This window comes from Pleuronectes platessa, chromosome 22 (genome assembly GCF_947347685.1).
Source record: "Pleuronectes platessa chromosome 22, fPlePla1.1, whole genome shotgun sequence".
NCBI lineage: Eukaryota > Metazoa > Chordata > Actinopteri > Pleuronectiformes > Pleuronectidae > Pleuronectes > Pleuronectes platessa.
In genome coordinates, this window is record NC_070647.1 from 11,033,748 (window position 1) to 11,105,836 (window position 72,089).

At 43.8% G+C, this 72,089-nt stretch overlaps 2 protein-coding genes across 3 annotated transcripts; one reads left to right on the top strand and one right to left on the bottom strand.

Annotated features, from left to right (window-relative positions):
- The first annotated feature begins 2,508 nt into the window (after positions 1-2,508).
- On the top strand, positions 2,509-13,944 carry pphln1 (periphilin 1). Its single transcript, XM_053415427.1, has 4 exons — positions 2,509-3,701; positions 4,460-4,515; positions 8,523-8,663; positions 12,951-13,944. The coding sequence occupies exons 1-4, from the start codon at positions 3,695-3,697 to the stop codon at positions 13,215-13,217; spliced, it is 471 nt and encodes a 156-aa protein (XP_053271402.1). The 5' UTR covers positions 2,509-3,694; the 3' UTR covers positions 13,218-13,944.
- A 241-nt stretch (positions 13,945-14,185) lies between these two features.
- On the bottom strand, positions 14,186-41,451 carry prickle1b (prickle homolog 1b). 2 transcript variants are annotated; one of them, XM_053415423.1, is made up of 9 exons: positions 41,217-41,451; positions 25,836-26,546; positions 21,894-22,094; positions 20,767-20,880; positions 19,647-19,784; positions 17,552-17,755; positions 17,252-17,438; positions 16,172-17,161; positions 14,186-16,077 (listed from the first exon to the last, which is right to left on the bottom strand). In XM_053415423.1, exons 2-9 carry the CDS (start codon positions 25,848-25,850, stop codon positions 15,122-15,124), a joined length of 2,805 nt encoding a protein of 934 aa, XP_053271398.1. In that variant the 5' UTR covers positions 25,851-26,546; positions 41,217-41,451; the 3' UTR covers positions 14,186-15,121. The 2 variants fall into 2 exon arrangements, with proteins under 2 accessions (XP_053271398.1, XP_053271399.1); XM_053415424.1 differs by lacking the exon at positions 25,836-26,546.
- Between the last annotated feature and the right edge of the window lie 30,638 nt (positions 41,452-72,089).

Consider the following 72,089-nt stretch of genomic DNA (forward strand, 5'->3'; position numbering starts at 1 on the left):
TTGGAGAAGAATGGAAGTTTAGTGCATCTCTTTAAGCAAAAATAATGTTGGTTTACACAGGGAAACATCCAAATCATGCACAAGAAATGGCATTTAGATTCACCCTCAGTTTTTATTTTTACATTTTCTCAACTGTGTGTTGCAGGAGGATTTTCCTTACAGAGTACCCAGAGAGGAGCCTCACCCAGCCCGGACTATGGAGTTTGGGTAAACTTCTCCTCTCAGGCTTGCCATAAGTCTTTTGTGTGTCAGTCCTCAGCTTCAGCTCGGGCTAAATTTCATTAGGCCTGTGTTTGCAATATTCCAGTTTTCAAAGGTGTGTTTAATCGGCAGCAATCATTTATCATGGTTGGCTTTGATCCATATTGGCCTGTCACACCTTATTCACATTTCTTCAAGTCTCAAGTCTTGCCTGGCTCCACAGTATTATACAACTGTTAAGATGAGCAATGTTTACTGAGCAGTGTCAGTACTTAAGCTGCAGATCGGATTGCATGAATTCAGACTGGAGATTTAAATTGACAGATTGACTGTCTAACAGTAGATGACCTGGGACTAGCTATAGCTCGCTACAAACAAGTGTGCAGATGCATGGGGGGAAACTGTATTTGTATAATAGAAGATAAGTAGTTTTGTCCTGTGTGTTACTAGGTAGCAGTAGCAGTATTGTTACACAACATACAGCGTGTCGTTGTGTGGAGGCAGGGTTATTTTGAGATGGTGCTTTGTTGTTCTGCAGCTATCCCAGCATGTTTGCAAAAAGCCACACTTAACACAGAGGCAACACTTTACAAAAGAAACTACACCATGTAGAGTTGCCACTTGGCAGACACACAGGGATACAAAGGCTTTCATTCCGAGCAATGATTGCGAGTTGTGAAGGGGCGCTGAGGTCAGTTCCGGCCTGTTGATTGGTGAGGTCGGTCCAAGTAGAGGTCAGAGGTCGGTAGAGAGGTTATGGGGAGTTTGGGAAAGGGTCACAGAGGGAGCACGAAGGGAGCACAAAGCTCTATAGAAGCAGCTTCTCATGCATATTTTGACCCTCTGATTCTTAAACATGAATAACACTAAGAAAAATATCCTCTTTGTTTAAGCAACACTGAACCAGAACTTGTCTGTTCAGCTTAGATCAATGTTTCAAGTCAGGTCAAATCCTGATAGAGAATAGAGACATGATCCAGCTACTGGATGAGTTCCACCTTATATGCAGAAATATATTGTTTGTAAGTCAAAACCATATGTTACTACTTTGGGTTTTGTACTTTTCCAGATTCTTTGAGACATTATTGCATATTGAGGAAGATGCACAAGCTTAAACACTAAACCAAATGATGAATGTTGTACCAGATGTTATTCATGTTTCAGCTTATACAATATTTGTTTGTGTATTTACTTCTGACTGTACTTTGTTTGTTTTTATTGCCGTAGTGCCCGTGCTCCACCTCCTCATAACGTGCGAACCCAGGGAATGTACCCGGCGCCCAGGTCGCTCCCAGAAAGCGGAGAGGACACACTCGTCCAGGCCATCCTCAACCTGGACAGAGGGTAATAATAATGATAATACATTTTATTTATAGGCGGCTTTCACAGCACTCAAGGTCACCTTACATGGCAGAGAAAGAAAAAAAATGTATCAGAAAGATCAATACAATTAACAGTGATTAAAACATTATATAGGTTGGCCAGATGGAAGTCAATCAGACTGAATATGCCAGTTCATAAAGATGGGTTGCGATACCGGATTTGAAGATGGCGAGAGAGTCAATGAGAATATTTTTAGATTTTTGACATTGAGAACCGTTTTACAACTGGTATCATTGGTTAGCATGAGTCCTGTGCAGTAGCATTTAAGCACCACTAGATGGCAGCAGTGTGCCTTGTTTCCACAGAACAATACTAGCTGTAGTGGATACTCGTTCAGAAATGGAAATGTCTTATCAAAAGATTAGGAGATGATTGTTCATTCACTGTGACGCTAAAAGTTTGGAGCCTTAATATCATAATAGGTCACACGTTCCTCTTCTATTCCAGGGAGGACAGAGACCCTTACAGGAGAAAGGCCGCCCCGTTCCCCCCCCCAAGAGAGCGCTCTCCCGTACGCCGTGAGGTGGCACGCTCCCCCCACAGTCGCTCCGGCTCCAGCGTCAGCAGCAGAGGCTACTCACCAGAAAGGGCCAAGAACCTGCCTTTTCCTTCACAGCAAGGCAAGAGTATGTAGTAGTTTCCCCGTCAGCTGACGCAGTGTGGAGCTCTTTCACATCAGGACAACCACCCACAGAAAATTATATTATTCCGTTTTTATTTTCTCTCACCAATTTTTTGGGTTTTACTTACTGTCAATCCACAACTGATAATCTGGCCGGCTGGCTTTGCAGGTGCAGACGGTCCCGATGGTCTCGTGGGTGTCACAGAGCACCTTTGGGGGGCGCTCTTTCCTCAACAGGGCGGAAATGACACTATGGGTCTGTACATGGAGCCATGTGCACATGAGCTTGGACCTGGGTGAAGAATAAGATCATCTGTTGTTCCTCGTATGTCTCTTCGCATCTTTGTCATGTCAGACAAATGTTGGCTTTCTTTTCTCTAAGATGTCTAAATCTTGAGAAAGATGCAGGGATGGAGGAAATCACTCATTTAAGGCCTCTAGATAGTTATGAGCATTGATAAATTCAAGTTCAACCCTAATGAATATAATAGAGCACCTATAATATAACCTAAGGAATCCAATTTAAACAGAAAACCTTTATGACACTGACATTCTTTCACCCAGGTCTGAAGTAAATTGCATCATCTGTTTTGTCTCTTAATTAGAGCGTTGTTGTGATTTTGGTGTAATGAGGTCTTTCATATAAAACCTTTCTACTTCCTGTTTTGGAGTTGCATTAGCACTTCTACACTGATCTGATTCTGATTTGAATTTTCTGGTCTGGAGCAATATTCAAAGATTGAACAGAGGATAGAGTGTACATAAAGATGGCCGACATAACAAAGCAATATCTCCATTGACGTGACCTTGAAACCATCCGCTCCCTCCCCCGATCACCACTGCACACACTGGTTCCAGATTGAGGACAATGCTGACTCTCTGGCTTAAATTCTTTATAATGGGAGGAAGTTGAGATGTGTCGTCCATCTTTATATACAGTCTATGGTCCAGCAACAATCTGACTAGATTGACTGACTAACTCACAATCCTCAAACTAGCATCTTGCTGACAGCACACATGCACGGAAACTACTTTCACTGAAGCTTAACTGAAAGTAATCAGAATCAAGTGGAACAGAAAAGTGCTAAAGTATCTCCTGGTTCGCTGCATGTTCTTTGTAGGATTTGAAGATTCAAACCTTCTGACCTCCCTGTTTATTCAGATCTGCTACCATCTTCATCCGGGCCTTTTCTCCCTTTTCCATATGATCCGTGCTTTTTTACTCACGAAGCTCACTTGACCATGTGACATCATCGTCATGCTAATAAGGCGAAATTTCAAACGGTTGCAAGATGGCAATAAACAATGACTGAAATGACTACAGCCTATTTGAAAGTAGTGCAGAACTGTTTTTAGTGGTGCATCGGAGCAGTTAGCATGCTTGCGTGTTTGCTATAGGAGAAACAATCGTAGATATTATGTTCACAGCCAGTGACCTTATGGTTTGGTCTTCCTACAGGTTATGACGAGACTTATTCTCAGACCAAGATGACTGGTAAGTACAGAAGAGTTGTCATAGAAAGCTTAGAGAAGTTAACTGAGGAAATAGTCGATTTCAGCACGACTCCTTTTTACCGTTCTCTGCAAAGTCTCGGCACCATCGGCCATTTCCCCCCCTCCCAATATTAATTAATGAGTTGACCTGCAGAGGATTTGTTTTCAGTAATAGTCAAAGGTTATAATCGTTAAACTTAACTTATTCCCAGTCTGTGTAACCCGAGTGAAATGGAGGGAGCGTTTCTAATGTGTCCCGCAGTCGTCCTCTCCACTCTGTCTGCCACTTTGTCAGGCCTCATAAAGATGCCACCGGGTCGTGTGGGGATGAAGATGAAGATGGAGAGGGGATAGGATGTCTGATGGATATTCCTGAAGCCGACGTTTCCACTCATGGATGTTTTTATTCTTCTTATTTAAGTGCTTAGAGCTCGTATTTGTTCATAGGAGGTGACTATCAAGATGGCCGGTGAATCCTCTCACTGGTTTGGAGCTCGGAGACAAACGCCATGTTTGTTGTTTGTTCCAGATGTTCTAGCCTCGGTACCTGTCTGGATCCTGAAACTAAACTTCATCACCTGTTCCCTAAAGTCCTCAAACGCACTCTCTTTCTGGACTCACTAATCGTCCACTGTCCTCCATTAAATTCTTGCTGTTTCCTTCCTCTCTAGTATCTTGTTCCTTACTTTACTTTCAGTTTGTCCTGGCTGAAGTTTGACTATGTCCAACTTTCTTGTGGTCTTGTTCTCATTTCTCCAGACAAAATTCCCGGCCTGTCAAGAGAAGGCTCTCCACACAGCGCAACATCGAACAAGGTGAGCGGACGCAGATGACTACTTCTTGCTGTTATACGCTGTTTGCAGGCATGCTGGTAATCAACTGAAATCATCTGGAGGGGCTGCATGTGGGAACACAAATATCCGAGTCAGTTGCTCCTGACATTCTCAAGAGGTTTTCTTGGCAGCACCTGAGTAGAAACTCCGTCCTAATATCCTAATAAGCTAATGTGAGATTGACGCAGGAGAACATGTCGTGGATTTACCTCAAAAGCATGTGATCTCTACAGTGGAATTTACGTCATGTCCTTCCTCCTGCATGCTCCGCAACCCCTCACCTGAACGCGTTGGGTCGTAGAACACCCAACTGTCATTCTTCATATGTGAGATGCAAACTTGAGGTCATGTGTGAAGATACCTTTTGTGTTTTTGCACTTGAATTTGACATTTTTTAGTTCAATAGGACGAACAAGAACACATCATTTTTCATGAATATAAACCGGTTGATCTTAAAACGATAAAAACAGAAATTCAGTTCTAAATGTACGATGCACCTCTCTATTTATAATAATAATATTTTGTATTTATATAGTGCCTTTCAAGAGACCCAAAGTCGCTTATTGTCCACCCTGTCACTGTACAGCAGGATGCACCTGGAACTTCTTAAATTCCGTCCCTTCTAATAAACATCGAGTCCCATTGAAGTGTGTTAATGGGTTTTAAAGTGGCACTCACACAGGGCATGAAAGCCACCAGGCCTGGGCTTTGTTTACCTGTGGTGTAAGCAGACCTCAATCACCAGAACTAATGGGAGTGAGGGGAGCTCGAGTGACGACGAATAAGTAGATCCCCTCGTTTTAAAAAGAAAATACGTTTTACTGTTTTCAGTAAGTCCTGAAGGTGGATACCCCCCGCTGCCTGTTTTGAAAATAATAGCTTGTTTTGCTGATAACTACGCAGGGGAGTGTAAATAGAATCAGATGTGATTAGGCGCGATGTGTCTGGCTGTGGCCACCCAGAAGGGAAGAGGCTAACTCGGTATCCCCACTCGCCACGTTATCACAGCATCTTTGCTTCGAGTCCCTGCGGATCTCATTGGGCCGTTTTTAGACTGTTTTTCCTTTTTCTGCTGAAGAATATGAATGAATATGTTTGTTAGCTGGGACTGTCTGCTGCTTGTCGCAGGTCTTGTGGTTGTGAGGAGCAGATATGCATCGTTGGACTCACAGGAAATGTCTTAATGTATATATCAACAGCCTGTGTCTACACACACAACATATGGTATGGTTGGCAGAGAAAGTAAAGACTTCAGTGTTACCCTTCAAGAAGGTTGTGTAGTTGCAGCATTCAGTTTGTGGGGGTTAACTTTACTGTGCGTTGACAAAATTACGATATATCCACTAAATCTGGTCTTAACTATGTAGATTGATGGACCTCAAGACCATGTTTGCTTGATTTTCAGACACTTGAATTAAGTGCTAAATTGTATGTTTTAAACTGAGCGAACACAAACTCTGACTTTGTGTTTGCTTTCTGCTCTCAAGGACTGAGACATGACCAAGTGTCTGGGAAGTAAGAGCGTTAGTTCCAAATATGATCAGATTCTAGTGGTAGTAACTGCTCTAAGTTTTTAAATCTGTTGAAATTACCTTTGAAACACTTGAAAATATAAATACTAAAGGTTTATTTCCCCAAAGGAAATGTTTTCTGGTCTATGATCAAGAGAATAAACATTTCCTTTCTGGCTGATTATACATTTTTAAACCCATTTTCTTTCCTCCTTTTTTTTTAAACATTACTGCTCTTGTAGCAGCTGCTCTAAATGTCTAAAATGAAAAAGAGAGTCATTGCAGTGGTTAACCACCTAATGACCTCATAATGTGCTTAACTTGTAATATTTTTTACAAGTCACAAAGTCACTTTGATCAAAATGCTTGTTAAACCTTGTCGTTAAATTCTGCTTTAATGCCGAAGGAGCATCATTATTTATCTCATTAGGCATCTTTAGATCTTTTTAAGATCCTTCTGTAGGTCATTTGAATGTTGCCATTATTTCGTCTTAATGGATAAGTTCTTTTAAGGGCACATTGATGATTTTTTTTTAAATTCACAACACAGGAGAACTCCTTTCCTCTTTTTCTAATGTCCTTTTTTTTTAAGGAACCACCCACCGCCACCCCATCAACTGCTGTGATCAAAGTTTTTTACTAAGTGCTCCACCCCTCCACACACATACACACTGCAGCGTCTGCTTCAGTGTTTGATCCAGCCCGGGGTGCATTGTTGTCCTCGGTTCTAGGGGGGCACAAACCCATAACCTTGGCCTAGATGAAAGAGCCTATGCTGTGCCCCCAGTAAGCTCGCACTAATGGCCCCGGCCACTGCCTGCTGCAGGGATTCAACAAACACTCACAGGCTCTCTGGAGCCACCCCAGACAGAAGAGACAAAAAGAGGGGGGCACCAACAGAGCGGCACCAGCTCTGCCTGTGACCCGGGGTGGTCTAATGGGTGTGGAGTTTGTCCGGGCACTGCAAAGGTCACCAGAAGGTTTCATCCCAATACAAAGCTGTAAATTCCGGACAATTAAATCGCGATAACAGGAAAAAGTTTTCTTTCATCCTTTGGAACATCTACCAAATAGCTTGGTTAATAGATGTTGGTGGTTATAATAATCCCCAAACTTGTCCTGTAGCAGTGTTTTTTTACATACACTATGTGCACGACGATGTTCCTAATAATATTTTTTACTTTTGTCTGGAAGGTTTGACTTTTGCCGGAACATGATTGGTAAATCCAGTCTTAGTAAAAAAAAAATATATATATATAGCCATTAAAATAAGGGAGGCAGGGTTTATGACCTTCACTGCTAGCAGCCACCAGGTGGCAGCGAAGGAGACATTTGGCGTCTATTTTGGCAAGCGATCGTGCCGTCTCATCTTTATATACATTCTATATACCCAAGCCAAGCTTTGTGTTGAAACCAAAACATCCCTCCCAGGTTGGGCAGTACCCACTGAGCCACAGTGAAATACGCGGACCGGGTTCTTTTTTCACTGACAAACACAATTTAACATACATGAACACACAGGACTTGGCTTCAGGGGAGGAATCTGAGGGAGGAATAATTGGATGATGCTTTTATGAGCTGTGCCTTTTTATTTTAGACCACACTCGACTTTGTGATGTACCATCTCCTGTAATTTCTTCCCTCTACCATCTTAGACGTATGACGAACCCTGTGGCTTGCTTCCCTTTATGTATGAGTGGACCTTTAGTCATGGCTGGGCAGTTCTGCTCCCCTGCCTTCAATAGTAATAGTATCAGGAAATGAGTAAAGAAAAAAAAATTGAGCAGTGATTCAAGTTGGCCTCGTTTCACCCCCTGTGCTTTTCTTTTGGCTTTCACAGTCGTACTTGTGGGTACTAGAGTTTCCAGTCTTCCCATTAGATGGCCCACCATGGCTTATCTGGCTAGACTTTTGATGCTCTTAAGATATAAGAGTCAGTTACACAGAGAAATAGGCTTGGTGTTGGAGCCAAGCTCTTGTCATAATCCGCTAAGTAATAACAGAGCGTGATATAAAGGGCATGTCATTTGATATAGTGCATATATTTAATCCATTGAAGTCTTTGACCTGTTGTAGATGTGATTCGGCCTTTCCAGCCAGAGCCGCTTCTTCAGGATATCTACGTTTATTTATACTTCGCTTCATCAACCACATTTTTCCTGCGATGTTAGTCAGTATAGTTCAGGTCATTGCATTGTACTGACTATATGCGATGCGCCTATAAGTTGCTGACCTACATTCTATAGCATTTCCCTTTCTCTGCAGTATCTTAAAGATATCACTGTGACATTTCAATCATCTTGGTGTATTGATTTTTGGAACTACTGGAATCAGTCTTCTCTGTATTATGGTTTTATGTGTTATCAAAGCATTTTTTAAGATCCCCCTTCTCTTTTAAAAGGTTTCCCCTTCAAAACATTTTTAGAAGCTTTCGCCACGGAATTGTGGCTCACTCTTTTCTCTCCTTGAACATTTCAGGAGGAGAACCATCCTCTAGAAGCTCCAGAGAAAGAGGACCCCCTGGTAGCTCCCTTGGTGGAGGAGAGCCAAATGTCTGCTGAGAGTTTTCAAGAGCAAAGAGCGCAGGCCATCGCAGTTAAAGCCCAGGAGATAGAGAAGGTACGTTTCCAGCACATAACGTATGAAACGCAAATTAAAATGGCACATTACTTCTAGAAATCTGTGAGTTTTCTGTTATATTACAGCCTCTTAAACATTTCAGCTCCATTTAAAACATTAATTTATTGTCAGAGCTATACAATACAATAATCAATTATTTCTTCAGCAGCTCTTGGAAAATCACTGTTTTTATTATCCTCCCATTACAATTTAGTAATTTGTAAGACTTTTCAATAAATGTCAGCAGTGCATGCATGAGACACGCTCTACCTCCAGTTTATAATCTGATACATATGGTGACCTTGGGTTCTCTGACTCACACATGGGTTATTTTACTGGAAAGGCCGATCTGGAACAGTCACCTATTACAGGAAATTAACTTCTCTGTCCACCAGTCATGGGGGGGGGTTAATGATGATGCTTCTAATGCTCGTCAGAGGCAAAAATCAAAAGAAATCAAATATCTTCTGGTGAAAAAGCGGTGCCATACATGTAGAAGATTTGTCTGTAAAGAGAACCCCCCGCTGTGCTGTGCATGTGTGAAAGGCAAAGTCCAGGTACTTTACAAATACACACACCGACCTGCACACAGTGATCTGGAGAGGACACATATACATGAACACATAAATGAAACCAGGAACACAAGTACAGTCTAGTCCGGTATATAGGTTTGCACGTACACTGAATTGGGGGGGTGAAGCATTTAACAGAGCCAAAACCACCCAAGGCTCCAGGTTAAAGCTCTGCTCAGTTATCTAATGAAGGCAATTCCTGCACCAGTGAGCGCCACCACCGCTTTACTGGGACCATTAAACCTGAGCCAGCTCTGCCCTGGGGCACACACTCTGCTCTCACGTCAAGCTGCACCACAGGGCCCACAGGCTGCTATAACACTGTTGCTGACACTGCAGCCTATGGCCCGTTTTACTGCCTGTCTATTTCTCCACCATCTGTGACTCCTCTCGCTCCTCGTATAAGACGAAACCGTGTAACATTTAAACTGGGTGCATGAGCTTTATTTCACATGCTCAGGTATTAGGAAATGTTTGAATGCTGTCATCACCTCCCACCACCCGCTATAATCTTGAATTCTGGAAAGACCTAAAGTGGTCGGAACAGCATGTTCCATTTTCACAGGGATATGAAGTTTCATGTTTTCATTCCAGGATTTCAGATTCTTAGATGACTATCATTTTCTATGGACTATTCCAGCGTTTTTCCCTCCTCCTCTTTTTCCTCTCCTCGGCTTTTATGAGATTCAGTAAAGCGGCGTTTCCTCAGTTGCGTGTGACTTGGCTGTCCTCACGCTGTCATGACAAGCCTGGATTGCTACCTTACACAAAAACTACAGAATGGATATCCACAAAACTTGATGGAAGGATGGGACATGGGCCAAGAAAGAGCCCATTAAATTATGGCACTGATCCACATTCTTCTTTTTTTATTTTAACATCACAGTTTTCACATTTTCACCAATTTCCCAGGGAATAGCCTGAGCTTTTTGACGGGGGAACAATCTAGCATATTTAGTGAACTGATATGAGTGTGCACAATTTGGTGTGATTGGATTGAATGTAAGTGGAATGTTGTCATGACAATGAGTGAGAACACAACCAGCCCTTGAGAAGAAGTAATCAGATCTACATTTTTTTGCTTATTCTCTCTACAAATCTGCGGGAAAACGTTAGAAAAACATTTTCTCTCTTTAATCAAAACCTGATAAACTTTCCTTCACATCGTGCTTGGTCACCTGCCAAAGTTCCCCCACAAAATAAAACCCTCGATAAATTTACGAGCACTTGTCTGGTGGCTCTAATTAATTCTCCCATCATGCCCCAGAACATGCGGCTAATCACTCTGGACACATATTTTAACACACACTTTCACACGTGCTCTGCCAAATCACCGCAGCGTCTCCCTGGCAGCAGGCGCTCGCGGTTCAGCCACTTTAAAAGTGTCGGCCAGATGTTTGGCTGTGCACCCGATCTGGATCTCGCAATCTCATCCCCACACACGACCACAAACACACTCCTGACCGTTAGCTCTTCCAAAAAGTCTAAGATCCAAAGCTGAAATCACTCCGCAGAAATTCAACCTCTTTCATAGTTAACTTTGGCTGCTGCTGCGACCAACCGGTTATATTGAGTGACAGGGCATGAGAGGCAATAAAGGGTATTCGATTTTACTTCTCGTAACCTCAGTTTTCATAAAGAGGGAGTTTTATTTCATTTGTGAGGAATCCTCATATATTTGGCTGCAACACAAACGAGTCAGACAGTTCCAGCCTCAGTGAGGGTTCATGTGTGAGGATGGTGAATCTGGAATCTATCATTCTTCTCTTTCTCTCAATTCTGAAACCAGGCAGCCTCTCTAGCTCACTCCCATTCTCCCACCTTCAATTAACCCTGTTTATCCACTAGGACATGCACTTTTTTCCGGCTATAGAATAAATTTAGTTTAAAGAACAATACACTTTTAGAAAAGTCTTGAGTGTCCCCACCAAATAAGTCAAGAACCGGTCCCTTCCTTCCCTATTGGTCAACAAGGGAGGGATTTCAGGAAGTGCGTTTGAATACAGGATGTATCATTTCAGCATATTGTTATTGGGAACAGCTTTTCCCAGCATCCATAGAGGTTTCCGTAAGCGTGCTTGATGGATACTTCCTCAGAAGAGCTGAATAGATAGATGTACTGTTGAGTTAGACCACAAGATATTAATTGATTAGAAGGAGAGATTACAGAATAGTCATCGTCAGGAGGAAATTCCTTTTGCACTGAATTCAATAAATTTTCCTATAAGGGACTGAATCCAAGAACGCAAATGTCAGAGTCAGTTGCTCTGGAAATTTTCTGGAACTCCTCCTGCCAACTTCTCATCTCACGTCCGGCCTCCTGCTCCTCTACCAAGTACCCCCCGCTCACCTGAATGTTCCGTACATATTCCTGTTGTCGCGTCTGACCTGGACAGTCTCCATGGAGTTCATGTCTGAAAACAACCTTGGTGTGTCTGTTTAATCCAATTTTGGAAAGCTGCCAACTGTTGTCACTACTACATTAACTCTGTTGGCCACCAGATCTTTATTTGAGATCTCCCCTCAGCTCCGAGCACGCTCTCCAATCTAGGAACATCGTGGGAGTCTATAAATAAGCCAGCGAGTTAGAACGCCCTGCAGCACAGAAGCCACTGTTGGCATCCAGTGAATGGCTGAAACCCTCCCTGGCCTGGCCTAATTTTACACACACAAGCGCACAGGCTCATTCATAAACACACACATCCGTGCACAGCCCCTGTCATTGGAAGTGCCCTTGTGCGTCCGCCTGCGGCTCTGAGACTCGATGTCACAAACTGCAGCGATGGTCAATTCAATCACTTTCACTGGGTCAGAGAAGAGAGGTGATTAAGAGATGGAAGTTTGGACAAAATGAGAAGAGGGAAAAGCACGTGTGTCATGAAATGGTTGAGGGACAGATGGAGATAGAAGGAGGAGTGTCCCTTAGAGAAACAGAGGTATGACTCTGAAGTTAGAAAACCGCATTGTCCAATTAGTTGTCTGATTCTTGTGTCTTGGATTTTGGTAGTTCTTCATTCTTCAAGTCTTTTTTCAAAAAGATTGTTGAGGGTTTTTATTCCTTATAATCCCCCATAAAGTGGTGCTTTGGAATTTCTTTGTTATGACTAACACTTTATTCAGCAAGATTAAGGTGCAGGATTTATTTACATTTCTTGGGTCTGGGATTTATCCACAGAATGTGATACAAAAGTATTACCCTCAGTTGAAATGTCTATTTCATTGTGAGCTCATGTGAAGGAACACATGTTTCAAGTCTGTTTCGGTGTTTGACAAATCGAACCCCTCTGTGAGGAAGCAGCAGGCTCCCTCCATTGTTTTTATGTGATATTTGAGGCTGGGTGTGAAATCCCAGCTCCCTAACAAGACTCCAGCACCTCTTCCTCATTGTCCCTCAAACACCTATTATATGTCTCCGAGCCTCCACTCAAGTGGCTTTTATGGCATCGCGAGCTGCCCTGTCCTATATGAAGGGCCTCATTAAACTTGAGAGGATGGGTGTTTATCGTTTGACGCTACACGATGCGTGTTAACACCGGAGTGACCGGCCCAGGCTCTGGAGGATTTACACCAAGGTGACAGGTAGAACAGGAAGGAAGCAGCTCCTCATCCCCTCATAACCCTCTGCCTGTCGACACTTTGTCGAACTCAAGCTACATGCAAATGGGTGTGTAAATGTGTCTGAGATCAGGTCTTCACACTGTTTGTCCATGTCCAGGTGTACCGGCAGGACTGCGAGACGTTCGGAATCGTCGTGAAGATGCTGGTGGCCAAAGACCCCAACCTGGAGAAGCAGCTGCAGGTTCCCCTCAGGGAGAACCTCGGGGAGATCCGCGAGCGTTGCCTCGAGGACCTCAAACACTTCATCGGCGAGCTGGACGAGGCCGTGCGGCAGCCGGAGCCCTCTGTCTGCGACTCGACCACGCCGTCCACGTCTGGCCATAAACTCTCAAAGACGGCGGTGAATCACAGCTCCTCTTACTGACATGTCGTTAATTGAGACTAAACATAGGAATGACTCTTGGACGCGATGGATGTCTTGACATAAACCATGGATTGTTGGACGGAAGCTACTTGACAGCACGGCAACCTGAAGAACACCTCGGCATGGAGACGATAAAGTGTTGAACCTGGGGGACGATCAGTGTTAGTTGCGAACTGAGCTTTTTTTGTTTTCTACATTCAATTCCTCTGTTGAAAGATGTTGATTATTAAATGTTCTCGAGTTGTTTTTATGTCAAATGTTCAGAAATAAAACATTTTGTCTATTTAAAGGCCACCTCTGTCACATCCCAGTGAAAACGGTTAAAATGATTCTCATTCTTTAACCTTATTTTGTTTTGAGTGATGTTGGCGTGATGTTTCCAAAAGAAAAGCCAGACTAGATTTTGAATTGAATATTTTCAATCACGTGACTTTCTACTATGTGATATTTGACTCGGTGCTGCTACAATTTACAACAAATGTTAAACGTTATTGTATAAATTTCTTACTGTTTGAAAATGCCTGATCAGGTTCATTTCATTGTGTTGTCTCAAATTTTCAAACTTTGTATCCCTCATGAAAAAAAAACTGTACATAGCTTTTGTTATTTTGATTACATGAGACAAGGCTTTGCACAAACGTCTCTGAAGGTTGTAATGAACAGGATTTGAGTTACAATTTGTTTATTGTCACCGATTAAAGGAAATTTCAAATGTTTGAATATTTAAGGCAGCAGTTTACGTTCATTGCAGTTCTCGCTTACAGCAAACATCTGACTGTTAATCAGATGTTTAAATTAACTTAAATTAATGCTTTGAAATATTGAGTATAGAAAAACCTTTTTATCCATGATTTAAAAAATGATCCACCACAGAATCCCATAAGCTATTCCACATTAAAAACATATTTTGCAATAGGGGACAAACAGTATCTGAAATTTGGGAAAGAACGTCAAAACATATATTTGAATCTTTGGAGAAAAAAATATTTATTACAAGCATCTTTACAGCACAAAGCATTCAGGTGGTTATGTCTGAGCGAGGGTAGTGAACACTTGGTCTGAGTATGAAACAATGCGGGTGGAACTGCCATTATCTTTATATTTTATACACCAACAGTGAGCATCTTGGAATATATGTTTTAAAATGGACATCGTTACCGAGTAACATGGCACTTTACTGTGAAGATCACAGCTCTTGATGTGGCACCTTCTTTGTTGTTTCTCCTAAAATATTATCGAGGTCTCTTCGTTTACCATAACAACTGCTATTGTTTTATATATGATTCACTTCAAAAGAAACAATTCTTGAAACACGGATATAAAAATACCAGTATTAAAATATTAACTTAGTATATACATCATCATTTTGTACTATAATGCATTAAATTATTATTTGGTTAGTCTATTTTCTACTTTTATCAACCTCTGTGTACAACAGTGTTGCCATTTTAATGCACACAAAGATATCGCTGCAAAACTTACGTGAACGTTTTAAAACAACTTAATTGCAATCGCTGAAATAAAAGAAATGTCTCCACCCTGCCACAGTTGCTGTAAGTTAAAGAAAGGCTTCCAAATGTCCATGCATCTAATTAGTGCTACAATTTAAATAAGCCCAGTATCGAGGCCAAAATCGCACATACACAACAAAAAAAAAACTAACGCTATGTTGCACATATTTGGTCTTTTATTTGCTCAACAGTTACAATTAAAAATGTCTTCTCTCAGTAGATTTTGACCTAAAGTGATATGTCTCTTGACATGTCCTTATGTCGGCACATATACAGTTTGTGCTCATGTGGTGTTTGAGACGGCCTTTCTAAAACCTTGACCTGTGTAAACCATCAGTGAGTCTGATATTGTTACGTTGTAAAGTGCAGGTCACAATGTGATGAACTGAACTGTTAAGAGATGATGCAATTTTTAGAGCGGTGGCTCTTCCTGCGACCAGTCTGTGAGCCATGAATCTGGGAAGAGAGCGCCGTTACCCTCGTCGGGAAGTCCTCGGCGTAGTAACGCCCAACTGGTCGAGGCTGAGGGATTGGCTGACCCAGGAAAAAGCCCTCCTCCTCGGAGTCTGAAGACGAAGAAGAGCAGGTAGAGCACCAGTCTTCCTCATCTCTGTGGAGACCCATTAAATGTTCAACCCGTGGGTCTCCTTGTGTCGCACCCTGAAGCATAAAGTCAGATCTTGTTTGGGAATAGGCCAGGGGCAGCCTGTGTGAGGGGTGCGGTAAGAGCATAGCACCACATGGGGGGTTTAGCAGACCCTGCTGCTGGGGCTCGTACGGCCTCTGGGCTTTGTCCAAGGGAACCATGTGAAGGGCGTTGTCCGAGCGGGCTTTGCGGCTCCTGTGGTGTCGGCCTGGCCGGTGGTGGTGCTGCTGCCTGGTACGCCCGTGATGGCTTGTAGAGTGGCTTCTCTCTCGGCCCATCTCCTCTGGGCAGTACACCCTCCGCTGTGGCTTCTCACTCATGGGATGCTTTCTAATACTGACATCGAACCCATCGTTATATCCATTGTCCACAGTGTCTTCTGTGAACTTAACCATCTGAGGAGGCCTGGATTGGGACTTGCTTCTCCTCAGTGCTGGGGCGTGGACAAAGGAAGCAGGGAGACCTTCTGAATGTGGGGACAGTGCGTGATGTCCTCCGGGTCCACCCCCCCAGGCCAATGCCACCTCCTCCTTGTCTCCCTTCTCCAGGATAAGGTTCAATGAGTTGTTACTATGGTGATGATGAGATGAGTTAAAGGTTCCCATGTTGCTCATCTTCTCACAGTCATCTGCCATCGAGGGGTCCTGCATGGCAAGGGTGTAGAGTAAAGGTCTCTCCCTGCCATCGGCGTCTACTGATGCACCTTAAAAAAAAAGTGAACAGCACATTTTAAAATCATGTTTTGAATAAAATGAAAGTACAATATGACTGAATCCATCAAACAGTAGCCTCCTTACCAGTGATGTTTGAGAGTGCCAGGGAGTCCATGGAGTCTCCGACCCCCTGCTCAACCTTCCTCAGCTCGTCAGCGATGCACTCGAGGGAGTCATCATACCACTGCCGGGTGTCTGGCCAGCAGGCCTGTCTACCCGGGCCGGATTGGTCCTGATCTAATTCCAACTCTTGGATCTTTCTGGCACTGGCAGGACCCGGATGACTCCCATAGGCAGAGTCTCCCATCCCATCCTGGGACTGGGCCCAGTACATTTCAGGCAGGTGTTTCTTGCTTATCAGCCCAGGACTAAGGCTGTTGGCTCGGGATTGACTGGAAGTCTGGCTCTGGGTGGGACTGGCAGGGGTGGGAGAAGAGGCGGCAACCCCCATCGATGTAGAATCAGGCTTTAGCCAGGGATCAGAGACACTAATGTGCCCAATTCTGTCGCAGCTGGGGGTGGGGGATTTCACGGGTGGCTGCTGAAGTTGGTGTAACATCCCCCGGTCCCCAAACTTAAGCAGCAGTTGAGTCATGTAGTCCTCATGCTGCGCCCATTCCTCTGGGTCCTCCTCCCCACAAGCATCCTGCTCCTCCCGCTCCCTCCAGAACCTCTCCTCGAGGCTGAGATGGGCCAGCTTCCGGCCCATGATATCCACGTCGCCCTCGGCATTTCCGTCACCATCACCATTCACAATCTTATACTCAAACGTGGGGATGGCCGGAGGGGGATTAAACAGCTGCGACTGCCTCCACTGTTCGGCAGGTCTGCTGCTCTTCCCCATGCGGACGCTGCGCCGCGATTCCCGAGAGCGGGCCGACTGGAAGGCAGAATCTGATGAGTCAGAGGCATGAATATCTTCTCCCTGGCTACAGCCCTTTGAGCAATAGATGCGACCTTGCTTTGGAAGGAAGGGACAGCCAAGCAAGGATGTCTTGCACTGTGCGCAACAGAAGCACTGGTCGGTGGCATGCCAATGTACACCTTCGTAGGTCATCTGGGCGTGATCGACACCTAAAGGGGCATTAGATGAAGAGATGAGCATAATAGCAGTAGCAATAGCATTAGCATAGATATTTCTTGACCTTCACAAATATAACTAACCTATGTTTTCACCACAGGCCTCGCAGTACTCTGCATACAGGGACTCGAAGCAGCCACAGCAATAGGGCCGGCCATCTTTCATGATGTAGCGCTGCCCACCGAGCATGATCTCGCACTCAAAGCAGGCAAAGTGCTTCATATGCCAGTGACGGCCCTCCGCTTCAGTGCACTCGTCTGAGAAGATGATCTGAGGGGAAACACACACTCTGCTGTTAGGTATGTTGAGCTCCAAGTCATTGCCACGGTTCACTGTAAAACAGAAAAGGATTTGTGGGCGCTGCTTCAATTATTGCCACTCACCTCGTCACAAGAAGAACATCTTGGTTTGAGAAGCTCAGCGTGGTGTCTTCCACAGAGAGCCTTGCCATTTTGGTAGAAATAGATCAGATCCACCAGCAGCTCTTGACACGTGGCGCAGACAAAGCACGCTGGGTGCCAGCAGGGGCTCGGCCCTGCTCTGGATGCAAAAATGGCCATCTCCCCTCCGTTGATGCCTCCACTGCACTACGATTCCAACACAAACAACAGATGATCCATGAGATTTATGCTTCTGGCATGTTGTTGCACAAGTTACAGTGGCCTAAAATGAACATCGGGGATTCCAGATTGGCAGAGCACGTTCCTCACAGAGTGTATCTCCTTACGTATGTCATTATTTATAAAGCTGGGTTAGGGTTCGGGTTACCTTGAGTGTCACCATAATTTACGCTACCTTGAGACAAATGCACACGGGAGTGACTTTTTAAAATAGAGGCGACACAGTTGATGCCGGTGACTCATGAGGAACGCGACATAAACAAATGAGAGATTATGGCGATAAGTATTCAGAATATATCTGCAGTGGTTCTAAAACAATGAAGGCCAAACAACAGGTGGCCATACAGTAAGCTGCAGAGGAACACGATCCATTCCAAACACATTAGTATCTCCACAGTGATGAAACACAGCAACAGTTCATAACAAAGATACAAAGCCATTTTTACTTTAAGGCAACAAGCATGACTATCTTACAAATGGTCTCCAATCAGGGGCTGTTTCACTCTGGTCTAACAGTCAGTTATTCATTGGGTGTTGCTGAGGAAGTGACATTTGTGGTCACTAAGAATAATCCAAAGCAGAATATGCTGGCCTTGGACTTGAGTCCTAAGATCGTATGACTCCACAGAGACTATCCAAACAAAACGCATCTGAACGTGCAATCATGAGTCTTTATATAACCCTGTGCAGCTATGGGATAGCATGCCCAGCTGTTAAGCATTATTACCAGGATGCACAGAGCGGGGACTTGGACGTGGGGGGTGTTGCATGTCCCGGGGATTTACAGCAGCAGGAAACTGGAGCCTAACAAAGTGGGTGTGAATGTATGTAAATATGTGCGTATGCCCTTGTGTCCGCGATGTATCTTTTAGACGACCTGAGCATGTGCACAATGTTTGCACGAGTGTATGAACATGTTTCTGAGTGTGTGTTTGTGTGTGTGTGTGTTTGTGTGTGTGTGTGTGTGTGGTGTCGCCGTGGCTGAGCCGCTGCTCTTGCTGAATTCCTGACAGAGGATGTGGTTTTCTCATTGGCCGCGGTTGAATTAGCCGGAACCCACATAACACTAATATTTAATTTTGTTGCGTCGAAAGTTTTTCAAACAAAAGAAAGATCAAGGGGAGTTTGAATGGCACTGCATGCTTTGTTTGAAACACCATCACCAAATGAAAGATCGGAAATCTTTTTGAATTTTTTACGATTCTGTGTTTCGTAAACTGCTATGACTTAAAGCAGGATGTCAAAATGGGGGCCAGGTGTACAAAGATGACCAAAATCCCAGAAACAAATAGCATGCATCTCCCAAAAATGTCCCCTGCCCACAGAAACCTCCCAACTCCTTTCCAGCAGCACATACTGGGCTGAGCTGCCTGCAGTCATACCAGCAGATGAGGATTTATCTGCCACATACTGTGACTTGTTTGGAAAAGGCCAGGATTTCAGAACACTACGCAAGAATCACTTATTAACCTGTGCATTTCTTTTTTTTCACCGTCCGTCACGCTGAGCTATTAATTGGCGGCAGGAAATTGGCCGAATTCCTCAAGAGGAACCGGCTTCTCTGCACGGCTTGAGCATGAGCCTCCCCAATTTCCCCCGCTTCCTCTCTCGCCCTAATGAGGACGTTTATGTCCGTGATTAAAACCGTTGCATTAGCCAATCAGGGTTGCGCCTCGGGCTTCCTCGCGTTGGGATTGGGCGGTGTGTGTTAGCTGCTTCGTGATATAAATAACTTCAGAACCACCGGTTGCTTACTTTATGGCTATATGAGAGCTAAATGACGCAAGTGGTGTTCCTGTGTGTGTGTGTGTGTGTCTGTGTGCATGTGCGCTCCCAGGGATCCATGTGTGGGACTTACATGTTCACAGCGGGTGTGTTGCAGAGCTCGGGGCAGGATCTTGGGTGTTCCTCTCCCCAGTGCCTCCCTCTTCCTCTGGGCACTGAACATGTGGAGCTCCCTTTTCTCCTCCTCTGTCAGAGTATGGCAATAACGCACCTGGTCAAAGAAAAGAGTGAGGTCAATTTACAGATAAAAGGTGGACGAGTCAATATGGGCCTTAAAAACATGCAGCCGTTACTGCTGATGGTTGTAGCTTTCATCTTTGTGTATCACGCATGTATGGCTGGAGAAGGGTGTTCATTAGAGCTAATTTCGCTTGAGGCTGCGTCGGAACGGATGGCGCAACCCCTTCATCTGTGTTTGGTGATGATGGCCTCGGATTAAAGAGCAACACTGTCCTCGCAACCAGCTCGGTTGTTCTCTAAACAACAGTAAACGATGACACACACACACACACATTATCCCTGCTAACCACTGTTATGCAAGGAATCCTGCGGCACTGTGTTTCCTCAACCACAAGGCCTGCCGACAAACATCATAAAAACAATGTGTGTGTTTGTGTCTCTGTGTGTCCATTGTGTGTCTTCTGAGACCACCTCCGTCAGACAGAAGCCCCCCCCCCACCGACCCTCTTCTCTGGTGATAACCCCTCCGCCGTATCTCCCAATGTAAACTCTATTAACACAGATGTGAAAGGAGCAGTGCTGGTTTACACACCATAAAGCCATAGTACAGAAGAGGCAGGCATGTGCTTTACTGTCACAGGAGGTTTCTCTTTCAGTTTTTAGTCAAGCAGTTGAGAGAATGCGGCCATTGTTTTAGTTTTACTAGAAAAGGCGGCGGAGATTGTCCAGGCTTTACTCAGCTGCTGGCTTTAGTTTAGTTGGGGCTAATTACCGTTAAAGTAAAATTCTTGCCATTGTGATGCGACGCTGATCCCAGAACTCATTTATTCAATACACTAACAACTTTAAGTATAGTGTGCAATATTTACTATGACTACGGGAACATTTTGGTTTAATACCAGAGACGTTTTGAAAGAAACAAACCCCCTAAGGAATCCTGGTTAAAAAAGTGTTTTCACATCGGGATTTTTTCCCCCGACACCCTGTCACCGCCTCGCCCTCATTATCTCTACCTCATTGTCGTGCGGCGGCAGCTGGTAGAGGAGCTGTCGAATCCTGTGCTTCTCTCCGGGGCTGTTGACGTACGGCACCCTGTCCTCCGGCAGACAGGAAAAATACATTTGGACCTGAGGACGGAAGAAAAGTAGGAATGAACTCCAGCAGACGGTGAAATCAGTAGTTTCCAGAATAATGTGAAATGAATGCTCAAGAGGACGTTTCTCATGCTACAGACGAAGGAAGTATGTTCAGTTAGACCCAAAGATCCCCAAATAGCAAGTATACACAGGGTTTTTAACCAGGAAACACAATGATTTTAGATCATTTCAAAGTTCAATGCTGGAAAAGGTGCATTTCAAAAACCTGTGTCTACGGTAGACTCATTTGACCCCGGAGTGAATGCCGTTGGACCAATTCCCATTACAGACCAAAGCCAGATATTAGTAGGTGTTACTGGTTTTTTTGACAGGTGGAAAAGGGGCTTAAGTGAGACATGTTGTCTGCAACAGTGTTGGTCAGAAAAGCTGGAGGAGGAGAGTCTGTCCTCATGTGACACTGTGGGCCAAACATATCAATCTCCATTCAGTCACAGGCGCCTGAGTGTGAAATCTCTGCACACACAAGAGACAGGCACGAGACTGGAAGTGTCAATATTTGCTGAGGCTGATTCCCCCTGACAGCGGAAACAGAACCTTGGATCAAATTAAACTAGTTGTCATGTGTACCGAATCTTTTAAATGTGGTGAGGGAAAGTATGCAAAACTGTCAGAATTGGAGGAAGCTTTTCCTTTTCATGTTTGAACCGACAACATGTGATGTTCGAGGCCACACAGCCTCATCTAAAGTATGAGTATAACTACCTACATCACATTTAACAAAGTGGCCTGAATTAGACTGCTTGTATTACAGTTTATTGATTATTCTATGTCTGAATGAAGATCAGCTGAACATGTGTATCTTTAAATACATGCAAATGGCTGTAGAAACATCGCCAGCTACACTAAGACTGCTAATAGAATGTCTGCATACTTAATATCCCATGCTAGTGGTATACCGGTGTTTACACTCATTCTTTGAGAGATGAAGGGTATAATTTCTATCTATACAGAAAGGTTTAGGTATAACAAGTCAAGGTGCTTACCTGCTCGGGCCGGAGTCCCGGTGGCACCCACGCATACTCCTCCAGCGCACACCCGGAGTCGTCGTCGGAGGTGGAGCTCCTCTGGAAGCCCACAGATATCTTCCCCATCTTTCCACCAGCACGGGCCTCCATGTCCAGGCCTCGGGGAGGAGGAGGACGCTCCCCTCTCTCACTGCGCTCCAGATTCATCACACTCGAGCGCTGTAAATATAAAAGAAAGGGGATTTAGGAAAGACGGTTACAGAGCCCAACTTCTTCTACTCCTCCTCCTCTGTTTGCCTGATTCATTTTCATAATTGTGCCCAAAGCTCGAGGTTACCTACTTAGGTAACTTGCACTTACTCTAAATTCCTCCTCATTTACTTTAATCCCTGTATTTCTCAACAAGATAATAGTTTTTGTCCCAGCAATGACTTGGAGGTTGAAGGATCATGAAAAAAGGGAAGAAAAGACAAGCTCGTCCCACCTCTCCCGTCCTTTCACAATCCCAGCCTACTGTGTCACATTCAAGAATAACTAATATGATTTTCCATCCCATGTATGGCTCTGTGTTTTACTTTCTTTGTTTATCCATTATCATACTTGATAAAGAGCCCAAAAGCAGTGTTTGTCCATCTTCAAAGGGGATGTCACACAAACTCGGAAGATAGATACTGGAAAACCACACAAGGCTTTTTCCAGCATGATGCACTTAATGCAGGCGACCACCAGACTTGAATGCTCTGATGTTGCATTTAGTGAATGACATAAGACGATGAGGCTTGAGAGGTCTGCATTTCTACAAATGGGTCATATGAAAGAAATCTAGTTTACATCTAAATCTTGGTTTGACTCAACAGAATGCAGGAGAAATATCAGTTGGTCTGATCCACTGAGCTACAAAGCACCGAAGGTTGTGTAACATGGGGGCAACATGCAGTAAGTCAAAATCTACTAAACTGTCTTCATCCACTCAGACCAGAGCCTTCTTTCAGCATTTCAAACTTTTACAAGCTGATAAGAGTTGAACTGTAACATGAACGGGGATTAACTCGTCTCGTTGCGGAGCACCTCTCCCGCCTGCAGCAGTAGCCGTCTTATCTCGGTGGCCATGTCCTTCTGAGCCCCCTTGGCCTGATAACTGCGCTTTCGTCTCAAGGCGTTGAAAAAGCCACTTGTGTTTTGCCTCTGGGTCTTTTGACGTGTAAATTGGCACCAGAATGGAACTTGTTTGGGTGAAAACAGACTGAAACCTCCCACAGGGGTCATTGCAAACCACGTAGGCTTGAAAAGCAGAACTATCAGGGACATTAGGGTCTTTATTACGTCCATTGATTATCATTATATCCTTGACTCGAGAGCAGTCAGTTCAATGTATTTATAACATGTTGCTTGTTCCAGGTGATAATCAGTTACTTGGGGTCTGTGTGAAAATGGCAGAAGTTGGGCTGAAATTTATGCTTGACTTTTTTTTAAATACCAAGTGTTCTCTGAGAAATCGCCTTTTTTCGCTGTGTGTAAAAAAGTGGGGGAAAGAATTCCAGGATCCTCCCACTGATCCGGCACCGCACCACAATTTGATAGGTTCTGTCAAGACCCATAATACATCCTTTGCCTGTAAGAATCCTTTTTTTTTACTGACCCCACCTTCCCTTTAATAATCTTTGAACAGTCATTATCAGATTAAAATAAGCTCTTAATTAAAAACAAAAAGTCCACGGTATGTCTACATCAGTACTTTGACACTTCTGTAAGTCATAAATAGGCGCCGTACTTTACTGTACTTTGTGCTCATCATTCTTTTTCTTTTCTGAAAAACCCGACGATGTATCTGCACCCTGAAGTCTGGGTTTTCTTGCAGGGGAGGGTCAAAGGTCAGCTGCAACTGAAATTGCAACCTAAACGCTGCGGGAGTGAAACCCCATCTTCTCAGAAATGTCAACTCCTGTCTGCACAGCTCGCCCTCCGGGCTTCCGACACCTCACCACACAGTCAAACCGCAGTAACAAGTCAAGGGGAAATATTAGCATTCAGATTAGCATACAGTTGAAAGGAGCCCAGGGCTTCACAACACTGACTTTTTAACAGCATTTCTAATCTGTAAGATTCAAACACCAAAGCTCTTATCATGGGACAAAAGGGTATTTGACTGCTGCTTTGTTCTTCCGTGACTAATCTATCAGGTTTTATGGTGGGACAGATAATGTTATCACTCAGTCTTTTCTCTGCCTACTCTGCTTTATCTCAACGAACCTAGTCGTGACCAGTAAGTGGTGCAATTAATAGATTTCTCTATATTATTGTTTTCTTTTTCTTCGTTCTGTTTATTGGCGGGTGGCTACCAACCTCAAGTTGCATCACCGCCATCTACCGCTGTACTTCTCTTTCCTTTTTCATTACATTAAAATGTTTGTTGAAATTTTTTTGCGGAGCTTGGCATTTAGGAGTAGGCAGCCATTAATGTTTCCTTTGATGTTTTAGCCAACATGGCTGCAGGTTTGGTTTACGGCTAAATTTACGCATGACATATGTTAATGGGAACGTGGGCCTGGTGCCAGGGTTCCAACATGTGACGTCTGAAGCATTGGGCCACACAGCTTCATCAAAAGCATGAATATAATTACCCATACCACCTTTGACAAGATGGCCAGAACCAGACTGGTTGAATTAATGGTGATGATTCCTTGTCCAATTCAACATCTTCGAAACTTTGAATCTGGGTGAGTTATTGAAATAACTCCTTATTTTCCATTACCAATTAATCTGGCAATTATTTACACAAATAATCAACAAATAAGAAATGTCAGAAATGTTCTGAAGACTTGTTTTGACCGGGCAAAGATATCCAGGTTACTTCTGAGCGTGAGAAAATAAAAGCAGCAAATCCTCCCTTTAGAGAAGCTAAAATTACTCCAAACTGTAACTCAGCTAATCGATTAAATGACTAATCGAATCAGTTTGGCGTCGTGCATTTGAGGATTTCTTCCTTCCCTCGCATCTCTGGCCTCTCATCCCACAAGTAATGGGCAAACGGTGACTACAGATTCCTGAGCCAACACACGCAGCAACTCACATTTCACCATGTCACCTCCTGGCAATAACACAAAGGCGTTCTTTGTGGAAAAACAAAAACAAAATGTCCACCCATTCCTGCTCCAGACTTCACACACGACGGGGATGTGACAGGTCGAGGCCGGAGGGGTTAAAAAGAGAAACCTTTTTTCGGGGAAACAGACGTTCAACCGTGTGTGTCCTTTCCTGCTTTACTGACACTTTCTAAGCGGCTCTCCGTCACCGAGGGATTAGTCCAGCACATATTATTTTCAAATGAATACAACCTCAGGCAAACTAAAGGAATACATCCTAATTTGCAGACTGTGCCAAAGTGTATCGTGTTCTCTCTATAGGCATATATTTATTAAAACTGGTGCATTACAGCTTTAGTAACCAGATGTTGACAGATATGGAGATACTAAGAGCTTATTCGAACTAATAATGGTTAAAAAAGTCTATTTTTCTTCAACATCGTGGGATTTACTTTAGAAAACCCTTTAAATTGTGGAGTTCAAAGGCCGAGGTCATTGCTCCTTGACTGCTGGAGTGTTATTTTAAGGCCAAATGGGTGTCAGGGGCTGCACGGGGGGATTTAACACAGCTGGCATGGGACCACCTGCACACACACACACAGTCCCTTCACTGTTGTCCATGCACAAAAACACAAGATGGAAGATATAGACTCATGCATGTTGCACTAATAAAGCAATACACACATACAGGATCAACTCTCAGCCAAGCTCAAGTCTCTTCAGCTCTTTCTCAACTGATTCAACCAAGAAAATCTTCCACATTAATTTCCTGAACAGCTCACACAAGCATTTTCCATAGTCGAGCCACAAACGTGCTTTTCATTCATCAAAAACCTTTCTGAGTTTCAAGAAGTATTCACAACCGTGTCCCTCTTACCTCAAGGAAAAGCATCTCTGGTTCCAACTCTACACAAAGCTCTCATCCACTTCCGAAAAATGTCCTGGTCCCGCAGAGCTTACATGTCTGCAGCATCAAGCTCAGCCTGTCCAAGCTCTACTCAGATCCAGGTCCCGCTCAGTCTGGACGTGTCCCTCACCCCCCTAATGTCTCAGGCTTTCTGAAAGTCAGCTGTGGTGAAGTTGGGGGTGGGTGGTGTCCTCTCTCAACAACTCATTTAGCCGTCCAAAACTTTGAAGGACCAAAGAGCAAGGAGGGAGGGCGGCGAGGTGACGTCTCTATCTGCAGTGTATCTGATCCCTGTGAGTGTGTGGGAGAGTGAGTGGATCAGTGTGTGTGCAGCTCTTCGGGGCAGCCAAGCTGTCGGCCCCTCCCTCATTCCTCCCCCTCCAGAGCAAATCGCCCTGCACTTCAGGCACACACACAAACAGCCTTAACACCCCTCCTCTCTCTATCTCACCCCCCTTCCTCCACCAGAGTGACACCTAGCCCCTCTACCAGCACCACCCTCCGCCCCCAAACTTGGCTGCAGGACCCCTGAAAGCCATATGACATGTCCACCCGTCTCTCAAGCTCTTTTCTCTTTGTTTTTCTTTCGTTACATCTCTCTTTCTTCCTCCGGATTTGTTTTGTACTGCAAGCAAGACCAGTGTTTTTATCACGCCACATTCAATTCACTTTCCTTTCTACCTGCAGCAAAAAAAAAAGAAAAGAAGAGTTGGCATTCCACCTTTTTTTTTAGGCAGCGTTAAAAAGAAAAAGGCAGTTTTATTCTGGTCAGCTCCACTCTGCTCTTTATCTCCCTCCAAGTCAAACTTTCTATTTATGAAACGAGTGACTGCACACGCCAACACATTCTCTCTGTCGTTAAATGGATCCTGGGGTCATCCGGTCTCATGCAGCTCATCTAATTGAGCTGAGGTCGAAATTAATTTGTACTCGGCTGCAAATTAGATCATGTGCCGGATGATGCAAATGTTTTTAGCCCAGCAGCACAATTATCTCAACAACAAAACAGTTTGTGTACAAAATTTGACAAAATGAAAACTAGAGGTCTGTCCATTCTGATATGGACGATATAGCTGCTTTCAAATATGCACTGAAGTGTGTAATTTCCCTGAATCAGAAAATGCAAATGTCCGTAACTTTTCATGCGAGACCTCTGGTAAAGTGCAAAATGTAAAAATAATTCAAGTTCAATTCACTTTAGTAAAGTTAACTTTTTATTCCTTATGTTTTGTGCCTCATTTCCTGTTTTATTTTGAAAACTCATATCTTGTTTCAGGTTTTTTCACTTCCTGGTCGTCCTGATTACCTAAACCTGGTCCATAATGTGTCACACCAGTGTCTTGTTGTCTCTGCTTCTTAATCGGATTGTTACTAGCTTCACGTGGTATACTTTAGGTTTACGGGGCTGCGATGATAGAGAGCTCTTTAAAGTTGAGCTAAGGAATAGCAAGGGGTTGACGATCTTCCACCTGTCATGTGATCCATTGTTAAAACAAAGATTTGTTTTCCGACATATTAAAACTTCAGAAAATGGATCCGCTGCGTTGGAAGCATTTAAATCATTTAAAAAGCAGCTAATGATTTATCTTTGTAAAACTGAACTCCTTGTGTCTCGCTGGGTCTCTTACTGGTTAAATATTTACCATTCTTCTTCCTGAGTCAACCTCATCCATCTCAGGAAATTTCTCACGCAGGAGACACGTTTTCTCACTGATTCCGACATCCAACCCCACACCCCACACCTCACCCCTTCCTATTTTGGGAGATCTGAATGAGCCGAGGGGGGGGGCTGCTGCAGGTCATTGTCATGCGTTTTTGTGAGCACTTCACTTCAGGAAACTCATGACAATGCAGCAAAACTTAAAATTAGAAGTCTTTTTGAGACATATCCCTCATGTAGAAAAATGTTTATCGTTTTGCCGATAAAAAAGCTGCACTAATAAAAACCAGTAGATGGACATGAAAACTACGGATCCACTGGGTATTTCAGAGGAAGTCCGATGTGATTGATTTGGAGAAGTTGTGCATCATCCGTCACTATGAAAGGCTGAAAAGCAGCAGCGGCTTCATTTAAAAGGGTCTAAAATGACAAATGAGTTTGCTCAATTGTCCGGCAGACAAAGACGTCCTCTCCCCTGACAACCCCACAAAGTGACTTGCAGCGAGGGGCAACCGGTCCTGCTTGTCACACGCCAAATTACCTGTTACGAATGAGACACGACTCAGTCCACTAACTACCACGGAGAGGAGGATCGAGATGGAGTGAAAGATTCCCTGTGTGCAGATAGATGAGACAGTCTTATGTGCTCTGCCATCGCGGCCTTCCTTTCCTGGCAAGCCGACGCATATTTGAAATTGAGAGAGACGAGATTGGCAGTCCAGTCGGCGGGTAGACCTTTCAGAAAAGCACTCAAGTTTTCCAGGGATCTTGGCGCCGCTCTGCAAAAGCCACTTTGCGTTTCACCCCTCCGAAAGACGTGCATTGAGTTTCCTGAGATATTTATCTTGATATACATTTCAAAAGCTCTGGAGTTCCTATTTTAGGAGGACGGATTTCAAGCGACAGACAAGAACTTAATTCAAATAACAATGAGCAGGGTGAGGAATGCTCTTGTCTGAATAGGGGACATGTCCGAGGATGAGTGGCTTTACCCCCAGACAATAGGCAGATACCAGCCCTTCAGTCCGGGCCTGGGCCTGTGGCCAAAGACCCGCAGCTCGTTGGAAAACACAAGAGAACGGCTGACCTTGCTGTCTCTTCTGCTTCCTCTCAGAAATAAAAGGGAGAGGGTGCGCACGGAGCAAATTCTTTTGGGGTTTTGTTATTAGGTGTCAGTTAGTATCTATTAAAGCAAAAGAACATAACGATGCCAGCCCTTTCTGCCACAGGAAAAAACGATCATATTGATTTCTGTATGACATCACGCTGTGATGTGATTACCCTGCAGCTTCCTCATTTCACAATAAAAGCATCGGCTTTAATGGATCGTAGTGATAACGTGGCAAAAGCGTGATATATCAGACCCCTGACAAGCTATCAGAGATGTTCTGAATGAACGATATTCTGGTCTCATTCACATGTCTGAGGCTGAAGAGCGAGAACTAACTAATGGCAGGTTTATGCAGTGACCTTTAATCCCCTCGTCCTTACAAATACAAACACATGATGCGCACATAGAACAAATGCACAGTTCCATTAACAGCTAGAAATGCTAGAATTAATCCAGTAAAAGGAAAATAACTGCCCAACAAATATCAGTCTATCCCTAGACTTAGGAAAGTCCAATGTTATTTAGACTGAAACCTTTAGATGACTTTTCTTTCAATGGAGGCAAAAAGCTTTGGGCTAATGTTCAGCCAAGATATAGTACTATACCAAAGACTATATACTGGATAAACACACACAGGCACACACTTGGCACAATTCCTCACTTCTCCTTAGAACAGAACTCAACTGTTATTTTGGCCTTTTCTTCTGAGGAAACCTGCTCTTATCCAGCAGTGACGTGCCTTATTTTAATTTCTTAAAGTCATTCACACCCTGACGAGCGACACTGTTTCATCCCCAGGAGGCAAGAAGGGACTTTAACTGCTCCCTTAGAATGCAAATATCAGGGGGGAGACGTCCTTTTGGTTGATTGAAACAGAAATCAACAAGGACACTGACATGTCCAAACTTGTTGAGGGGGCAGTTTGACGTAAAAAGCCAAACTCAAACAGAAGTAGAAGTAACACTGAGTACAAAACTAATGATATACAATAATGTGGAAATAACTATCCTAACCAACGGGGACAGTATACAGTATGCAAGTTTGTAAGAAGAATCACCAGGTCAACGCTAAGAGCAATGTGTAACTTTTCTAAAAAGCCACTCAAAGGCCACAAATCATACAAATGCGGTTAACAGTGCACACTAAGCTTTCACAGTGTTGGACTTGATTGTACACATGATGGAAGAAATTACATGAAGACTCAACGACACTTAAAGACAGGTGGCTGCATTTGAAAGTCACCAAATTTGACGGATGCATACCCTGACAATTCTGCCACAAAGAAAGTTTCAGGGAACCGGGTCTGACACCGGTTGACAGTGATACTGTAAAAGCAAGACATCTTTCTACTCACTGGATAATCCTAAAAAAAGTTCTGTATCACGGGTAAAACTGTGGAACCGAAGCTGATGAGCTCATAAATCATCCATGGGGAATTTTAAACTCTTAAAGTGAAACCAATGTAGACTTTACAGCAGATATTTTACATTTTTAGTTCTCTGCATGGCCTTTTGTCATAGGAACTGGTTTGTTGTTAGTGTATCTACACCCTCTATGCTAAGCAGTCTTGATAAATACATGTCATGACTTGTTTTAAATCAGCTAAGTTCCACTGACACAGGCCAGACAAACCATGTCAGACACAGTTGCTTAACATAAAGTCCTTAGATCCACGTCTCAATTCACATCCATTATGATTCAGCCCCATTCACTCAGACAGACGCCTCTCAGCAGCTATTCACAGCAGGAAATGGATCTTTAGCCATCGCCAACAAGGCCCACCAGTTCGACTGGCCGCTGCATATCAGATCAGTGGCGGTCCCGTTCTGTGGCCTCACCAGCTCAGTGTTAATATTCCCTGACACTCCCAAGTGGAGTGTGATTTAGGTTTCTGGTCATAAAACCCTCGGCTGAGATTTGTTAACCACCACCGGGTGTTACCTGCACACCTCTGGGACAATAGGACCGCCAATAAAAGCGCTATAAAATTCAGGAAATTGTCAGGTAACTGGGAATTGGAGTTTTAGTAGTGGTTGGCTTGAGAAGCTTCTTGTTCAGAACTCTACTTCCACCATTTTCAAGTAACATAAAGAGTGGGAAGTGAATTTTTAATGACGACTTTTGAGGAGGGCAATCTAGCCGGGCCGTAACTTTGGGCCAGACTTTGGGCCGCCTCTTCACCTAGCGCCGCCAGCAGGTCAAAAGTTAAACATCTCAACATCCGCTAGATAGGGCTGTCGATTTTTCCAAAATAAATCATTTGACAAGACTTGCAATCTGTGTCACGCATTAGGTGAAGGTGACAGTGAGTGCCCTCTGCTGGATCGAGTCACATGGTCTGATGCGCTTTGAGAATGTAGGTTTAACTCAAAAAGGGTTATTACAGTTTTGAATAAATGTTTGAAATTGAATTTTCTTTAAATTATTATTTTCTTTCTTGAGAGAAGTGTACCCCTTGACAAGGTGGGAAAACCCTTAGATATGGGGCTCTTGTTTGTCGTTGGTTTTTGTGCTCGATCAGAAGATCACTAAAGCTACTCATTCTCTTCCAGGTTAATAGCTGCTTCACTGCAGCTACTGTTAAACCTTACATATGTATCTGTCAATCTTAATTTATGCTTTTTTTCCTGACTGTATCCCTGCACATGTCGGTAATTATTCTGACATTCAGGAGGATTTAATGTAAATCCCTTCACCGCTCACAGGCTGATACTGAGTCTGTTGAGGAATTATGCTGTTTTGATGTTGTCAAAAACATCGAAGATCCTTCCCTCCTACTTCCTAGAAGTTAAGTTCCTCATTATTATCGTCATTACTTTTCACGATTTGGCAGAGTCGACCGTGCTTTAACTGCTTACTACATGTCATTACCTGAATCTGACTTCATACACGGCCTCAATGTACCCGTAGGCTACAACGCTTTGCCAAGACAGAGTCTGCTTGCATACAAACTGTTTAATTAAACTATTGAGTGCATACACGGCTTCTCTCAAGCCATGCATGATTATTTTTTTTGTTAGAACATGCACTGCTCCTATGGTGAGATTAATTTATTACCTCCCCCAAGAAGATTTTATATTTTCAATCTTGTCTATTTGAAACAAGGTTATGCAAGAACTACTAAAAATATTTCCTCAGAGCTTGGTGGTGGCAAAATGGGAAATTGGTCAAGAAAGAACCCATTAAATATTAATGCAGCTCTGGACAAAGGGGGAGATCCAGTGAGAGTGTTTTTTCGACCGATTTCCCATTGAATAATTCACAATTCTTGATTTAAAATGCAATTTCATGCTGTTTGGTTGAATTTAACGGGACTGATGGGCCTTGGTTGAATTATTCGCTCGTCTGAGTGCCAATTCTAGTTTTATATATTATTTATACTGTAACAGATGACATGTCAAGTCTCACTCTCTCCCTCAGACCAGACTTTCTCCGGAATGTGGTGTTAATAAACAGCACAACACCTTGTGGGCGGCATCCACTGTGCACACTGTTCTTCCTGCTGTGTTTTAGATTTCTGTCCAGCACATACAGACCATGGATGTGCACATTTAGTCATGATTTTATTTTTAGTCATGCTTTGCCAGGCAACATAGGTGAGCCGCTAGAGTCTTTGCTTCCAATGATGTGAGAACTGGCTTTGTCTCAACAGTGCTTTGGAGCTGCAGGGATTCTCAAACTCTTATCAAGGAACTGGAATATAAGTGAGAAACACTGCTGTAAAACTATAATAGCTATTAGGGAACAATAGGACCCCTTTGTCATTAGTGCGTGTTGGTGTGTGTGTGTGTGTGTGTGTGTTTGTGTGTGAGTGAGAGAGACTGAGAGAGAGAGAGAGAGAAAGTCTTGTGCATCCCATCCAACATTAATTTGATATTGTTAAGTGATGCATTCCTTCTTTAATAAAAGCCAGAGGTCACTGTAACCACCGCTGTGAAAGCTGTGTGTTTCTGTCTCTGTGTGTGTGTGTGTGTGTGTGTGTGTGTGTGTGTGTGTGTGTGTGTGTGTGTGTGTGTGTGTTGTTTGAAGCTTGGTAATAAGAACCCGGCCTGCTGCGATCACCTTGTCTCACAGTGTGTGCTTCAAGATGGTCCTCGACAGAAGAGAAAGAGGCAGATATTAACGAGTGAAACAGGAAAAAATATCAAGAACCAGACCGTCTCGTTCTTGTTGAGGAAAACTTATGCATCACTGCAGTTTCAGCTTCACTTGAATGGTAATATATTCACCAGGGTCACGACTGGGACACTGCTGTGAAGCCAATAAAGTGAAATAGACGAAATTAAAGACGAAAAGTAAAATGCAATAGTTGCTTGTTAATGAAAAAGTAAGTTGTACTTTAATTGTGAGGGCATGCGTGTTCCCAAAAGACAACATAAGAGATGATAAACCAGTTTCTCTTGTTCTTGTTAAAAGGAAATTAAAGGTTGGCACTGAGGCTGCTCCCATTCCAAATAAAGAGGCTTATGATCGATGTGTCAATGTTGCTGGTTTACAGTGTGCCACATATCTCAGGCCAAGAGAAATAATAGGGCTATGCCAGTCTAACTACATTTTAGCATACAAGCAAATTGGAAAAAAAAGCCAAATATGACAACATAATGAGGCAAGATGAGCAGGCAGGTTGCATCACAATATACTTGGGAAATTGTGTGTGTGTGTGTGTGTGCGTGTGTGTGTGTGTGAATCCCCTCATGAATTTTGTATAGGAGATAAATGTAGGCCACGGATTGGGGTTGTGTACACAGAGGCTTAATGACAGGATCCTGGAGGGATGGCACATCAGTCAAGCGGAACTGACAAGACAAGCACACACACACACAAACACACACCTGCTGTGTATTACACAACCAGCACCCTCACTTTCCATCACTTTCCCATAATCTAGCGCTGAAAACACAACACGAGCTGGGAACAGAGCATCGGACCGAGATTGCAGCCTCGAGCTCTTGTCACACTCGGGCTGCGGCTTGGCCTTGATTGGCCGGCAGAGTTCTCAAGGCTGCACAGTGTCATAGGAGGGTGTGTGTGTCTGAGTGTGTCTGTGTGTGAAACCATATATTCTTTAGATCCACATCACATTTCCAAGGCGCTTTTTTTATGTGGTTTGCTTCAAATGGGATACTGAGCCAGCGATTGAGAGAGATTTCGAGGAAAGACAGATAAGAACAGCTGAGTGATATCAGCTGAGCTCAGCACGGCCGCAGAAGCATTCTGGTGGCGGGTTTGGATGCCACGAGGGCGCCAGTTATCGAGGCTACGTGTTATATGAAAGCCGCTTTGAGCTCTGCACTTAAATAAGCTCCCCTATCACAGGGAAAGTGGCCATGTTTGCGGGGTGTTTGTCCTCCTCCTCTCCCACAGACCTGTGGTTGAATTTGGCCGGGCAGCCGCTGTTGGCATTCCACACCGACCCTTGAGTAGCGGGCCCGAGGTTCACGGGGTAAACAGACGAACCGTTTGGTTTGCTGGGCTGCCCGAGGGGCCCGCCTCACCCTCTCTGCTGTCCGTCTCCTCGCCTTTGTTTTCAGCCCTATCCTCAGTTGGCCACTCTGTTAATTCAGACCTACCTGACTGTGCTGACTAAAACCTTCTGGGTTTGCTATCAGTCCTGCCCGGCGACAAGCTCAGCTCTCTAAACACACACTGGACGATAATCTGCAACAGATGGGAGACGGACCCGGGGAGGAAGTAGTATAAAAAAGGATATACAGCATATTTATACCCCTCTGAACCAAACGATAGGGTTTCAGTGAAGTTCCAGGCAAAGCCGGAGGAGAGTTGTAATGATGTGCATGGCGGCGGCTCTCGAGGGGCTTAACTGGACATATTACTCGGCGATATAAGCTGCCCGTCCGCAACCAGATGTCTGAGCATCCCTGAGGGGGATTCCTGAGAGTTTTTCTTCTCTGATGGGAGCGCACTCCCATTCACACACTCCTCAAAAGACGTATGCAGTATTGAATAAACAAAAACATGTGCAATTCGATGAAAAAACACACAAACATACCCCGCACATGTTGGATTTCACGGGTGGCTGGTTGGAGATAATGAACGCTTAAGCCCCCCCGGTTTACTGTCTGGCTTTCGAGGTCATTAGAGTAAACACAAAAGACATTTATTTACTAGCTCATTAATGCAAGTGGCAATTTAAGCTCACTTTCACAGGCAGGGAAAAAAAGAGGAATGGATGAATCTCACAGGCCTGAAACCCATACAACAGTCAAATCACTGTTTGTATTGGTTTTGCAAAGAGCAGCCGGGAAGCCCCGAGCTTTCATCAGCTAATCACTGTGGTGCGTATCTGTTACATCCTCCCTCTCAGGGAGATGAGGAATACGCCGCCGCTTGATTACTCGCCACAAGTCGGAAGCTTGTTTAAGGAGGAAAAGATTATTAAAAGATGGTGTACCTCTTGTAAGAAAGTGCAGGTTTCCCTTTGAGGAGACGTTTACCGTCCAGGAACGTCTGGTTTGAACATAATAACCACTGATTCAGTCGGCTTGAACGATATTAGTCATTTCATCTACTGTTACTCTAAAAATAGTGATTATTGCAACTTCAATGACAAATTTCTACCGGGGACACAAGTTCTCAAGCCCAAGTGAATGTGCGACTTTTAGCGAATTTGGTGAAAATCCTGTAATTCCCCCCACCCTCACTTATACAGTGTTTATCATAACAGGCAATTTCCTGACTCCGGTTTGGCATCAGATTGGCTGGAGCCGTTTCCCCCCCTGGATGGATTAAGAGCCTGGTGTTCCACTGGGACAACACATAGATACAGTGACAGATAGGGCATGTCCCTCAGAGACCTCTGCAGAGACAGACGACCACCCAGCAGCCAAGGGTTTGGGGGAAGTTTAAATATACGTTTCAGTGTAGATATTTCCTTTTCAAACAGTGAAACCTATATTTTCACAAAGCTAAAAAAAATAATCTGTGCCTCATCTGCTTCTGTTTTTAACAGACAGTGATTAGTCAAAGGAAAAGACAGATTTATGAGGGCATCCTGTGCCATGCGAGGTGAAACGGCAAAAGACGACCCTTTGTACAACCTGTTCAAAGCTGTAATGTCGGGCCTTTATTCTGCCTCGCCGTTCTGTACAAAAAGTACCACCACTGAATGGATGTCGCATTGTTCCAGCTCTACGCCGGCAGCGGAGGTAGAGGCAGAGAGAGCTTGGCATGGCAGATCAGAAGCCGACAGTGTTACGTTACACATTGCGACTCTGATTCTAGAAAGCCGGCGCACTATCTAACATCAACAGCATTATTCCAGGCTTTGCTCCAGTGTGAACCAGCAAAGCCGAAGGAACGGGAGGTCTTCTTCACGGCACCATAGCGGGATCTCAGTTTCCAAAAGGGATAAAGTCGGGCTAAGGTGGGAAAGGAAGGCAAAAGGAGAAGACTGTCTCTGATTAGAGTTGAGACGTTGGGCTCAGGAGTTGGTCTCGGCCTCCGGAACACAATGTCCAACACATGAGACCACATGAGACCAATTTAGGACGGGAGGACTGAAGCCAAGTCATGTTTTCCTGAGGCATGCATAGAAAATCCTGATCCCAGACTCGCACATAGAGAAGTTCCCCCTATATACATTCACTTTGCAGTATTTATGAACAATTGTATTTTTATCGCTCTTTAAATGAAGTTACGTTTCCCCCCCGTGATGGCTCGATAACAGCTTTCTGTCAAAACGAGTAAACGTTGCTTACATTTTAAAAGGGACATTTTTCAAAATGTTTATATGATGCAAACAGCTGCAAGTCAAACTGCTTTCATGAAGGAGGCTGTGTTTTGATCTCACTCACGATTGCATGCCATAAAAATTTCAGATTTTCACTATCAACAGAAACATTCTTTTTTTTTTTGGTACCAGGGCAGAGGTTGCATTATAATGTTCTCTGGTCAGTTTAGAAAAGGGTTGGAGAGAAAACATGAACCCAGCAAACAGTAAAATAATTTTGTATTATTTTTTGATATGGAAAACGTCAGGAACATGCAGGAGGCAGCAGATAACAATAATTCTAGAAAATGCCCATAGCATCAGACCCGGACATTCACTTTCTCAGATACCACCCCTCTGGAATACGTCTGGAAAACCTCCAGACTTCAGTGCACATCTGAAAGCAGCTAAACTGTGAGACACAATCACGAGAAGTGGACGTCGGAGGTTTTCACATCACTCCGGCAATAATCTGAGTGATGTCGAACCCGAGAAAAGCCCCAAATCTGTTATGGAGACCTTTTATGTTTTACCCAATCAAAAACAAAACTGAAGGCTATCATTTGTGTTGAGCCTCAGGGTGGTCATTTGACTGGGAGTAATTATGTGGTTTGTTCCTGTCTTCCTATACCAGACTGCCGTGCTTCTATCTATACTGTTTACCTTTCCTTGAGCTTTAAAGCCTTTTAATTATTATCATCTAATAATCGTCCCCTTTAATGTCTCCATCGCTGCAGTGGCTGGCGACTGGCAGTGTCTGGGCAGATGTGTGTGTGTATGTGTGTGGCTTTATTCATCATCAAATAGAGCTGTGTGTATGGGTAATTAAGTTGGTGCCAAATTGACTCTCACTTGCAGGCACGAGTCGGGAACTTTCAACAACACCTCGCTCTTTGCATCGCCGAGCAAAGTGCTGCGGGCGACTTGATTTCAGCGGCAAGTTTTGACACAGAAACAGGAGTGCAGCTCCCTCCCGGAGTCCATTACTCAGTGTCTGATAGTCTGCCTAAGCCCTGTATTACTTTTCCTCCCCACAAGCTGACCATAATACCAGGCTTGTGGAGCCAGTGCGGCCCGCAGGCTTCGCTCTGAAACCACTCAATGAGCTCAAGGATCACGATTAGCGTTCGCACATCAAGGGTCTGCCCCCCCCCTCCCTTAACACACACACACATTCACACACTGCACCCTTCACCCTCTCGGCACAGCCATGGTTTGTGGTTACTGTGAGCCGACACACATTTATAAGCAATATAAGCTTCTCTTTCACCATTTATAGAGCAATATTTCTTTCAGAAATAAATCACATGACCAAAAAACTCACTTTACCTTGACACGTATTGAAAAAGCCAAAACTATTTCAACGCAGGGCTGCAGCTAAGGGTTATTTTCATTATTAATTAACCTCTTGAGTCATTACTCTGTTCATAAAGGTGCTAAAGTTTATTTTTATTTTGTCTGTAACGTTGTTTTGGACTTTTTATATTTTATTACTTCACAATTCTATTGTACAGCATATGTATATGTGTGTGTATATACATATATACATTCTGTTTTACTGAAAGGGGTGAAAAAGAAAAAGGTTGCTCCATATTTTTGTACATACCTAGTGTTTTTATCCAAACTTTATAAACTAGGGATTTGGATGATGCACCTGATAGCCTGTAGAACCGGGTGGTTCCAGTCTAAATCTATAATTATTACATGTCTGTTCTTCCAAGAAATGTCCTGTTTTTCATTGTGCACTGATTCTTCTGTTTGCTGATCTGGCACTTCACTTTTTGGCCCCTCACACAAGCTAAACTACAGGGGATGGCTGCTTGGCAAGCAAATGTGAGTGTGTGTATTCATTTGTGTGTGTTTGTGTGTGTGAGGGTGTGTTCCTATGGTTTGGAACCACTCGCGCAACCCCACACTCGATTTATTCCAGTTTGACAGCACAAACTTGCCTGTGTGTGCACAGGCTGGTCTGAGCCGTACAGACATAACAGTGTTGACTTGGCTTTCTGTTTTTACACACACACACACACACACACACACAAATGTCACATTAATGTTTATGTTTCTTATTAGTTCTATTTATTTATTCTGCTGCCAAATCTTTGCTCCAACTCAAACACAAGATATCTGCAAATACTGCAGGACCCCCACTGATCCTGAATCAGCCAGCAGCAAACAATCCCACATGTATACACCATTAGTTTATGGTTATGATTTTATGGACTGTAAATTTGTGAAAATGCTGTAAAACACTGTAAATCAGTGGCAGGTCTTGGATTTTTCTGTATGAAGGGCCATAAAGGGGCCATAGTTTACAAAGGGCCCAATTATATGTCCACATCCATGCACACTTCTTGATTCACTAAGGTTCACATTAACACATTCCTCTATAGCTTTGATTCAAAGCCACACATCTAAACGTCCAAAATTACAAACAAATTGTTAGTAAGTGACATTTATTTTTAAAGATTAAAGAGAGGGCTGGGGCACTTCGGGAGTTAATCAGATTTCAGCTAGGGCCAGTGCCCCCTGGCCCCGTCCCTAGAGACGCCCCTGCTGTGTATTCATTATTGAGAAGGACAGAGCCATTAAATTTAGCAAACCAGGATTTAAGCTTCCCATTAAAAAGTTGCAAAATTAGTCCTCATGCTACTTTAAACCCTGTTAATCTCCTTTTTGGATTGAGTTTTCAACAACAGTTTCACTGCAGTGTTCATATGAGGTGTTTAAGTGGCGAGGCCAGAGGCTCTCAATCTAGAGCACCGTTGGTCGCTGAAGCAGAAAAAAGGTTTTCCAGGAGAGAGTCCAACAATATCAAAACAATCTCCAGGCTGGATTTCCTCTCTGGCACTCAAACACCTCGCTGGAGGACGAGAATCTGGGCTGCACATGAGAACGCACGAAGAAGTGCAATCGAAAGATAGCGAGAACTGTGTCTGTCGGTTTAGAAATCAACCATAAACAAAAAGGAAAGATATGAAGCAGAAAGTCATGATCCATCATCCTCTTCTTCTACCAAAGCCAGACTAATAATTCTGTGACGCTACATGTCCAGTCCAGAAACCTGAAAGGTCGACTCTTCAACCATTTTCACTTTAACGTGTTTAAATATAAAATCTAACTTAACACCCTGGTTTGCATTTGTTCTGCCAGTAACCCCCCCCCCCCCCCCCCGAAAATCTGAACATGCAGGACGCAGGACATGATGTATGAATTCTACTGCGGCAATCAAATTTGGACAAAATTGGCAACAGTCATGTTGGCAGGGCTGTCTGCGAAATTTTTACCCTGCACCTGTTTGTCGGAAATTTGCGTTCTCACATACGGCCCTTGAGGAATATTTCGGGAAAATGTCTGGGGTATATAAAATAAGCCAAGACACAAGAGTGGCATCAATCTTCTTCTATATAAAAGTCCACGTTGAACTATTTCTTTAATTTATTACTGTTGCCCACGTGTTACTGTTGACGTCAAACATACCGATCACCTCAGCTACTGCCTGACTTGATTCTCTCATGTGGTCCAAATGGCTGACCAATTAACAGCAGCTTAACTCCTGAGCCCAAACACCTATCACACTCACACACACACAAATGCATGACCACAAGCAGAGTCGGTAATGCAGATGCACTAAAGAACACACATGTGTGTAAGCAAAGTAACATAAGCACTTCCACTCTTTACCACACACAGACACACACACACACAGATACGTACTCATTAACAAAGGCTTAGCATTGCAGCATGTATACCCCCAGCGCAGTCTGGCCTCCCACTGAGGGGGAACACACCTCATGTCACCTGATCCTTGGCTGCACTGATCTTGGATCAGCAAAAACTGCCCGGCAGTCTTTGATTGCTTTAATACATACTCATAGACATGTTTAGTTTGAGCTAAGTTAAGATTGACTAAATGTTGTTAACAAAACTAAAGATTTATTATTTATTTTAAATAACTCTGACCTCGGATACTTTTGAGTATTTACAACAACAAAAGAAACAACAAGATCCCAAAGGCTGCAGCTCTCACTCACTGCAGCATCTCCACCAACCTCCCCAACCGCTAGGTGCCACCACTGGCTTCAGTACAGATCCCACTTCACTGTAAAACGTCATCATGTATAGGGCTCATGATCAGTGTCTAACATTCTTCTTGGGCCCTTTTTTAAAAACTAATTTACAAACTACTTGTGCTCAAAGATGCCAATACAAGGCATGCAACTGAAGAAAAAAAAAGTTACACCTGTTTTTAAATGTGGATTTAAATCTTCAGTGTGATTTGAATATGAGAAAACGCTTTAGTTCTGTGTGGCTGAAGGGATGTGGCTTCGCTCTGTAATGTTTTCTGAGGATCTGGGGCTGTGGTCTGTCAACGCTGATGTGATTCTGAGGAGCTCGTAAAAGAGAGAGAGAGAGAGAGAAAGAGGGGGGAGACCACCTGAGTGACAAGCAACAGCTGAGTCCACACATCTGGAGACCAAAATGCAACCCCCCATTAAGTGCGTCTTTACGCACAAGAGCGCGCACACACATTCCCCACGGACGCAGCCACAGATTCCCTTTTTTCACTCTTCTCCTTCAGGGAAAACGTGTCATCGAGTCTCAACCACCTCTCTTCTTCTTGTTTCTCTGTCTGCCCTTAAACTCGAGGAGAGACGAACTATTTCCCTTTTTCTGATGCCGGAATGTTCCAAAAAAGATTCAGGCAAACAAGCCTCTCTCCACAAAGTTTGTCTTTCCTAAATCACCAATGGAATACGCACGAACAGCTTCATGGAGTTGAAGCGCAAGGTTGGAACATTTCTACAGAAAACAAGAGGAGCAGCCCTGTGCCAAACCCGGAGCACTCACCTCTCAGAGGACACAACTTGATCCAGGAGTCGGGCACTCGAGTTATTCCGTTTATCCAAAAATATAATCACGACTGTAGCGGTGGTGGAGGAAGAGACATCCAGCAATCACGACACGCACCTCACTGGATGGACAGGAGGGATTTCAGTGCATGATCGCGGACACACACACGCAGCGATGGGGCGAACTTCAGGGCTGAGCGCTGCGCAGCTCTGGCACCAAGTTAAAGCGTCGAAGAAATGACATTAGCGCTGCTGTGCGCCTATTGGCTTAAACTCAAAGTCGCCCCCCCTCACTCCCTCCCTCCCCTACACACACACACACACAAACACACAGGCCTCCCCCTCTGCTCACTACAGTGAATTTTATATACATCCACCCCGTGAGTTTTATGGAGGCATGACTAAAAAGCAGTGGCTGATCTAGGATCTTTCTAAATCAGGGGTCATAAAGGGGCCCACAATTTAGGGCCGAATCCAACATCCATGCCCAATTCCTGATTCAGTAAGGTGCACATTTAAGTCATTTGGTGTTAGGTTTATAGAGCGCAACAGTCGCCGCCCACTCTAAGAATGTCTCTGGTTATAGAAGTAAGTTTCCCATTATTTTTTCTTCATTGACATTTCAAAAAATCCTAATTAAGGAGTTGTAAGTGTGGAATGAGGTCGACAAAAAAAAAGACTAAACTGCAAAACTGTGTACAAACTTATTTTAAGAGTGAAGGAACTAACGATCTTGTCTGGAATTTAAACCTTGGAGTCAATGAAGTGTTGCAGTGCAGTTTGTGTCTTATATGTGTGTGTACAGCGTTTCATTTAGTGTTAGTAGAGTGAAAGTGTATGCTGAATGATCTAATCATTGCCGACATGATTGTCGTGGTTGTGATTAACCAATCAGAGACTACTTCAGCTGTGGAGGGTCGGCAGTCTGGTATTTCTCCTCGACACACCTGTTTTACTTCAAGTGCAGTTGAAAAGTGCATTATGTACTTCCAAAAAGCTTGGGAAATATAAGAATTATCCGCAAATTGTGACATTTTAGTTTGTATTGTAAGTGACTACTGAGAGGACAGGGGCACTTCAGGGGCCATAAAGATTCTATCTGGGGCCAGTGCCCCCTCATGGCCCTGCCTCTGGATCCACCCCTGACGAGAATACATGGTCTACTAGACCAAAAGATATGTGCTCTCATCAGAATCTGTGTTAAAATACCACTAAGTATAATAAAGTGACTGTAAACTCATCAGGGACTGTGCCACTGAGACACCCATCACAATACAGCAGTAATTATACGCCATAAAAGGTCCTTTGGGTTCACCTCTTCTTTATAAATCATACACAAGGGTTTTCACATGGGCCGTTTGATCTGATTTTAGAAGGTTATGAAGGTGGTGGGTGAATGCTCCTCTTGGTGGCGTGTGTGACAGGCGTGGATGCAGCCGTGCGCCACACACAGTGGCGTCCGTGCTGAAACTCCCAACTTGACACTTGGTCAGGATGTGTGAAGGTGTTATTTACTGCACCGTGTGTTATTCCAAGCGCTGCCTGACACATGAACCTGTGTAGCTATGTCCAGTATTTCAATAATACCAGAGCGGCTTCCTTTCTACTCGCAGACTCAATGGGTCATTAATCAGTGTGCAATTGAGCGAGTGTCAGACGCTCGCCTGCTGCTTTCTCTGAAACGGAATGACAGAGGTTTATGTTCAACAACAAGCTACTGATGTTAACCCCTTCACGCCCCCACCCACTATTGTTGGTGGCTGATCAAAATATATAATTTGTTTGTGCTTCCTAAAGAGAAGTAGGAAGAGGCTAAAGAGTCATCTTCACCACATCCACCATATCTGTAAGAGCATCAGTATAGACGGTTCCCTGAAATTAAAGGAGATTCTGAAACTGAATGAGATTCGCGAACATTTGGTGATGCCTGTCTGCTCCGACACGGTGCTTTCCACATCGGAATGTATGAACACTTGTCCTGCTCTATGCTTGATCTTTCCAAGTGCCACCCCTCGGCTGAATGTTTCAGAAATGTTCCTGCTGTTGTGAACACGTGTGACCCGGGCAATCTCCTGCTGCATTCTTCATATGTGGAGGGCAAACTCCAGGAAAAGTCTGTCCCCAATTGAAAACAATGTAATAGCAATAGAGCTCCATGTTAAAAGCATGATCACGATGAAGGTCAATCTGAGGACCCAATCAGGAGCAAGCACACGATCTATCACAAAGTTGGTGTCATAGTTTTGAAAGACGACCCCCCCTGGCAGCACAAACAAGAACCAAACACCTTACCCATTCCACTATTTCGTTCTTGCCCGTCAAATGTTTGACTCTTTTCGACACAGAAACGGATCTGTGTCCAGAAATATAAGGTTTCAAAATGCGGCAAGTCCTTGATTTGTGGGGCAGAGTGCTCGGATTGAATTTTCAGCCCGGGCTGTGAAGTCAGGGGAGGGGAGAGAGCTCTTTTGAATGTCCGTGGACCTGGCAGTGGGACAGATCCAGCAGGTCAAACAGTATGGCTTATTGTCCCTGCCAGCCAGCCGGCCCACACAGCGAGGGACCCACGGACGCCCTCGTTCACCCGGCTGGCTGCTGCTCTGACAGCTTGATTTACAACCTGCATTACACACTCTCGTCTCTGCAGCTACGCTCTTATCCAGAGGCATTGGCGCTGTTCGTCAGCAGGACAGTACGCTTCAGTTCATACTTACAGGATATCTTCAAATAATAAACTTTATCACCACACACCGCTGTTTCCAATTCCCTGTGAATAATCCTCCTCTGGAAAAATACTCATCAGGGCCTGGATTTCATCGTCGGTCCATCCGTCATAGGCTTTCTTCTGCGGCTCCAAATTGTTGATATGTCGACAACAATAGAAACATGGCATACGCAGCTACAGGTTTTTAAAAATGGCAGCTGAAATAAAACGCTAAAACCAATCTGGTACATTTAGCCATCCTAAAGGTACTGATACTTTCATAAAGTTATACCCCCTGAGCAGGGGACATTTTTGGAGTGAAAATGATTTTCCTAGAACTTAAATGTACAATACATAACTTTGGCCACTAGGGGTGTCTCAATCAAAACAATAACATAAAACTTGGATGGTGATGTCGACAAGCCGCATAGGATCATGGGAGTTTGTGTTCACACTCATTGGCGAAAAATGGAATTACACAAGTCAAAAAATATACATAACATAGGTCTAGTCGTAGTCTCTGGTCTGTGCGGTGGAGACTCAAAAACTCAAGAAGTTCCTGCATATTTTTCTTGTTCTAGGGTAAAGTTCTTGTCATCGTAACATGGCTATAGCTCACCAAACCCTTAAAATGTGCAGTGCTATAGTTTCTACAGTTTTTGTTTCATTTGTGCAAAAACACTTTCACCCGTTTGACTGAGCAGCTTTTGTCTCCAGTCACATTCATATGCATCAACCCACCTGACTAACACACATAGCTGCTGAACCTTCCAACGGGAAATCGGATCGTCCTCAGTGTCCCTGTCGTTCTCCTTCCACCTGTTCCCATCGCCTCCACGCAAAATAGAGTCGGCCTTTGTGCGTGGCCCCGGCTCTTTGTGCTCGCACACAGTCATCTGTAACATTAAGCCTATTTACAGCAGACACAGGGAGCGGGGTATAAAAAGGTAAACCTATAGGCCGACACATGCGGCCAGAGAGGAAGCGAGGATCAGCGCAGCGTGGAGAGCACAAAAGAGGGGGGGGCCCTCTGGGTCGGTAAATCACGGCCCCTGTCACCTGCTGGTGTGTGGAAATGCGGCATGGCGGCTGAAAAGTGTCGGAGTTGGGGCGCAGCGTGTTGTCCGTCTCTGATCCTGTCCTTTATCTCTGCCATTTCTCCTCCTCTTCTCCTTTTCTTTGTGGAACTCTGCTTTGAAAACAATCCAGATTGATGTGGGACTGCGCGCTTTGTGGCAGCAGTTTAAATAACACGGGCGATGAATGGCTTAGACCGCTATCTGCTTATCGACCCATCTAGTTGTTGGAAGAGCATCTCACCTGAGCTCCAGGCTCAGCTGTCCTGAAGTGGCCTGGTTAGCATTCCCAGGTATTTATTGGATCGGGAAATAAAAGTTATGATTTTTCTCTCTTCTCTTCACATGTTTGGTGATAAACTTTAATGTGGAAACGTTAACTTGGTCCGGGAGATAATATATTTGACAGCAGTGAGAGCGAAACCTTAAAAACACAGCTTATGATTTCAGGCCTGGTCTGAAAAGTGATATCCAGTCATTAAAAAAACTGGATAACCTCCAAGCGTGTCGTAACCGTGACTAATGAATTTTGCATTTAAGTGACATTTAACCCTGTGAAACTGTCGGACAGATGAGATAAGTTGAGCTGTACCGAAAAAATGGCTTCAAATCCAAATATTTGGCAATAAAAAGTCTGGAATACCATTTACAATTCAGATCGCTGGGAAAATAATTTGATATCTTTAAGCAATATGCAGGAAAACAAATTGGTTTCATTACCCACCAGGCCCCTCCTCACTTTGACCCGGTATAACCCATCTCTAAAACCTCCAACCCCCTCTTAGAATGAGGTAAGTGGTTCCAGATTTTGGCCTAAAGGAAAACTGTCAATCACGGTGTGGGAGTCGAGTCGTGGGCTGCGTTTCTTACTGGTCCGCTCGTCCTCAAAACTTCATCTGGAGGAGACGGGGAACTGAATCATCCTCTTCATCTGTCTCGCTGGAAAACAAAAGTCTTTTCTCCTAAGACAAAAGCAAATGTTTTTTTTTACAAATCCAGATAAGAGGATTTCACAACAGCTCCATGGACGTCTGGTCGGTCGCTGTCACTCATCACGTTTATCTACCTGTAATCTATGTTGTCTTTTCACCACCCCTCCCTCATTTGTCTTTCTACCTGTGTCATCTCCGTTGTAGCCACAGGCAGAACGGGTCGGGGGGATTGTGGGGAGGGGTGCACTGTTATCACTACGCTGTCATCAGATGCAGTTCACCCGAGTCAGGGGAGCTTCGGTTACACTTACTGGAAGGATCTCCCTTGGCTAAACAAGGACATTTTTCGAATTCTATTGTGACCGCATACTATACGAGGCAAAGATGTCTTGTTCTTGTTGGAAAGGTTTTTTTACCGAAGTGGAGAAAAGACTTTTGTATTTTGAAGTATTTTTTTACACTGGTTGTGACGGAGCTTGGCTAGCTGTTGCCCTTTATAAATTGATCAGCTGATAAGATAATCCTTCATTAATCCCATTAAGGAGAAATTAGCAGAAAAGAGCGTTATTAGGCAGCTGTTAGCAGTTGTTTAAATTGACTGGACGGACAATAGAGTGGTATCAATCTGCTCATTTAACTCTTAGCAAAAAAGTAAATAAAAGTGATGATAAAAAAGTTATTATTCAAACTTTTTACAAACAGTACGTTTCCTGTATAAAGCCCAGTGTCCTGTCCAGGTGTCACTAAGCCCAACACCTATAACCTGCCTGCATGCCCCAAATGCCCCAAATAATTCATTTTTAAGCAGGAGCACATAACTCAATATGACAAGTGGACTTTCCCGGGTGAGATGAGGTATGACACGAGAACGGCTTAGCAGACTAATTAAACTAATTCAGGTATTTTTATGAGAGGAAATGGCTTCGAGTGGAAGGAGTGGAACACAGACTTTCCTCATTTCTGGAATTCCTGCCACCTCTGAGTGGTAATTGTTGAATGAAGTAGATCAACAGTTGGTTTCCCCCCCTGCAGAGACACACATATGCACATGCACACGCACACGTACACATACAGAAACTAACAGCTTCCTGACTCACTGGTGTGGTGTTATTGCAGACAGGTGCTTAACAGCAAATGAGCGCACTGGTTAAATGTTAATCCCACAGAGGGGATGTACTGTTCACTGCTCAGGGCACACCTAGTCACACACGCACTACCACCCTGCACAGGACCTCCAGCAGTTCAGTTACCATACCTGGCATACCTGAGCACTTCGTCAGGGACTTGAACCCCTGAGAGCCCGGTGCTTTAACTCTCGAGTGTTTGACCATATTAGGTCAGGTGGTTGTTGAGCTCAGCTTGAGTAGATGGAAGTCACCATGTCGCCTGAACACAATTACTGAACATGGCAAGTCAACACCAGGCCAAGAGACCCACACTTGACTTACATGAGGGATTTAACGGCAGCCCCTAAAGAAAGGCGGCATACATGTCGAACATGTCTGCAACATTTTATTGCAAATTAACATTTTCATTTGAGAGTGCTGTTAAACATCTGGTTATGGATCAGAGTTTCATAGGCCAAAAATCGGCTGCTGCAAAAAACAACAACTAGATAGTTAATATTTATGACTGTTATTATTTCATGGATTTCCTACTTTTGTACTTTTTTCCTTGTCAAGGCAAATTTGTGATTGGCAAAGCTGTTGGTTATACCATCATAGTCCACATTTATACCACTGTCCTTGATTGTGTTCCATTTGTTCCACTTTGTTAATCTCAAGTGGGTAAATACTTTACCTATTGTTTGTTCAACCAACCAACCCAACACACCACTAACCAACCAACCAACTAACTAGCAAACAAACACGCAAACAAGCACAAGCATTATCATTCAGCAAAGGGTGGAGAAAAAAAACCCTCATGTCCCTATTTCTTCAAACCAATCACAATCGGCTCAGGCAGAGCGAAGCCAAGTTTGCAGCAACACGGGGCCCCTGCAACACAGTGCTGGGGGGGAGGGAACTTGTTTTGATGGAACATTTGCACATGGGCAGGTGATCTCTGTCATTACAGCGGCAGATTCTTCATAAAGAAAGTGCCACAGAAAATGTATGTCAAACATGGGATCGCATGATCCAAACCTGCGTCAAAACTTGCCACTTCCACGGTGTCGGTTGCTAGCTCGGAGGTTGTTGTTGATCAGTGTGGAGGGCATTTTGAAAACAGGAAGCGGGAGGTGAGGAAAATGCCGCCTGATATCGGCACCAAATGGCAGGTTCATATCTGCCATCTACCTCCGATGAGTCATGCTTCTGCCAGGATATAACCTGTGACCATATATAGGTCTGGCCATTAACTTCCCTGTATATAGATCTTAAAGTGAGTACCTCATTCTCTGAGTTAATGCTCAACCTGTCTTATACGACGCTGTGTAATCTTTAAGCCTGTGTTGACCCAAAGACCACCAAACACGATCTACTCCAAAGCTGTAAAACAAAGAAATGCATTTAAAAACCAATGCAACGTTGGTTTCATTAAAAAATGTGCAGCCTCCATCTCTAATCATAATCTGACATCATGTAATTCGGTCCCTTGGTCATTTGGGCTTTGCCAAAACTGAACTTTAGGTAGATTGAATGTGAGGCGTGTTTGCTCTGAGGAGTGAATGAGTGAATGATAGCGGTTTCAAACGCAAACTCACTCCTGTGTCATTTATTTGTTTCGACACGGTTTACGAGAAGGAGCTCATATGAACACAAACTCGACTCTGTGGGTCCGCGAGTGAGTGGGGGTTAAACAAATGAGCCTTTTGGCTGAGAGCTTACTGAGGCAAGCTAAAAAGCAAACATCGGGCATTTAGGCACGATGCGCACACACACACACACACACACACAAACACACACACACGCACACACATACGCACGTAGATAGAACGACATGGGGTCGAGCTGGGGGGGCCTTAATGGTATGTTTCAGTTTAATAAAGAACGCGGCCTGACATCTTTAACATTCATCAAGCTCACCAGAAGTTCTTGTTGAATTGTATGTTTTCTGAATGAACAAAGGTTTCGCCATAACCCGTCTTTTTTTGTGCATTTTTTGAAAATATTTCAAATAGCAAGCAAACTCCCTCCTCCTCTTCCTCCTCCTCGGGGTTTCGGCCCCAGGGAGGAAGTGTGTGACAACACGGAGCTCCTGGACCATACTGAGGAATTTCTCTCAACACACACACACACACACGTAGGGACACACACATACAAAATCCAGGGGGTATGTCAACCGAGAGCAGGAGTGGAGATCAGAGGGAGTGTGAAAGCAAAGGAGAGGAGAATGAAGGATCAAGGTAAGGAAAGGAAAGACCTCGGCCTGCACTCTCGCCTTGGGAGGCCACGGAGAACAAATGTCTTTGACAGTCCAGAAATGAATTTTCCTGCCGCTGGTACATGTGGAGCCAAAAACGTCAAAGCCTCCCTTCAGACCCCAGACCAGCGCTTGTCAAAGACAGATAAAATATTGGGGAAATACTCTATGAGAAACGTTCTCCTGAAGGTTCCTTAACTGAGATGTCCCAGAGGACTTGGTGTCTTCCTCTTGAAGATGAAGTGTTTGATTATAAACCACTATACAAAACTATTTGTTATCTACTTGGAGTAAATTCTATCATTTGGTCCAAGTTGCAGAATTTACCTTATTTGTATTAATTTTGCGATGTGAGTCGAGGCTAAAGAGTAGCTTTCTTTTGGAATGACTCACTTGACGTGAAGGAAAGATGATATTTTGGGAAATACAGCTTTTTAGAAAACTTTCTGGGGGCTTTTGTGATGCTGTACATATGAAGAACGCAGCAGGGGATCATGCAGGCAGATGCGTTCAAAACAACAGGAAAATATTATTAAATTATACCCAAAAATACTACAACTTGCATGCTTTTTATAAGTTTCTTCCCTGAATTATTACGAATTACTAATACAAATTGTGGGGTGGGGGTGCGTGGACCATTCTCAGCCTCTGAAGGTGGGAAACCAATGGTTTAGTCTGTGCTTAGCTAACCTGCTGCCTGCATTAGCTTTCCATTTATTCAAAGCTTTATATTCACTGCTGACAAGTGTATCTCACAAAATGTTCCACGAGGTCCAAAAAACGGGTTCTCCTCCCACACCCCCCGTTTGCTGTCATTCATTCAGGTATGTGGTCCGAACCATTACACTTCTCCACTTCACATTGAGCGGCCCCTGCAACACGAGATGAATCTATTTTTCAAATTTGTCTCACATCTCCCTTCGCACATAAGCCCGGAGGCTTTAGAGGTGAGAACCTGGCTCGGATTGGCAATCGGAACTCAATTGAAACCCAACGAGAAACACATGTCAGGCACACGGACGTTCCCTTCAGCGCTCTCAGCTGCACGCCCTCGCGGAAACTCCTCGCTGTGTTTGGTTTCGGATGATATATGCACGGAACGTATACACACAGTGATCCGGCCCTCATAACATATAGGTTATGATAAATACAGTGGTGATGGTATGCTGTGTTTTATGGCTTCCTATCAAGTACACCCAGGGAAATATGCACCGCACGCCCCTTAACGTCAACCTGGTCCTGCAGAAACTCAGGCTCCCACGAGCTTCGAGACACAGAACAAGCACAGATTCCGGCCTGATAATGTGGCCATTATTTTTCTTTGAGAAGAAACAAACCACTTTTTGGCAACGAAGATGTGTCTGGCAATTTCAAGGAGTCCTGCCCCAAATCATATTGATTTAATTCGTAGAGTTCACTGAGTTAGTTTGACGCATCCTTCCCTGCTTTCTGTCTTTTGCTCGGCAGATTGGATTACTCAAGAGACTGCCATCCGTTCCAAGTTCTGTTTAAAACGTATTTGCATATCCGATATCAGCCGCCCTATAGGACAGAATGTATTCGAAGTCCAGGCCTTTTCCAGTGGCCGTGTGGTGTTCAAAGCCATGGTTTCGACGTCTAATGCTCGGAATCTGCTGGTGCTTACTGCCAGAAAAAGCACACTTACAAGACATAATCCAGATAGAGAAGAAAAAAACATCGACGAGTATTATTTCTTCATCTGCATGATCATCTTTACACATGGGATCCTGCGCTCTCCAAGTTCCATTAATCAGGAAAAATCAGGAAGGTAGAAATAAGCTGAAAACCAGATGATGGTGTTAGCGTTCATTACCTGGCTTCATTATGGGAGCTTCCATCGAAAAAACGTTTTTACTGGTAATCATTTAAAGGAGACATATTATGCTTTTTCCAGTTTTTCTTTCCTCTGGTGTGTTTTTTTTGTAAAAGCCCTGCAAAGTTAGAAAAGCCTGAGAAAGATATTAACGTGGTGTCAATCCAAATTTTATTCCCAGCAAGAGAACATCTATCCATCCATTATCAATACCGCTTAAAAAATGAGATAGAACTTTATTGATCCACACATCAGGGGAATTCGGCTGTTAGAGGAGCAGGCAGGTCAGAATGAGATAAACAAGAGAATACAAATATCTTAAGTATGTACATTATATACATCTTTTCACTTTAGTGGTTTGTATAAAATGTCATGAGTAAATTGCAGTGGCACTGGCTGATTGTACGAGCAAGTAAAAAGACAAATTGTAAATAAGAAAAAAAACGTTTGTACATAAGAAGAACCCATTTGTACATAAACACAAATGTGGAAACATATTAAGGAGACTGACATGACATTCTGTGAGGTCTCGGGGCAGAAGCCTTTCTAAGCTGACATAGGGTGAGAGGTGGGGTACAACCTGGAAAGGTCACCAGTGAGACAAACAACCATTCACATTCACACCTAGGGTCGTTTCAGAGTCTCATATGATCTTAAACCCCAACTTTTATGTCTTGGGCCTGTGGGAGGAAGCTGGAGAAAACCCATGCAGACACTGGAAGAACAAGCAGACTCCAAGCGGGAAGAAAACGTTGCTTTGTTTAACAGGGATTAGTCTAGATTTTAGTTGGAAGACCTCTCTACTGCACTTGTATTTATGTATCACGACATCCAGGGGCAATATGATGTGACAGAAACTCATGAAGGAATCTTTCTGTATTACATGTTGACTGGCTACTGACTTCAATATATGTTCTATCAGCCCAGGTCGGTCTGGGGATGTTGAATGAATCCATTCAACATGTGTCCTGTGTCTGTGCACGGCTGAGCATGTGTGTGTGTGTGTGTTGGTGTGTGTTGGTGTGTTGGTGTGTGTCTAGAGGCTCCGGAGGTTCGTCTGTGCAACACGTGCCCGGGAAGTTCTGTCGTCACCTCTGTGAAGGAGCTGAGCAGAGAGGGAGGAGAGCGGCGAGAAGGAAGGAGAGAGCGGAGACAGATGGAGGAATATCAGGGGAGGGGGAGAGATATAAAAAGTGAAGGAAAAACGGGGGGCGGGGGGGGGTTATGAGGAATGGGAGAGATACAAGTGGAACGTACAGGGTCATGAGGAGGGGCTGGAGCTCTCCAGAGGAGGACCTGATCCCTCCCGGTTGCCCCTGCAGACAGAGCTCTTGGCTCACGTCCACCGAGTATGCCTCCTCTGCGGCCGGTCCATCTATCATTCTGTCTCCCGCCCTCCCCTCTTGTCGTCTCTCATCCATCTCTCCGAAGTATTGAAAGCAGCGCTGACTCTGCCAAGTCCGGACACCCTCGTAATCTGGCCCTGAATCACTTCACTTGTACGTGTCGTAAATGGACAAGAATTTGTTTTGCATCGGAGATCCAATGGACGGACACATCAACAAATAACGGATTAAAGCAAGCAAACACTGGGACACTTGGCAGAGAGTTGCCAGGATGGTGCGAAAATATGATTTATAGAATACTATACATTTAGTTTATGTATATAAGCTGTATAAATACACATTCCATATTCAAACACTGTTTTCATTTATTCAGCAGCTGTGCAGAGACCAATGTCCAAATATTCCATGTATTTATAAATACTATAGACTATACTGAAGAAGTATAAATATTTCAGTACTTTAAATTGTCTGGTAATTTGATTTGATTGGCCCTGAAGTGCATAAGACAACCAACAAAAATACACGACAACAACAAATCACACGAAGCAACAGTAAATACAAAAACACACACGGCAACAAATCACAACAGCAAATCATGATACACACCAAAAAATATGAAGACACAATAACGTATCAGAACAAACCAAGATATCACAACAACATTATCCTCCCACAGAAAAGGTTGGAACCTGCTCAACAAGGCTCATCACTGATTGGATGGATGGACTGTCCAAGTGTTGTTTGATTTGTCTTATTTCTCTGTCTTTTTTTTTGGTTGTGAACTTATTTGCCATAGTTTTTTTTGTGTAATTGTTGTGTTTAGTATTTGAACTCGAATAGATCTTTTCATGAAACTTTGTGTCTGACTTGTTCCTGTTGTACTTTGCAGCTTCTTTCCCTGTGTTTCTCTTTCAGATTTTTCCTCCTGCTCCTGTGATCGTCTGCACCTTCCTCATGTGTTGCACCTGAGTTCAATTACCCAGCCTCCCTCTGTGTGTATATAGTCTCTGTTTTCTTCACTCTTCTCTGTTTCTGTGTTTAACACACATGCGTTTTCTCCTGCTACACTTTTGCTGTTTGTTTTTGAGTTTGGACTTTTGGTTTGTTTGCCTGCACCTGCCAACTTCCTTTAAAATTTGGTGCAGATCCGGACCAGGGGGTGGATGTGTTTTTCGAAAATTTTTGTTGATATCTCAGACAACAATTCACGAATTCTGGTGTAAAAAAAGACAGAGTGCAATTCTAGCGCAGTTCTAAATAAAAATAAGAAATATTAGAAACCTGGTTATAAGACGGGCACTAGTTTATGCAATATTTGTATACATTGAAATCTCAAAAAGTGTTTTTGATATCTACTCTCTCTCCTTGAGTGATGAATTCAGATGTACAACATGAAGATTTATTGTCGTCTTTTCTCTGGTATCCTCAACAGAAAACACTTAACCTGATCTTAGCACAGTTTCACAAGTCAACAACACTGCCAGCTCAACTTTCAGTGAAGTAACAGCGCCTCGACAGAACCTCTCCACCAGTGATTAGTGGGCAGAGCGGCGCCGGTTTACTCTAATGAGCTGTTGCTAATGGTAAAGTGTGTCAGTGATGTAACGCTATACCTGCCCGAGCTCTCCTGGGGCTGCTGCTGCTAGGGATAGAATAACACACTCACCGATGGGCTCAGGTGTGTGTGTGTGTGTGTGTGTGTGTGTGTGTGTGTGCACTAGAGCAAGAGAGCTGGAGAGAGAGGGAACAATCTGTTAGAAAATACAGATCTCATTCACCCACAGTCCCACAGCGCATTCCCACTCAAATTATCTGGACGTGATGATGCCACCTCTGGGAACCCTCGTGTTGTTTACAAACTCGTCTCTGCAGCACAAGGAACCTAAAAACATCCCAAAACGTATTATTATGACTCTGCATATTGGCAGATCATTTTATTTCACTATGTCAGAATCTAAATTTAGCGACCAATGGGAGGATGCATACGGTAAATCTGTGTTACAGGACACTGCTGACCACATCTGTAATTGTTATTGAAGTACAACATTTTTATTTGTTCATGATTACATGGTAAATGAAAAGAAAATAAGAGCCGATGTCATTGTCGATATTTCTGCAGTATGTGTCATGTCCTGCCTCCTGCTCGCTCTGCCTTTGCCAATGGGATTTTTCCAAGCGTCGAACACTACGAAGCACAGTTTCCTTTGATCCACAATCAATATCACAACATCAAAACAAATTAAGCAAAGTCTTCAACTCGATCTTCAAAATAATAGCGTTGATTCCAAGTGAAAATCGCTGATTATCTGATTTGGTGCAGAGGTTCTTCATTTGCCCTAAGTCCACCTCCTCTAAGTGTGAATGGTGCTGCAGCTCCTCATGCTACATTAGAGTCCAATGAGGCATGTAGCCACCAGGGTCGTGTCGTGCTCTGCTCAACCACAGCTCACATTTTACAGGCTGCCCGAGTACAGGAGAACAATCATCAATTATTCCATCTTATCATGTCTGTTGATCATTAATAGGGGTTTTTAACGCAATCTATGAATGCTGACGTGGGCCTTTTACGTGTGACGCACACCACCATAGATTTCTGCAACAGAGCACTAGAGCATCTTCACCTTTTAAGTAAACAAAGCGATCACGAAGATTCCTAATGCCGTCTTCTGCAAACGGTTATTTGTTTGTTTTCACTGGGTTTGGATGAAGAAGAAATGGATACGAACAGAGGAAAGAGACAGAATATACAAACCCACAAAAAAGACAGAGAGAAGCCAAACTCATCCAGACTGATTCTAACTTGAAACTGCGAATCTTCTGCATCTGCCCCGCACCTGGTTTCTTCCTTCTGCCCGGAACCCCTGTGGCGTGTGTGCGTACATGCATACGTGTGTGTTGTTAATGACTGGGTGCCATGGCTCCTTGCTGTGTTCTTGCGAGCTATGACTCACAGTCGCTGCTGCACCAGGCTGCCGGCTTGGCACCGCGCGTATCGAGCCGACACGGCAGCCAACTCCCACGGAGTCTGTGTGTGTGTACTGTGATGGAGAGGGAAAGAAGAAAAAGAAGAAGAATATATTTTTACCTCAGCTCAAATCTTCCTCTCTAATAAAGGTGCTTTTTTTAAGGAGCACAACCATCTGCATGCAGCAGTAGGGAAGACAGGAATTGAGATGAAGCCAGCTGCTGAGATCAATGAGTCCCCGGGGACTGAAGGCATCAGAAGATGCCCCTGTGGATAACTCTTAATTTTGTCCCAAACGCGATTCAATCCCCGGCATCTTTTATGTCTAATTTTGGTTGTTTCCCTTGAGAGCTGGTGAAAAGTTTGGCTCACAGTGAGAGCAGAGTACAGTAGAATCAGGGCAGTAGCATTGTAGGCTACATCCGTAAGAATACATTTTAGTTTGAAAATTGCACTTTTGTCAAAACCCAATCAGCAAGTGAGTGTCTATGTTTCCAAACATCTCTTCCTGCCCATCCAGAGTAAAATGCAGCCCTGGAGTTTTCAAACTCATTAAAATACAGTCTGCATGACGAAATGGTGGATAAAAAGAATCATCCAATATGTCCATATCTCCTTTTTAAATCTAAACCTTTGTTAGTATTATGCAAAAGAAGCAGCTTGAAGCACAGCTTGAAAAAAAGGGAGGCCAGTGATGGTTCAGTGCAGCGACAGGACTTAATGATTAATTTACCAACAGATGACAAACCTACAGGATATAGCTCCACACGTTACATAAGGTTACAGATCCCACTGTCTACACACACACACACACACACACACTCACACACACCCGGAGAGACTCGCAGTGTTAATGATGAACTGCTGTTGTCTGTAGTTATTTGGCCGCTTTGCATTGGCGCAGTGGGCGTTGGAGAGTTTTTTCTGAAACTTGTCGTGTAGTTTGATCCACAGGCAGCGAAAGCAGCACTGGTACCAACATGTCTGTGTGATGGTGCTGAATAAATTCACATCTTACAAAGGAGGTGTCGTGAGAAGGTGATTGGATTTTGAGTCAGGAGGCAGGTGGCCTGTAAAAGATATTAAAAACGTTCATGACATTTGTCGATCGAAGGAGGTGGTCCTACTCGAGCAAATTAATGTAAGTTAATTTATAGCATGACATCAAACAATGTCAGGGGAACACTAAACTTAAAATATTGGTCCTTTGGGTATCACGAATGTTTGCACAAAATTTCCTCATGGCAATACATCCAATAGCTCTGAAATATTTGTTCTAGACCATAGCAAGACTGAAAATGGCCTCCACGAATTAGCCCTGGGATTTAGTCAGGAGTAGTATTTTGGGCTCCATAGAGAACTATGCTAAATCTGATATTTTGGCAAAGGCAATTGATTGTAAAGATTCCAATTATATTTCAGGTATTAGCAACATAGAAAAATGTGCTTCTCTGGTTTTGTTGATTGAGTCCAAAAATGTTTTGATGTTTATATAGTTTTTGCAATTAATACGGAAATAGTGCCAATGTAGTAGAAGTAGTGTATAATTAAAGGTATTCACTATAATTATACACATTAACCAAAACCTTAAAATATAAGCTTAAGTTTAAGAAAGTTAAATTCAAACTCAGGTGATAATTAAATGATCTAAAAGTAGTATGACTCACAATCTTTATCACCTCAGCTGAATGCAGAGATGATGAAAGCAAAGAATAAAAACATCTTCTGCAAATTAATCAACACAAGTGCATCACATCAGAAGAAAGTAACACACCGCACTTCCCCAGGCTACCTGTAAAGTCATTAAAAATCATTAACCTGCTTAGTATTGTGTATCTGCTTCACACGGCAAGCGTGCGACCATAAATCAGTTGACGGCAGTTTGAGTCTATAACAAAATGTAAATACTTGTACATGAGCCGACAGGTGACATGGGGTGAGGCAGACGGGCGCCTTGTGATACAGTGCTTTCACTCTGTACTGCCACAGTGGAGGTATGGTGGGTGAAGGTGGCGCTGGGACGGGACGATCCAGTGAGATGATAAGATGGAAGGAAAGAAAGAAAGAGAGAGAGAGAGAGAGAGAGAACTGTGTGCACGTCGCCATGGTTGGATGAAACCTGTTGCTTGTTGCCAAATAAACTGACCCTGATGTTCGAGAGAAACGCACAAAGGAACAAGTGCATGCACGCATTCTCGGGTGTGTGTCCCACTGCCACAACACGGAGGGACACGCACGCTGACACACAACTTGCACAACCAACCCTCCCTGATTCCTAATGAAAGCTTTCATTATGTGTATATGGCCACTACTTAGAGCGTCTCGCACACTAATGATACCTATTGCCACAACTCTAAACTCTGACACCAAAGACTGGTTGTAAATCACTTGCTGCTCATTGCGCTAATTAATAAAGCCGTGCCAGACTTTGTGACTCTGGGGGAAATTTAATGTTCACAGGAAAAAAAAGAAAGAAAAACCTTCAAAGTCAAACTTGATTATTGAAACGAGGCCGTTTTTGTTTTTGCCGACTCAGCAGCTGCGGAGCTGTGGCGCTCGGCAGGTATTTAAAATGCGGCCGCATGTGTTGCTCGTGAATGTGCGCACATATGTTTGTGTACGTGGCCTCGGGGGATTGCAGGCCTTCAACCCTCTCAGTGGGAATGCACCCTTGTAACTGCCGGGGTCAACGCGTGGTAACCTCAAGGCTACCACGGGGTCAAAGGTCAGCCGTCCTCAGGAGAACCAGTGGCGACACACCAGACCTACAGGCTTGACTCAACCGTTTGAACACGGCATCGAACTTGACAGCCCAACCAAGGAGGGGGGGAAAAAACATAATCTGATTCGTCTCAACAGATTTACTAATTGCATAAATTGCATTGTGAGAGAGCGGGTGTGCTAATTAATCAGCTCTTTGGACGGACTCTTGGCCTCTCTGCAACTCAGCCGGCTCATTTAGCCCGCTATTAGCCCGGGGACGTGACACAGACCTGACCTCAGTCCACCACAACCAAAACAAAGACATTCACAAGGTCACGTGTGTTAACGTTAAACGCTTCTGAAATGATTTGGAGCAGCACAGAAATGACAGAAATTACGGAGGTCGCACTTTCCTGTTTTTCTTGTCCACAGTTCTCAGAAGAAGAAGAGATTTAAAGGTTTCCCTCCATCACTTAAGAAAACACTGGAGCTCTTGTTGGTTTTTAATTTAAAAGTAAAGAAATGGTTCTGAAAGTAATGCACTTTAAGTGATATTTAAACGTTATTACAATACAGTTTTATATTTTACAAGTTTAAAAGTATGATAGCAATTAGTTCATTTTTATGAAGTGATTATCTCTCTGTATATTATATATCCGTTTTGGTGGAGTTATCATTACTGCTCTACTTTTAGTTTGTCTATAAGCACAAGTAATTCAGTACAAGTAAAAATGTTTAAGAATTATTTATCAGCCTGATTACTGAATAACACTGCTGTGTTTGGGATGTATTAATTACTACTAGTGACACAAATCTGTAAATATAGATATTTTTATAGTGAAGCAGCCACACAAATGAGTATTTTACTTTTTAGCTTGGTCCATGTCCCACCAATTAACATGGAGGAGGTGGGGTTTCACGCCTATACTGAGGCCGGCCATCAGGTGGAGACGCTTTGGCTTCAGGTTTGTGGCGCTGTCATGTCGTCCATCTTTATACACGGCCTATGGTTTGCACTGGAAAGAGAACCATCAGTTAGCATCAGTGGTAGCGCCTCAATGTTTGTTCACTGCTGTTATTACAGTAATTGAGCAGTAATTGACCAGGACTGAAATTTCATGCATTACGACTAACAGTAAGATTTATACTTCAACCGGCATTGCGGCTTTAAATGGACTCATTTTTAAATGACCTTCAACTGTCCCAATGCAGAAAAACAAAGGAGGGCTACTTAAATGCCATCGTTCCAAATTTGGTTTGGAAACACTCCTATTGCAAAAGTCAATCAAATTATGCACCGCTTAAAGTGTTCTGTCGGACTCTAAATGGGTTGGCTGGTGGTTTGATGGATGTGCATTTCCTGCCAACCAGCTCCCATTCCACCAGAGAACCATACATCATGTCGGATTAAGTGCCTTACAGCTCCGACACCTCCGCCACTTAAACCGATTGTGACCAAGAAGTGTCACAATCGTACGTCTGCTGCTTTTTTAAAAGTCACATTTATGCTCCGACCAAGAGTCTGGTAATCGCATCACAGCCTCCTAATGTTGTTACTGAGCTCCCTCCAAATCTGCTTTTTTCGAGGCAACCCGAAACAAGTTTTTATGCATAGCTAATCTTGTCATTTTTTTAATAAAAGGACAAGGTATCACTGAGTAATTCACTTCTGCTCCCGTCTGAGCTCAGACCGAGACCACCTAGGAGACATATTTGGAGTCGATGCTGCAGCCAATCCAAGTGGAATAAAGACACTATTCATTGACTTACTGGCCCCGATTTCTGTTGACTTAGGCAGTGGGGGCAGAAAACACCAAAACACATGCTGGTTCAGACTGCCTGACAACCTTCAGCCTCTCTGAATTTAATTAAACTCCGAGCCCTGGATAAGCTAAATAATGCAATTTGTCAATGCTATCCGTTTGACACGAGTTAAATCAAAAAGCGCTCCTCAATAAGAAGATGTTGATGAAGAGTGGTTTGTGTGTGTAATCCTCTCGTCTTTGACCTGCCCACTGTATGTTGTGATCGCTCCACTCCTCCACAGTTTGTCCTTCACACACTCTGATCCTTTGTTTACTGCAGATCATCACTTAATGCTCAGCTGTGTCCCACAGAAAGCCCAGGCTTGTTACTCACACCCCATTGAGTCACAATGGATCCAATGTTGGGCCAAGCACACGGCCCATATACTGTAGCAGCACAGCCACTCTACAAGCCGGGACAGGGGGGGTTAGATAAAGAACGGAGGGAGGAAAATGACCATAAGGTGCGGCCTGTATCTTTTTGCCCCCTGTGGCTCCACACTTTAATGTCATGTTCTGTCAGCTGGCACAACTTAAAAGGAAGGAAGGCATTCTCTGATAATAACTTGGCAACACTTACCAATATCCTGGAATATTGCAATGATCTGTCAATATTTACTAATCTTTTCCTCCTGACAGTAAAATTTGGTCATGAACTATACTGGAGCCGGCCACCAGGGGGCGATCAAGAAGATTTGGTTTCCCTTTACGGGAGTGAAACACTGGCCAGTTTATCCTGGCATAACTTCCACGGCTAGTGGTTTCTTACCGTATTCATTCGTGCAGTAATAGGTTAAATGTCAGATTATGTAAGCTAAACCGAAAGCTCTGTGTATAATATTCCGACTAACCAGCATATTATCATATGAGAATTCCAATTATTTTTGTCTGGAACAATTGCTGCTTTAGCATAAGTGTTTTATCTGGATTACATATGTAAGGAGGGACACAGTGTCCAGTAAAGGAGAACCCCCATTTTCATCCAACTTATAGCTATTATTAGCGTAATTAGTTCGTAGTGGCGATATCATCCGATAAAGTTGACGGTTGCCAGCTAGAAATGAGAATCCCTCTTTTGTCCACACAGCTTTTCAGAAAACAAGAACCCATTGTGCTAAATATACTCAGAGTTTCAAGGGATAAATTAGCCACACTTGCAGTAAACTGCTTTACGAGACGTGCGTAGCAAATGTAGCCGGGGGGGGGGGGGGTAAGTTGACGATGTATGAGAAAAGTAAGAGAAGCAGCGAATTGTTGAAAGCGCAAAGCCTCATCAAAATGGTAGAGTGCAAGACAAGGACACTCAACGACTACAGCAAGGGAAGGGGAGGGGGGGGGGGGGGGGAATCATGCAAGCTTGATTAACCCATATTGTTTGATTGACTGTGACTCTGTGCACGCTCACATGGACTTTTCTCTTTGTGCATAGCCCATGTATGCTGTCTTTTGTGTGCATGCTATATGTGTCTCTATGTGTGTAACGGCCGGCTGTTCCAGCAGTGTTCATTAAAGTGGAGCGACCCCCTGCAGCTCAGAGCTCAACGTAAATATAAGAGCCCAGAGACTAACAGGCCTGTTTTACACCCGATGACCTGAAGCTACTGAGAAGTCTGCTGGGCTGAAACCAGCATTGGAACCACACATCTATCACATCAAGCACATTTATTGAGAAAGCTTTTTTAAATCAAACGGGTTAATTATAAGGAAGCTGCGGATGATATCACCCTGCAGCCTGACGGTGCGTCTGCCAACGTCAACCACATTAAGAGAGTCATTGTGTGCAATGTGGCTGACGTGGAGCGGATCCGAGAAAGTGGTGTACAGTGCGGCTCATTAACACAAAGAGCTGCTGCACACTAACAAGTGACGCTCCAGATTCGGCAGCGCCCCGGGATTAGTCGGCCCTTTGTTTTATAATCTGTGTATTCAGGATTAAGGCTGCTGTCCGTTATGTGGATCCCCTGTATGTTGAGTGATTAATCTTAGGGCAGGAACGCACAAAGACCTGAGCTGTTGTGATGTTGTTATTCCTGTAGCACAAACAGGAGTGTCTGCAGTTTTCCCACCAGAAATATGGGTCAACACCAGCGTGAGTATTTCAGTCGCTTTATGGAAAATCTTTTAATTGGATAACAATATAAAATCTCACAAGCGGTTTCCTTTCAAAATCAGACATCATCTCTTTTTTTCTCAATACATTTATTAGCAACAAAGTAGAAGTGTCACATGAGCTGGATTTCTTAAATGAGTAACCTGGGAAATCAGGGCTGGGGATTAGAGGAAAGTTGACACTCCTGATTTCATGGTCTTGTTCATCCAGGATTGTGAATGGGGCTAATCTACATGACGTACATCAAGTACGTCAAGTAAAAGTCATTATAGTGATATTGAATGATGATTGCTGAAGAAACAACCAAACAGAGGTTTTTTTGTGGCCATTTTCCTGTTGTATTCTCACATGGGCCAATCTGACATTTTCCTGATATTTTGCTTGGGGGCTCGTGGGAAAAGTTCAGGATAATTTCATGAAATTGTCCAAGGTTGGGAAAGAAGCGATCTTCTGTTATGTCCACCGTATTTTGTCGCTCGGATGATAAATTCACACTTTTCCTTTAAAGCATCTCCAATGGAGAATTTGCTATATTGCAAGCTTTTCCATTAGCAACACTGTGTCCTCATCAGCTGAATCCATCCAGTCACATGTTCTTTGAGGTTAGATAATATCACCATGAGCACAATAAGACCAATCGATCCTCTCAGAAGGACAACAGGATGACATATATAGACACATATACCCACAGATTTTGGTGTTTAAGAGGTATCATAGTCAATCGAGTAACTGTGTGTGTGTGTATCCTTTTCTCCACCACGCCCTGTTATTATAATCTCGCTGCTCCTGCTCGCTGCTGTTACAACAGCCAGATAATCACATTGTGTAATTGGCAAAAGGTCAATATCACGTCATGTTGTTTGCGTCCCCAGCTCAGCAGCTTCATCTATTCCTGGAGTCCCGGTGGATGTGTTGACATTTACTTCCTCTTCTGACACTAATTATTAGTCTGGTCTGAAGGAGAACTGATCTAGAGACATATACAGAAAATGGCCTCTGTTCTTGTATTTTTCTTTTTAATATGTAGATTTCACTTCCATCAAATCAAAGCTCCACAACAAAGCTAAAGACGACTGGAAACTTTTCAGGCCACGTTGTTGGTTTAGGTAATTCCTTCGACGTTTATGGAGACGGACAGAATTTTTCTTAACGACTGTTTCCGCTTTACATTCCGGTGAGCTCTCCTGACCTTTTCAATTTGTGCGACCTTAGTGGCGCTCGAATGCCAAAACTCCACCACAGCGGGGCCGCTCAGTCTCGGCCGTGCCCTTTCCTGCACGACTCCACCGGGGTTTCGTCATTATGCAGGGAAAACACATCGATCACCTCCGAGCGAGACGTGCAGCCAGCGAAACAGACAGACGTGTCTGAACTCTGCCTGACTCTTCCTTGGTCCTGAAGCGAAAAGCCCATCAGCGTCAGCTTGTTACTGTCAAACTGCAGCTTCACTCAACCCCTGACATGTTGAAATACACGTGCACCTGTAGCAATGATGGTTTATCTTACCATGCTTCATTCAGCGTGTGTCACTGTTCACTCCACTATCCTCAGGCCAGAGATATTCTTCGCAGATATAATGTGATTTATGCCGAAATACACACCTGCTGTTATTAAAATGAGTGATTCCTGCACACGAGAGACACGGAGGACGTTTCCTATGTTTCTCATCCTCCCTGATTTATTGCGCTGAGGAAGCACTGATGGGCCCCGGGGTTAATGCCATTTGATATCTAATGACATTAAAAATTCAAGAATACATTTTTCTTTTATTGCTTTTGACCTCGTTTCCTGGAATAGACATCTCGCATTGAGATAATGCGCGGACTCGTCTGACCACAGTGGCCTCCGCACAAATCATTTGTGACGGGTTCACCGGCCTCAGCGGTACGGATTAGTCATCTCATTACCATGTCCTGTGTAACAAAGGCCAAAAATAACTGAATCTTGCTTTATTGGATATGACAAAAATGACCTGGACCATGTCGGCTGCCCTCCTGCAGCTCTGCATCTGGGAGTATATGAGACAGGAATATCAAATCACGTAGAGGGGGTTTGTAGTTAAAGTTCAGGAATGACACAGTTATGACATAAGATGATGATGATGTCCGATCGAGATCACCAGGGTGATGACTCCTCATGGACACAGATCAATGATGTGTGTTACAGTGTGTTTGTGTTGCTTATTGACGCTTTGGCAACAGGACACGGGAGGAACAGGCCGGCGGCAGCGATCAGAGATGTGAAAGTAATTATAGGTTTATGTATAACTGCATGTACACAAGCCCGGCCCACAACACACACAGGCACACACACACCAGCCTGATGTTCCCATGACTCTGTGATACAAACCTTACACAATTAATTATTTTAAGAACAACTCAGATGCTCTCCTATTCGGACACGGACCTATAACTCATTTAGAATAGAGAAAAGTAAGAAAGGTTAAGCTGTTCAGTTGGAAAATTGGTTGAGACTGCTTAGTAAAAAGGAGTTAACAAGAGAAGGGGATATTTAGTTTAACTTTTAAGAGTATATTTTAAAGAATATATGTATTTTTACTTTTTACTTGATGAGAAAAGAGTTTTCACACTTCAGTTGAGTGTGAAAACTGAAAACAAATGTTAAAATAGAATTGCATGACATTTTGACACATTGATATACTTAATATTTGATTCATAATGCAAGTTAGACATTAGGATGTTTTCTGGACCTCTTTCAACTCAACATGCTTTAAGGATCAATTTACAAAAAGGCGTCATTAAAGGGTTCAGAGCCCTTTCTGATGCGGCTGTGGTGACTGTCAATCTGATGAACTGCTTTTATTCTCAGTGAGAACCATAAATGTTTTAAGGGGTAAACACTAAAAATAAGTGGGCACAGTCAATAACTCTTCCACAAGGTGGGGGAAGTTTCTTGAACTTAAAGCCCACTTCCTTTTTACACGCTCAGGGAAGATCTCCTATGAGTCCCTGGAGCTCTGCTGTCAGACACGGTGGGTCAAAGACGTAAGAGAGCCCGGATCCCCCAGACCTAAATCTGCTGGGCCCCACAGAACAGGTTTATGTCATGATGAGGGATCCGACCAAGGACGAAAATGTAAAACCCCGTCTTTTCTAAATGACTGTCATTTCTACAGTCGGTCTGGGAGTTTTCTAAATTCCTGATATATGTCTGGAGCATGAATTACTCAGGCTTACTCCGGTTATTCATTTCCACTAATGGAGATAAATCAATTTCCATCTCCGTGTCCTATATAGAGGAGCATTGTCTTTCCTTACAGTCCCAGATTAGACAAAGAAAATGTGCAGCCAGCGGGCGAGGACCCATCCAGACCCCCCCTCCTTCTGATAAGACATTATACTGTACAATTACCCCCCCCCCCCCCGCCAACCCTCAATATCTTATATTACTCTGCGATGCTGCGGCCGACCTTAACTGATGGGCCACGTTTTTAACACCTCATCCAATATTTTTCAGGTTTCCACTTACTTTAATCTAAAATGACTTCGCCCGAAACTCCTGCGTATACAGTAAGGCCGTCTCTCTAATCACCAGACACCCCCTCCCCATCCCTCCATCATTATCTGCCCTCATCCTAATAATATACAGGCCGAGCCTTGGCCTTAATTTGACCCTTCGTGGCGCCCCCCATGCCCCCCCCCCCCCCCCTCCTCACCCCTGTCTGTACGAGTCCATACGATGTGGGACAGCTTGAGAAACAATGGAGGAGTTGTTGTTTTATTCTGGCCCTGTCTGCGCCGCCTCCCTTTTTGTTTACACCCTCACTAGTTATGTAACGTGCGATAGGTCGTACATCAGTGTCGAAGCAGATCGAGGTTCTTTGAGGCTGCTGTCAGAGAGTTTCTCAAAGAGCCGTGAGTAATGAAAAGTGTCCAAGGTACAAAGACGTCACAAGTATATTTAGGTCAGTGTAGTTGTCGCTGAAAATGTACTTCTGGAACCTGGGCCGTTCCAAAAATGGGGGGGTCACTGTTTTCACTGCTACTTTATTTAAGAAATTCTACACAAAACCGTCAAACGTGGACTTTTGGTTAATAAAATATCAAGTCAATTTCTCCCACTGAAGATAATATTCTTCCCAAATCCCTGTGAATAATCCAGGTTGGACACACGGATAACTCTGGCGGCTGAGATCTCTTCCTGTAACACGGACACACGTCTCTGAGGACCCGAAGATTAACGAGGACAGGGGCTGAGCTGGAGACGTTCTGGTGACAGCGCTCTCCGACTCTGACTCCGTCTACTCGGCCCCCTGGAGTCTCGCAAAACTCAGAAGGGCCCCAGTTGGAAGCAGGATCTCCCTCCGCTTGAAGCCTATATCGCACACATGACACAGACATGCACGCCTTCCCTGTTCCTCTGTCAGCCACACACAGACACACACTCCTCTGGAGACAAGTATATCAAATATTTAATTGCGGGCTCTTCTACACGGGGGATTAGACTTGAGCGCATCTGCCCAGCGAGGACATGTTTTGTGGACAGCTGGGGGATGAATCACAGGAGAGAGGAAAACTAATATGACAGGACAAAGAGAAAAAAAAGTGCCAAGACAGGGGTCTCCCACATGTACGGATTAGTGGAGGGTTGACGGTGAGACGCAGTTTTGTGAATGAATAAAGGAGAGCTTCATGTGTGTTTAGTATTCATGCCCTGCCCGAACAAGAATCAGTTAAATCCACATCCACAAATTTAGAATATATGGTTTAATGGATCCTATTACATGTATTTTTTTGGCCTTTAGACTCAGTAGCAGGTCGAGGGATCACAGAGGGGTTGTAAAGTATGTGGTGTATGTACATTCCAAAATTTTAGAATGGTTGCATGTAAGTCTGCAATCGCAAAAACAAAGAACAAGCACACTAGAATGGCACTGAGAGAGTTTATACCTAAAATATTTTGGTTTCTCATGTCCTCCTTAGCCGAGGTACAAATCACCTTAATCTGTTAATCTAGTCATGTGGCTCAAGGCAGAACAATGACCTTTGGAGGTCCAGGTGAACCACTTGGGTGCAGATTGAAATATTAGTGCCATCAAATTCAGAGATTCACTAGGTTACTGGAAACAAAGGCAGCAGCAGTTATAGATGAAAGAATCACAAACAAGTGTTGAATGTGCGGTGGCCATGTTTACAAGCAGGTCAATGTGTTGGAGTCCGCCGCAGGTACACGCACATATGTAAGTGCTCGGGTACAGAGAGGGGGCTGTTCTCAGGCCGCTGTCCCTCCCCATTCCTCTGCAAGTCCACATGTGTTTTATTAGCAGGCCCATTGGTCTGTAAATTCCAGCGGCGAGCAGGCCCGGGGATACACACAGCCCGAGGTGGAGAGGGAAAGACTGCAGGGAGAGAGCGACACGCCTGGGAGGATTCATCACTCTCTTGTCGTTGTGACTTCTGCAGCTTGACCTGTAAACTTTCCTTTCACCTTTTCTACTGGGTAGTCTCTCTGCCCTTTGTTGCATGTGGATCCCCCCTCCTACTCATTTCTCTCACAGACTGTAGTTACCTCAGCCAGGGAGGTTATGTTTTCATTTGAGCATCTCCCATCCCTGAAGGATTACGCAAAAGCTACTGGACGGATACAACTTGGTGGAAGAATGCAGTGTTTGTTGGTCAGGGAAGAATTCTTACAATGTTTGTGTCCAGGAATCTTTTTTCACGTTTTTTTGACATTTTCAGAGAATAATCTTGACGAAAACTAGACATTTTTTACAAACATATTATGCAGACTCATGATCTTTGAAATCGAATCAAATCATTTTTGAGTCCGAATTAGAACTGGTGAAATTCGGAGACTGAAAATATCATATTCAAGGGGTCAAAAACATGTGACACCCCCGTGACCTTTGACCACTCAGAGTGAACAGTTGTGCAAAATTTAAAAGGTTTCTCAGGAAGCATTCCTTAGTTAACAAATTCACTGTGAGGGCCCAGTAACCTTGATCTTTGACCTAAATATTCGAATCAGTTCATCCCTGAGTCCGAGTGTTAGTGTTTTGTTTCTAATGTACATTCCATATATATCACATTCACAAAATACATGAAGTCACAGAGACCTTGACCTCAGACCATCAGCTTCCAATCAGTTCATTCTTGACTTCTGTGGAGTCATTGAAATCAGGCCTTTTGAAGGGACACATGTTTGTGAGTTTGTACAATTTGGTGCAGCTCTAGTGCATTTAAATGTGGTTTAAGAAGAAGAAGACTGTTGGGCCTTGTTGGAGGTTTGAGCCATTCTGGTTTATTTAGTTTCCGGCTCTGGTTTGCAGGCAAATTCTTTCTGGCTCTTTGTCTTTCTCTCTCTCATTCTGTAAGCGTTGTTCTCATATTTTTCGCCCTTCTCTGCTCTTCTCCCTCTCTTGCTCTCCACTTCCCTCCATCTGCCTTGCTGTGCTCCTCGCTCTGAGTCTGTTTCTGTTAGCGTCAATCTAGGTTCTCGTTCTGTGACTTCGAAACCGCAGCATTCCCACAACAGCAAACACTTAGGAGACAAGAGTTGTGGCTTAAACAATGGTTTCCGTTTGCCCGGGGACGAAATAACTCACTCTTCTCCGCCCCTGTGCACACAAACTCTCTCTCTCTCTCTCTATCTCTCACACACACACACACACACGCACGCTCAAACACGCACATCCAGACACACACATGCCCAGATCCTCGTCCCTATCGTTAAAATTTATGTTAGCTTGCTAATTCTCCAGTCTCTTTCCTCTCCATCAACGTGACAATCACAATAAGAGCGTGACACGGCAGGTCGTGACCCGCACCCCTCCGATGCCCCCTGAACCCTGACACCCACCCTGGGGTGATTGGCTTACACATACACGCCGGAGCCTCTGGGTGCAATGCAGGCGCCTCGGGTTGACCGTGCGATTGTGTGTGCGAGTGTGTGTGAGTGTGTGTGTGCGAGGGAGAAAAGTGGAAGTGATACGGTTTAATCAGTGGGAACACTGGTATTGGGTGTCAGTTTCATCTGAGGGAAGCAAGATGCAGCTTAACATCGAGACAAAAATGTAAGCACGTGGTAGTTTAGTTAGTTAAGTCAAGTCCCTTAAGTTTGCAGTTTAGGAATAAGTGTCAAATGATTTACAGTATGATATAAGGGAAAACAAAGGAATGAACAATAAACTAAAATGTCCGAAGTCCCTCTTCTTCTCAGGATACTGCAGCGTGAATCTAAATGTAAAACATGGGGATTTCTGAGATGGTTTGTGCTTGAGAATGTTTGCGAATGTCGTAAATCTGATCTGTTACGACACCCAGTTAAGTGTTACACTGCTGGAGGAGCCCCCCCCCCCCCCCCCCCCGAACATGACTGGGTGTTGGAGGCCGACACACTTTGCAATACGTCCATTTTCTAGGCTCTGCTGCAAAAACTAAATTGCAAGAACATTAAAGACATTTATGAGTTTGTCTGACAGGCAAATATGAAAAACAGTAAGTTTCATGCGGAACCGATCTGTGCTGGCAGGGATTCTGTTGGTTCAATAACACAAATAAATTCTTGGCAGTGAAAAGTTTCATTCTTTACTGTTCTGCATTTGACGTGATAGCTTTCGAGGGGCGTTCTCGTGAGGACGATAATAACCATCGACAAGAAACTAGAAAATGGGAAAATTGAAACAACAGCAAAAAGTGGTCGGAGCACTTATGTGCGTTTTTCGGTGAACCCTAGGACGTTCATCTTTATCCAGGGACTTCCTGGGCATTACGCTTCTTTTTCCACGCATGCACTCTGTCACCACACTCCATCTAATCCCTTTTTACAGATACACAGGAATTTTAGGACGAGTTAGGAGGTAGAAACTGCTCTTGAAGACTTTACAAGTGGTGACGCCATTGTGCTGTGCAGTTTAATTACCTCTCGACCAGCAGGGCCTGGTTTCCATTATGTCCGCTAACAGCCAGCGCTCCTCTGCACCGCTCTCCTCCCCGCTGCCTTGTCCTCAGTTGGCATCTCTGTTGCCACACACACAAAAAAACATACTCATCTCAACAAGTATTCCACTCTGGCATTACTTACTTACAGTCCTAATGGGAAATGTCAGCCACGATGGGATACCTGCGTCGTGCTGCGCCATAAACAACATTAATCGGAACCGTGATGCTGGCTCGGGAGCGTTTTTCCATCGGTCGAACTTGGCGCTCGGAGAGGCATCGCATACCTCGATGATGTGTTCGAAGCTTTCAGTTTGACAGGTCCCTGGCGCGAACCCAGACGATGTCGAAGATGGACAGTGTCTGGGTTCCAGCGCACACGCACGAGAACCAAACAACACATGCATGTCCTTTTCTCCGTGTTTTTCTCTCTCTCTCCCTCCCTCCCCGGGCTTCAAAGACAGGATGTGGACAGAGTGTCGTACCGCTAAGCTGAAGACAAACAGCGACGGGGAGAGAAATCAAACCGAGGGGATGTGACACAGGCCGTCGCTGTGAGAGAGGATGTGGTCGCTCTGAAAGAAAATAGTGTTAGTCCGTCAAATATTCGAATGACGCAGTTCTGGAAGTTTGCAACACTGCACTCGGGGGGAAAAAGATGCCTCTGTTTGAAGAGTTTGGGACAATGGACATTTGTTTTACTTTTCAATGCATAGACCTATGTTGACTCGGTTCGAGTTAGCATGATGTTACTGTGCTGAGAATGTCCAGCTCTACCAAGATGCTCCTCCAGGCCTGAATGTTCCACGCCTGTTGTCCTGAACACATCTGACACAGACAATCTCCTGCTGCAATCTTCATATGTGAAAGGCAAACCCCTGAACATGTCTGTACCTAATGTCTGTAATAGGCTCTCCTGTGTTTGGTGAGACACAGATTGCTCTTGTAGCACCACCGTGAGGCTGACATCTGTCGCTTTGATTTAAAGCTCCCCTCAACAGGATGGATTCCCATGAATGTTTTTGAATTTGTGTTCCCCTCAGGATGTTTTTTTAATGTGCATTTCTGATCCCCCCCCAACTTCTGATGCCGAATATGATGACAAGGATTTTAACATCTGCGATCACACACACGCACGTACCTCTGTTTCCCATTACAAAGTCCACTGGGGGGATTTCTCCCCAAGCAAACAATAAAATACTGTAACACAAAACTTTAATACAAAACGTTCCCATTGGTTAATACACAGGTTAACTGGCTGGAATAATACCGCAAGTTAATATGCTGAACAGTAAAATGCGAATAAAAACCCAGTCGCTCCAATTTAGCGATTCTTTTTGCACCATCAGCCAGAAAAATGTCTTTAGGTAGTAGGAAGGGCTGGTAGCCAGGGAATCTTATTTGCCCATGTCATCTCCTGTTGCTGCTTTAAGAGGTATCACCAGCCCGGACTCATTACCTGCAGGGCTTTAGGATGGAGAGGATGTGGTCTGCTTAGCCAGGATTTACTTATGTTTTCCCCCCAACAAAGTGTGCAGACTCCAGCTGTGGGCACAGACACACAAGTTCATGTGCTTTAACATGTATGCACACACACACAGAGACACACACACAGAATATATTTAGAGAAAAAAGGTGTAACATTATAAATTAAATTGTGTCCGTTGCGTGTTAGAAACATTGTTAACTTGCCACTTGCTTGCAGAGACAGGAATATTCTGAGCCCCCTCCAGACAATCACAGGAGATTATCTGAAGTTCAGTGTATTTCTAAAAGCGTTAATTAAAACTACTATCGGAAAAAGTTGTTCAAAGCTCAATTTACGAGGATAAAGATGTAATGTTACAACAGAAAAATCTAAATTTTGTCATAATCCACAAAGATTTGGAATAAATTGGCTCCTTTTAGGAGGAGGAATAGTTTGGTAGTGGTTTACTGTCAGGTTAACATAGGACATGTGATATTCAAAGGTCTTTTGTACTTTCTCCAAAAACAACGAGATTCTAATTCAAGATTTTGGATCAAGAAGGTGTCGAACTCATGGTTCTCCCTAAAAGCTAATTCTTAAATGTAATATCTTTAATATTGTGATTTTAAAAAAAAATGAATGACTAATATCTTGTAATATTGCA

Excerpts from the sequence above, each read along its gene's own strand:
- pphln1 (XM_053415427.1), top strand. Across the intron at positions 4,516-8,522 it reads ACAGCGCAACATCGAACAAG|GAGGAGAACCATCCTCTAGA; the intron begins GTGAGCGGACGC and ends TGAACATTTCAG. Across the intron at positions 8,664-12,950 it reads AAGCCCAGGAGATAGAGAAG|GTGTACCGGCAGGACTGCGA; the intron begins GTACGTTTCCAG and ends GTCCATGTCCAG.
- prickle1b (XM_053415423.1), bottom strand. Across the intron at positions 20,881-21,893 it reads CGGGACTCCGGCCCGAGCAG|GTCCAAATGTATTTTTCCTG; the intron begins GTAAGCACCTTG and ends TTCCGTCCTCAG. Across the intron at positions 17,756-19,646 it reads AACACACCCGCTGTGAACAT|TGCAGTGGAGGCATCAACGG; the intron begins GTAAGTCCCACA and ends TTGGAATCGTAG.